This window comes from Channa argus, chromosome 1, assembly GCF_033026475.1.
Source record: "Channa argus isolate prfri chromosome 1, Channa argus male v1.0, whole genome shotgun sequence".
In the NCBI taxonomy this organism is placed as follows: domain Eukaryota; kingdom Metazoa; phylum Chordata; class Actinopteri; order Anabantiformes; family Channidae; genus Channa; species Channa argus.
In genome coordinates this window covers 1,304,337-1,375,265 of record NC_090197.1, presented here as the reverse complement: position 1 = coordinate 1,375,265, position 70,929 = coordinate 1,304,337, and the positions used below count along the sequence as shown (strand labels likewise).

Below are 70,929 nucleotides of genomic sequence, written 5' to 3'. Positions count from 1 at the left end.
TGTAGATCTGATTCAGAAGGGTTGGGTTTCCTGTTTTAGCGATGCCCTCAAACACACACTGGAACTTCTTCTTCAGGTTAGACTTGAGTTTACGTCCACACACTGCAGCAGGAAATCCTGAATGAACAAAGAAGAAATGAAATCAGTGAGTGGATCCTTCAGAAAATCAGAGAATCTAAACATTTAAGTGTCTGTAGAGTTTTTCTTCCTCCGAGAGAGTACATGGTCTTTTCTTCCTTTTATCATCAGTGGAGGACAAACAGCCTCTGATCTGATACAGATGTGTGCAGCATATTTACAGCAGAGTTTGGAAATGGAAACCTCTCTCCTGCTGTTTCCATTTCCTCTTTCCATCATGTTAAATCTGTTCAAATCCTCTTACTGCTCTGCAGACAGTCAGCCAGCTCCTCCTGCTTCATTCTCCTCAGGAAGTTCACTGTGATCTTCACAAATGACTCTCTGCTGCTCCTCCTCTGCTCTTCATCCTCCTCATCCTCCCTGTGACTCTCTGAGCATTCTGGGTAATCTGGTCTCAGGACCCTCTGGATCTCCTTCAGCTGGTTCTTCACAAAAGTGACAATGTTGTCCTCCAGCAGCTGGAACAGAATGAGAAGTGAACATTTCATTGAAACTGGTAGAAGACAACATGTGATTCATCTGTCAGTCTGAAGACCTGCTGGTCTGAACACAGCAGCATGGACTCTGTTAGGACCTGAATGGTTGTTGAACATTCAGTCTGGGTTTTATGTAGTTCATAGTCAAAGTGTGATTGGACATGTACAGACCATAAATATGGAGTCCAGGTCTGGTTGATGCTGCTGGGCAAACTGATCACTGTGAACCTCTGAGCTCTGCTGCTCAACTCTGGGGAGAAAATAGAAACTTTAAAGGACGACTTCACTGATTTTGAACTGGCTTCTTTTGCTTCTAGTTTGGTCAGTACATGCACATAAATGCCATTAAGCTTCCCATTGACTTCCTTATATCACAATATCTCTGTACTAGTAGCCGGAAAATGCCTCCAGATGACATCACTTGAAAGAACCTTCAGTTCAGATTGTGTCATCTTGTTGCTCAAACTATGGATTTTCTAATCATGGTCGACCTGCTTATCCAGATAACATCATCTGAACTCCTGATAATGAAAAACCCCTCTGGGTGATGTCATCTGGAGGATTTCTTCAGCTAGAAGCAGAGAAATACTTTAATATGAGGAAGTCATAGGGAAGTTTAAAAGCATGTACATTTACACCCTAAACTAAAGTCAGAGAGCAAGTTGACAATTGAACCATGAATTCATATATAATAATATAATATAATAACATAAGAATTAATTTACTAAAAATAAACATTTTTAATTGATCAGCCCAAAAATAGGCCAAGAGTTGGACGTAAAGCAGGAGTTTGTTTCATTCAAGTTAAAGGAATGTGGTGCATCTCCATTTCCTCAGTAAACAGTTCAGTTATTGTTGATCATAACTTTCCTTTTGAGTTACATTAATATTATTTGTAGGAAATAGTCCCAAAGATCACAAAGATGTGATTCTATTGGCAACTGATTCCATCCTGATTTTAGTTAATGAAAGTGAATTAGATGCTCTGCACTTATATAGAGCTTCTCTATCTACTGGGACCCAAAGCACTTTACACTGCTGCTTATTCACCCATTCACACTCATAATCACACACTGATGGGGGAGCTGCTATGCAGCTGACCTGAACTCACCAGGAGCAACTAAGTGTCAAGGACACTTCAACATGTGACAGGAGGAGCTGGGAATCAAACCAACAACCCTGGGATTGTTGGAAAACTGCTCTACCTCCTGTGCCACAGTCGCCTTTAGCTCAGCAGAAGATTTCTATTTCATTATCTTATATGTCACAGGTTCTGTTTATGATATTTTGCTTGCATGTCTCTCAGATTTCCTGTGTTCTTGTATTGACTTTGACTTGGACTCAGGTTGGCAAAAGCAGCATGTGCTGTTTCATGTGAAACTTTATTTAACAAAATGTAACAAAATCTATTAAGCTCGGACCAAAAGAAGTCTTCTAATCTTGGAGTCTTGAGTCTGACAATAACTAAAACATTTCTTACCTTCCATCAGCAGGTTGTTCAACTTTAAAGTCAATAGTGCGACCTGCAGACCAGTCACTCTTCATAGAGATACAGCTGAGTTCAGCAGAGTCTGGTCTCTGCAGCTTCATCCTGATCCAAACAAACAAGAGACAAAAGAAAAGTAGCAGTGAAACCAGATCAATTCATCTTATTTTAAGTTCTGCTGGTTTGTTATGCTTTTTATTTGGGTTGCAGGGGGCTGGAGCCTATCCCAGCTGTCATCGGGGGAGAGGGGAGGTAGACCCTGGCCAGGTCTCCAGTCTATCTCAGGGCCACACAGTGAGACATACACAGACAGTCAAACCATTTGCACTCACATTTACAGCTACGGGCAATTTTAGATTCTAAACTGTGATTATTAATAATTCTAAAAATTTAATAAATTAATAACATGAGCTGTCCCTCTGATGTCCTCATTCCTGATCCTGTCCATCCTCGTCACTCCCAAAGAGAACCTCAACATCTTAAGCTCTGCTACCTCCAGCTCTGCCTCCTGTCTTTTCTTCAGTGCCACTGTCTCTAAGCCGAACAACATCTCTGGTCTCACCACCGTCTTGAACATCTTTCCTTTCATTCTCGCTGATACTCTTTTATCACACAACACACCTGACACTTTTCTCCACCTGTTCCAACCTGCCTGCACTCGTCTCTTCACCTCTTTTCCACACTCTCCGTTGCTCTGAACCGTTAACCCTAAGTACTTAAAGTCCTGCACCTTCTTCACCTCTGCCCTTAGCCGAGCTTCCACTACTCTTTCCCACAACTTCATTGTTTGGCTCATCAGCTTTATTCCTCTGTAGTTGCCACAGCTCTGCACATCTCCCTTGTTCTTGAAAATGGGCACCAGTACACTTCTCCTCCAGTCCTCAGCATCCTCTCACTCTCCAAGATCTTGTTAAACAAACTAGTCAGAAACTCTACTGCCACCTCTCCTAGACACTTCCATACCTCCACAGGTTTGTCATCAGGACCAACTGCCTTTCCGCTCTTCATCCTCTTCAACGTCCTCCTCACTTCACTCTTACTAATCTTTGCTACTTCCTGCTCCACACCAGTCACCTCTTCTACTCTTCGTTCCCTTTCATTTTCTTTTTCATCAATTCTTCAAAGTTCTCCTTCCATCTTCCATCACACTCCTGGCACCTGTCAATACATTTCCACAACACAACATTCTTCCTTTTCAACTTCCACCACTTTATCATCTGCTCTGCCTTTATCCTCTTCATCTTCCTCACCACCATAGTCACTTTACACACCACCATCCTGTGTTGTCTGGCTACACTCTCCCCTACCAATACTTTACAGTAACTGATCTCTTTCAGATTACAGCTTCTACACAAGATGTAGTCTACCTGAGTTTTTCTACCACTGCTCTTGTACCTCACCCTATGTTCCTGCCTCTTCTGGAAGAAAGTGTTAACTACAGCCATTTCCATCTTCTTTGCAAAGTCTACCACCATCTGTCCTTCTATGTTCCTGTCCTGAACACCAAACCTGCCCATCACAGTCTCATCACCTCTGTTCCCTTCACCTACATGCCCATTGAACTCTGCACCAATGACAACTCTCTCACCTCTGGAGATGCTCTGCATCACTTCATCTAACTCACTCCAGAATTTATCCTTCTCTTCTAACTCACATCCTACCTGTGGGCCATAACCACTCACAACATTGAACATCACCCCTTCAACTTCCAGCTTCAGACTCATCAACCTGTCTGATACTCTTTTCACCTCCAGAACGTTCCTCACAAACTCCTCTTTCAGAATAACTCCTACTCCATTTCTCTTCCTATCTGACCCATGGTAGAACAACTTGAACCCTGCTCCTAAGCTTCTAGCCTTGCTACCTTTCCACCTGGTCTCCTGGACACACAGTATGTCCACCTTCCTTCTCTGCATCACGTCAATCAACTCCCTAGCCTTCACTGTCATAGTACCAACATTCAAAGTCCCTACTGTCAGTCCTACATTCTTAGCTTTTCTCTTCTCTCTCTGCCTACGAACACACCTTCCTCCTCTCCTCTCGTCTTCGACTTCGAATTTCCACCAGTACCCTGAAGGTCAACACCACCGGTGGCATCACTGTTAACCCGGGCCCCGACCGATCCGGTATGGAAGTCATTGTCACGATTTGCATGTTTAATTTGGCATGTGTTTTACGTCGGATGCCCTTCCTGCCACAACCCTCTGCATTTATCCAGACTTGGGACTGGCACAAGAAGACACTGGCTTGTGCCCCCTTGCGGTTGCATTGTATTTCACAGGTTATGTTCATGATATTTTGCTTGCATGTCTCTCAAATTTCTTGTGTTCTTGTATTGACTTTGACTTGGAATCAGGTTGCCAAAAGCAGCATGTGCTGTTTCATGTGCTGCTTTATTTAACAAAATGTAACAAAAACTATGAAGCTCGGGACCAAGAGAAGTCTTCTAATCTTAGAGTCTTGAGTCTGACAATAACTAAAACATTTCTTACCTTCCATGAGCAGGTTGTTCAACTTTAAAGTCAATTAGACCACCTTTAGACTGTTCACTCTTCATAGAGACCCAGCTGGGTTCAGCAGAGTCTGGTCTCTGCTTCTTCATCCTGATCCAAACAAACAAGAGACAAATGAAAAGTAGTTTGAAGCTGAAAGCAGATGAATTGTGACACTGATTCATAGCAGAGTCCACACCTGCTGGGAGAGCTGAGCTCAGTCTTTACAGCAACAAAACTGACAATGTTCCCTTGAAGCTGCTCAGCTGCTGAATTCACATCCAGTCACAGAGACTTTGGAGCTTCAGCTGGAAACACACAGAAGATCAGAGAGAAATGAACAATGTAAAGTTTTATTGAACATCCTTCACTGCAAATTGGACATTTATATTATTAATGAAGGCTTGTGGACTATTTTCCTGTTATTTGTGCTAATTATCGTGCTCAGGTCAGTGACTGTTGACATCTGTTAGTGCTGCTCATCAGCGATTCAGCTCGACACTCGCTCGGCTAACAGGGGATATTCTTACTATACTTATTCTCTATTTTAGTCTGATTGATTGTTTTAATTGTTTTTACTAGTTTTGTTTCTGAGTATGCACTTTGGGAATGGCAGGTCTAAAGTGTGTTTCTGGGACTGATCATTCTCGGACAGTTCTCGATAACCTGCAAAACTTCTAGCAGCAGGAGCCAGCCGGTTACCAACAGCTGTGATGTCCTGCTCAGTCCAACCAGTGACGTACCAGCCTTTGGTTAGGTTTGGTTAGAGGACAGCAGGCCACGAGGAGTCAGAGAGATTGTTGGAGGGGAAAGAGAGGAGGAATCAGACAACATCTCAGAAGAGGAAATAAACCACTGGTGCCATCTACTTTGCTTAGACACATACACTTCCTGAAGAGGAAAGTGGATGAACTCTGAACCCTATGAATACTGTGATTCTTGATCCATGTTTTTCATGGAAATGTGACCTAATCAGTCTTTTCCATATTTGTAAGGTAGAAGGCCCTGATTCGTTTGGACTGGACAGATGACTCAGGGAAAGTTATTATGCATTATTTTATGTGCTGTTTATGTTCCACCCAGTGACAGTGTGATCATAGCTACCAGCTCTATCAGAGACTGTGTCCAACTGTAAGAGACAACAATTGTCACATACTGCTGCAGAAACTATTACTATTATATGTCCTTCTGTGAGGACAATATTATTCCCAAGAAAAAATAATTAGGAATGAGGACATCAGAGGGACAGCTCATATTAGATGTTTAGGAGATAAAGTCAGAGAGGCCAGATTGAGGTGGTTTGCACATGTTCAGAGGAGAAACTGTGAATATATCAGTAGAAGGATGCTGAGGTTGGAGGTGCCAAATAGGAGGTCTAGAGGAAGAACAAAGAGGAGATTTATGGATGTAGGAGGACATGAAGTTAGTTGGTGTGAGAGAAGAGGATGCAGAGGACAGAGTTAGATGGAGGCACATGATTCGCTGTGGCGACTCGTGAAAGGGAACAGCCGAAAGGAAAAGAAGAAGAAGAAGAAAAGTCATAGCAATGAATGAAAAAGGACAAAGATCTGTATTACATATGGTTCAAGTATGTCAAGTTTAGGAATCTTAACAGGTTCATGGTTAAAAGAAACCAATGATGACTGTTGGAGATGGGATGTCACAGTTTTTCTACAAACAGGATGTAATGCTTTTAAAGACATAAATCTGTTCAGATAGTGAACATAAAGACTTGTATTTTAAGATAAATGTACAAGTGTAGTTCAGATATGTTCAACAAACTATGACAAATTAAGTAAAAAAAAACAATCCTAAAAAAATTTAAAACTAAGAACAAAGATCAGTGTTACTATAGAGGCTTGTAGCAGATTTTTGATGTATTATAAATACAGGATATTAGCAAACGAAAACACAGGCTAGACTGAAAAACTCTGTGTGTCTGACAAAATTTGAGGAAGCTATTGGAATAAAAATCTGTAACACCTTATCAGTACATGTTGCATGTTTTTATCCAAACCTACAGTCATCTGTATGTAATGTGTGACTCAAATGATTATGAAGTTGGTTTGAAATATTTCGGGAACAACACAAAGAAAAGGGGAAATGAGGGGAATGAGAAAAAACTGTCATTTCCCTGTGAACCATCTGCTGGCGCAAAGGTTTTTAAATAACTTTACTTTAAACACAGATCGTAAAGACAACACTTGTGCTTGATCAGAAACATTTGTGCATAATACAAAACCAATCTGGTGGAGATTAAACTGTCAGCACCACTTGTTATCTGATCTCTGCTCAACAAAAACAGCAGCTTTTCACACAGACAAACCTTCAACTTGTGCTTTTTACAGTCCATCAAACTGCAGCTGAGAATCTTTTACACACTGAAATTGTCACTTACCAAAGATTCACATGGAGAAAAGATCTGAGCCACAACACGGACAAAGAGAAAGTAAGAACTAACTACAGGAAACAGGAAGTAACCAGGAATCTTGTCTGGAGCCAATAACTGACTATTTACTACTTTGTTTTTTTTTTTCCTTTTTTTTTTCTTTTGTCCTTTCAGCTTATCCTGTGAGTTCAGGGTCGCCACAGTGGATCATTGTCCGCATGTTGATGTGGCACAGTTTTTATACCGGATGCCCTTCCTAAGGGAACCCTCCCAAATTTCTGCATGCACTGCACTGTCGGGCTGGGGAGGGGAATGGGCTGTTGGGGGTTTAGTGTCTTGCCCAGAGACACTTCAACATGTCGAAGTGTCATCCACAGACCGGACGACTGCCTTACCAACTGAGCTACTGACTATATAGGATATTAAATATTTAGTGGACTATATAGTCTTTTTGTCTGACAAAACACTTCAACTCTAATCGAAAATAAACTTGGTGCAGTTGATTACAGGGTTTCTGTCCTGAGATGGTTTTTTCTGGTTAGGCTGAAAAAGGTTTGCAGTTTCAAGGTTCCAGACAAAGCACACAGCAACTTTTTAAAGCGTAAAGGTATTTAGGATTGTAATGTAGTAAATGTAGGTTTTGTACAATATTTAATAGTAAAATATGAATAAAAGCTGTCATGAAATATTAATTTAGCTTATTAGTAAAGTTCAGGCCCAGTGTCACATACGTGTTCTAACTTCAAACTTTACTGCCCAGATAAAGTAGTTAATAGTTCTTTTTTATCATGACTTGTTCTTTTAAACATCACTGCAGTAAAGAAATTAAGTCCTTTTACCTCGTATGTAGAACATTTACCCTCACACAACAACTTTACTAAAATATCATTTTAAATGACTTCTGCTTTACTCGAGTAACCTATTTTTAAACTTTTACTACTTGCACACTGTGATAGTTTTACCTGTGTATAAATACACGATCTGAGTATTTCATCCATATCTATGAAGCAGTAAACGCTGTTCTCCCGGAACCTTCGAGGAGCTGTTGTTTTCCTCCGACATCTTTATGTGTCGGAGCTCCGCTGCTTAGTTTCCTTCTCCTGCTCCATCAGTCAGTTTCTCTGTTAAACACAACATGACACTTTGAATGAGTTTCATTTCAAGTTTATTCCCCGTTCGAACGTTTATCTTGTCTTTTAATTGGTGTTTTCGGGGATAAAACTAATGTGAAAGCAGATAAACTAAAGTCAAACCAACATGTTCCTGTGCTTCACTCCCGGAGCGGTGGAGGGTTTCGGCGGTGTGGACCCTCGGAGCAGCCCGCTGTCAGAGATGGAGACACTGCGGGTGTAAGTTAACGAGCGACTGACGGCGGCGGTGGAGGACATCCTGGGGGTGTTCGGGAAAACTGTGGCCCGGTACCGGGAGCAGCGACAGCCTGAGGTCCATGGAGGACAAGTGGAACCGGGCAGCAGGTCGGTTTGTGTCCCGTAGCATCCGGTGGTGGAAGCAGTATTTAGGTTTGTTGAGTAGTAAAAATATTGTAAATACCTTAGTAAAAGTACTCCAGTACCTGTTAAAGTCCTACTCTGAAAAGTACTGACTGTCTGTTTGGACCCAGTAGTTTTTGCCGCCTTAATGATCAACATCTAAAATAGTATTAAAAAAATCCAGAGGCTAAAAGTAGCTGCTGGGATTTTTCATAAGAAAATGAAAAAGAAAATGAGCAACTATTTTTAGTAATTGTTTTATCATTTCAGTCAGATTTCTGGCAGAAATGCTGAATGTTCTGTGGTTCCAGCTCTTCAGATGTGAGGATTTGCTGCTTTTCTTTGTCATTTGTTGCAGTAAATGAAATATCTTTACGTTGTTGATGGTTTATACACAGGCACATTGTGAGGAGCATTTTTACTCTTAACTTTCAGTTTGCTTTTTGTCCTCTGTCTGCCTTCAGGACCTCTGCAGTCTTCTTCCTGGATAAAGAACTGCCATGAAGACCCGATCCAGGGGGTCCAGCGGGACCAGACTGATCCAGAATCTGGTGCGTCGGCTGCTCAGATTAAAACAGAAGCTGAGGGTGAGGACTGTGGAGGATCAGAACCAGAGTTTGATCCAGCTGAAGTGGTCAACTCCTCGCTGATCATTCTTACACTGAGGACAGTGGAGACTACTGGCGAGAGGCCGTACTGGTGCTTCACCTGTGACCGGGTCTTCAGCCAGCTGTCCTGCGTCTACAAACACCCCTGTCAGAGGAGACACCTCATCTCCACTCTCGTCAATCCCACCTGACCACCTAAAAACACGACGGGGATTCTGTAGCTTTGCAAATGAAACAGTCAACATGTGGTGGAAGTTTTCACAGGTCCACTCTTGAGGACAGAGGCTGAGTCTAATTTTACTGCTGCAGGTGTCTGGTCTGTGTGTCAGCATGTTTAACAGCTGAGTGGATCTGATTGGACCTCGGTGTGTGAGGTGTCAGGTGGGTTTAAGGTGAGAGGAGCATGAACAAGTTCACAGCTCAGCTTTGTTCTGACAGAAGAAGAAAGATTAGTTCACGTGATTTTTCTGCTGTTGATATGAAACAGATCAGATTATTGATCTTTGTCTTTTTATTCTCAGTGCAACAGATGGAAACAGGACTTTAAATTATTTTTATAACTTGGAAGCATAAACCAGTTATTTTAATTACTATGACTTTACATAAATTCTCAGAATATATATTATATTTTTATCCACTGGACTGTTTGTTAATTTATTTAAATGATTGATGATTGTTGTAATCTTTGTGTTTTCTCCCTCTTCTGTTGGGGGTTGGAAGGTGGGAGATAGAAACAGATTACTGGGCTTAGTGTTTCTGAAACATGGATGATCTACACTCTGTTCTGGACTGGAGCAGTTGGGATTAAGGGTCTTGCTCGAGGACACCACAGTGTTGCTGATGGGGGAGGATGAGGGGTCTTTTTCACTTACCCACCCATCCTGCTGGGGCTGGTGACTGAAGCAGGGACCTTCCAATCACCAGCTCACTTCTCTCACTGAAATAAGAAGATTTCAGACACAGATTCATGAAGCAGTCTCTTGGTTTGGACTCCGTCTAGTGGCTGAATCGTGATGGTAACTCTGATATCTTGGCAGTTTTTGGGCTCAGTGTTGATGAAACTCACTATTAACAGGCTGAATGACAGAGGTCACATACAGTTGTTGTACTGGCTGAGGCCTAATGTTTAGATTGTTACTGTTCACACTAACTAATGAAACAGACCCTGGGACTAAATGAAAATGTAATAATTGTTAAAAGCAAAAACCTCAAGTCTTAAAATCAACTTAGTAACCATGACGTAATTGGCTTTTCTGAATTTCTATTGGTCAGAATTTTCTGCAGCACAGACAAAGTTTTTCTTTCTTTTTTCCATGTTTAAAACTAGTCAGACTGCAGCCATGGAGCTGTTTTTTCTGCTGTTGACACTTCGTCTTGCATCTCCAGGTGAGATCACATTCCAGGTGTTATGTTTTAAAGGCGTTTCTTGGACTTTGAGTGTTGCTTCATGGAAAAGCATTACAGTGCATGGAGTCACAAGCTGTCAGTGCTTGGAAGAAAACTTAAAACCAACCAAATAAAGATGATCTGACAGCACAAGCTAGAAGCCTTTTTTCATGGTCAAATATGTGATCACAAGACATTTTCACAGGTGTAATTATCCACCTGTGTCCAATCTGTCCTGTCATTATGACCCTGATGTTGGAATGTGATTCACAGTTAAGAGGAAAGTTAAGGGAAATCTAAGTAACTATTCACAGCGACCTTTCCTCAGTTTCTTACAGCTGTTACTGTTGGGAATAGATGTTTGACCTTCTACAAACAATATTTGCAACAATCTTGCACTTTCTCCAAGTCATTGAATTATAAAACTGAATCTGATCATCATGACCTTTAATCTGTTAGTCATGTCTTGTCCTACATTGTCCACTTACCTCACTGCTATTTCAGCTCCTTGTTTGCAGTCACACTTTGTTGGGATGTCAGACATTTCATGTGTGTTTTGTGATACCTGTACCTCTATGCTCATTCTTCCTTTCACTGACTTTTACATGTTGCCTATGACCTTCTCCTGCAGCTTTATTTTACACAAATGTATATAGAGTCAGCAGAAGCCTTTTCCTTTTGTACTTTCTGCTTCGTTATACGTCCATGACTGGGAGCTCTGAGGAGGGGGGGAACTGAAGCTTTTGAAGCACTGAAGCAAGTGTGTTAAAAATGGTTCAGCATTTGAAAATGTTTGACACAAGTAAAATGACAAAGTCTGCTGGTCAAATCATTGTTTTTACATGTGAATGTGACGTAGATGTGATGTTCAACTACAGCATGGACACATTCTGATATGAGTGAGGCTTAAAGAAGCTTCATTTGGGGCAGTCACCTGATTTTTGTGTGGTGAAGCGAAGCTTAAAGACAACATGACAAGATGCTTCTGTTTTGAAAGTTGTCTGCTTCGAAAGTTGTCTGCTTCGAGTGGAACATCCCTCTTTTTGAAAAACAGTCTTTGTTACCATGTTCATGTTAGTATGTTATTACCATAAGCAAAGTGACTTGATACTGTTTAAGGTTATTGTTCACACTAAGAGGTTATTTAAGTTCTTTGTTCAGAGAGAAAATAAAGTTGAACTGTTTGAGTCCTCGTCTTTCTCTGAGCAGTGACAGGTTTGTATTTTCCAACCACTTCCCCAAATCAGTGTTTGATGGCACATGTGTTGGGTAAAGTAGTTTTTTTCTGATTAATGTCTGGTTAAAGTTTGTCATCTAACGTGGTCAATTTATAAAAAGTTCATATTCAAGGACAATGTATTTGATTTGTAGAGCACTTTTCATACATAACAGCAGTTCAAGGTTGATTGAATGAGCTTTGCATCATCAGTGCTGTACAACAACAGATAATCCTGCATGTTCAGCCAGTACAAAGCTTCTTTCACCGTCAGAAATAACAACAAATGATTAAAAAAAAGCTTTAGGAAGATAATGAGCATTGTCAGGTCAACGGTTTACAAAAAGAAAATTAAATCCATTTCTCACATATCCAGCTCTGAAAATATTGATTATTATTATCGTCACAAACATATTTCGTTCTCCATTTTTCTTGTTGATCACAATATGAGGCATAGGACCATTTGGTGTCATGCAGCTCTGCTGTTGCCCAGAACCTGTGGACAATGTTAGTGTTGAACTCAATTCAAACACCTCATTATAAAAACATTCAAACTGACTGAGAGTTTAAATCTCCGAGTTTCTGGCAGATTTGCAGTTTTTGATCAGTGACTCTGCTCAGACTCCAGCAGCATTTAGTGTCTTCCTGCTCTGATTCCTGCTTTTTAAAGCCACTGCACATGTTCAGTAGTGTTTCTCTCTCTGAGCCCAGTCACTGTCTGTTAGACTTTTCACTTTGTCAACAGGTTTCCTCACATCACTTTCAGCTTTGTCTCTGAGGAAAAAGTGGTTGGAAAGCTGCTCTCTGAATCCATCCCTGGGACTAATGATCATATTCAGCTTTTTCCTTCATCTGTTCTTCACTTTCTAAAGAGCAGAGAAGAGGCAGCTGCTCCTTCATGCTGAGATCAAGTTCAAGAAAGTTTGACTCTAAATGTTGAAGCTAGTTTTTCTTCCACCATGTTTGTTCTGTGTGAGGATACAGAGAGCAGCACACACATTCAATCCTCTGAACTGTGACCAGAGCTTTGAACCATGTTTCTATCCTGACTCATTGTTACTGCAGCTCATCACAGACTGGAGATGAAGAGAGTTCATAGAAAGATTTTTCCAAAGAGATTTGGATCATTTTGTCACTGTCCTACATTTTAACACATGATCCTATTAGCTCCTAAAAATGACTCTGATGTCACTGTATTAGAAAGAAAATCTGTCTCACGTTTCTGTCGGCTGTGATCCATCCAACCATTTCCATTGAAATTCCCATTGATCTCTGCCCCCTGTGTTTGACCATTGTGTCCACAGACCAATCCAGGACTCTTCATGCTGATTCAGCTCGGTGACAAAGTCCTGACAGAAAGTCAATAATCAGTTCTTCTTTCATCATTCAGTTTTTCTGTTCTAGTAACATCATCATGTGACTCTGTTTGAAGGAACATTTGAATCTGTTACAACTTGGAGGAAAAGAAAAGTTGTAACAAACATTGTTTGAATGGAACTAAAGTTCATATTTTCTATGAGCAGAATGTATTTGTTGTGTTTCAATAACATGTAACTGTTTATTTTACATTTCATTGTTCATGCAGAAGTTTTTTGAATAATTCACATCTTTTTCTTTTCTTCATTTAACTGAGATCAGGGCTCCTGGTTATAGTTCATCAAAATTCTCCCATATTCATGTGACTTTTCATTGTCTATAAAAACTGGCAGCAGGTCAGAAACACAAGGAACAGATTCATCAAAGATCACACACACACACACACACACACACACACACACACACACACACACACACACACACACACACACACACACACACACACACACACACACACACACACACACACGCGACGTAAAACAAACTGTGCCACATCAAAATGCGGACAATGATCCGCTGTGGAGACCCTGAACTCTAATATAAGTACAATATGTTTATATATCAGAAAAACAAACTGTATTGGTTCTGCTCAATATTAAAAAAAATAAAAACATATATATGTATTTATTTATTTTTTTAACAAATTAAAAGGTTTTTTTTGATAGACGATGTTTGGCTTCTGATCTGCATGAGAGGTTTCTTAAAGGGAAGTGAAACAATGTGTGAGTCAGTGACTGTTGGAGCAGAACAACCATCTGACAGAAACTCCTTCAAGGACAAAATCCAGTCTCACACAGTTAAGGTGTCCAACTGTCTGCTGCTGTCCTCTAACTGATTGGTGTCTCCTACTTTAGGTGATGTCCATCCCACCCAGACTGTACTGTCCCCCTCCAGTGAGGAACTAGAGAAGGACAAGGTCTCAGTCATTTGTCTGTCCAGCAGGGGGTTCCCCTCAGACCAGACTCTGTCCTGGAAGGTGGACGGCAGCGCCAGCAGCGGCAGCATCAGCAGCTGGGAGGAGACCAGGAGTCCCGGGGTGCTGGAGAAGAACAACCTCTACACCTGGAGCGGCATCTTAAAGATCCCTGCAGACCAGTGGGGGGAACTCTGTGACCTGTGAGGCCAAATGAAACTCATGGACTCCAGTCATAGAGACACTGAGGAAAGACCAATGTCCCCAGTTCTAAACTGAGCTATCAGGTCTCTGCTACGGGTTTAGCTGTGCTACTGCTCTGTCTTTTTTTTTTGTATGTTTGTTTGTTGTTTAGCAAATTGTTTGACAAGCTTCATTAAGAATGTTTTGTTGCTTTAAAATCATGAATATGTCACCAAAATAAAAACCTGCATTCTGTCTTTTAATTTGTTTTATTGTAAAAATAATCTAAAATGCATATGTGTTAGACTCATTCCAACTTGGTCCAAAAGTAAAAAATTACCTGGAAATTATGGAATTAAAGTTCAGGTTTAAGATACCTGATATTACTATAAAAGATAATCATAACTAATAGACTTTTACAGTTACCATGTGTGTCTTTTTTTACTGGTACAAATTCTATTGGTATTAAAAATATCCAGAACTGTAAAACATTTAAGTAAATCTACATGAATTCCATCCATCTATTATCTGTAACCGCTTATTCTTGTTAGGGTTGTGGGGGCTGGAGTCTATCCTTGCTGTCATTGGGCCAGAGGTGCGGTCCACCCGATCTCAGAGCCAACACAGAGGGACACACACAGACAGACAACCATTCACACCTACAGGCAATTTAGAGTCACCAATGAACCTAACATGCATGAGTTTGGACTGTGGGAGGGAACTGGAGGAACCTTCCATTGTGCTGGCAGCATTAGAGAAGTATTTATCAGAATTATGTCTGTGGACATTATCAGTATATCAGCCTCAACAGTGTGATCTCAAAAAAACATTTTGTTAAACAAACTTGCCTATTAAGTGCAAATAATTTGTTTTAGGTTTAGTACAAAACTGTCATCTATGTATGAAACATATTTATCTCAGATTATATTCAATTTGCTTGAAAATTAACCTTTCCACAAAACATGGAAAGATACATTTGACAGCAAAAGAAACTAGTGGTAACGTTTTATTTAAATTATATCAACTAAACATACTTTCTATGTATTTATAAATACCCCATTTCAGAAAATCTATAATCATAAAGTACATTTTACTGTTTCACTGTAAACTGTATTTCACGTTATTCAAAGTTTCTTTTTCTGTGCAGCCATTTTTCTTTTTCTTGGTGAAATATCTGTGGAACAAAATGAAACTCTATCTTTAGTCTTGAAAGCATCTGTTTTCATGGTTCATCAGTGATGCCAATCTGTTGCTATGGTTTCTAAGGTCAAAGAGGAAGTGACAATCTGAAGACCATCTTCATCTAAACTCCCAGATGTAAAACTCCTCTGGGGAGTTGGTGGGATGGTGGAAATGGGACTGCATCAATGCAGTGTGTTTGGCTGTGGTCTGTGGCAACTGCCAACCAGGAGGGAAGGAGACACTTGGTAGCACCCATCCCCCACTCGGTGATGACTTCAGTTCATCTTGTGAGGAACAGTAGTCAGAAGTTTAAAGGACTGATCATGAATGATCTGCTCTGAAAGGGTCCAGATGTACTTACATCAGAGCTGTGCTCATAAGGTTCAGGAGAAGAGTAAACACAGCCCTTGGAGATATAAGAAAATGTACAACTCTGTGTGGTTAGAGGAACAAGAAGTGCACCTCCACAGGTTCCTCTGCAGAGACAGAGAGAATGAGGAGATAGAAGAGCCAATACCAGAGTCAACACTGGTGATCGTCCTATATTATGACCTCAATCAACTTTTCAAAGAAGAAGAGAAAGATGCAGACAGGCCAAGACCTGTGACAAGAAGAGGTAAGACCAAAGACACCAAACCTACTGACAAGAAGAGAACTGCTGTGCCAAGAAGCAGGACTCTGTGACCCATTAGATGTGGAGAGCTGCTAAAATGTGGCTGGAAATAATGAACCAAACAGCAATTCAGGCCAATAGGAAATGTTATAGAGGAGAAATAAAGTAGCTGCGCTAACAGCCAGAGAACCTGAAGATGCTTTCAGAGACCTCTTAGTAGCAGCTCAGGAGGGTGTGACATTTGCTGAAACAAAAGTCAACAGATTGGTTGTGTACTAGTCTGTGGAAGCAGGATTCAGATCTTCAGAGACAATAAAACTGTATGACCCATTCTGCCTTATGAGGCTTGGATATCCTTATAAGAAGGTTGCTGTGTGAATCATGAGGGAATAGCAGGAACACTCTTGAGAATGAGATAAAAGGCCCAGGTGATCAAAGGTTGAAGGTTAGCCAAGGAAAGTAGTAGACAGTTGTGTGAGTTGTCAATGACCAATCAGGTGAGGGATTCCTGAGGACTTAACGGAGGTTTCCAGCACTGAGAGGTCTCCCAAGGAAGGTGTGGTCAGATCCAGGCTCAAATGTAATTTACAATTTACTTCTATTTGGATGAGCTGGTCCACTGTGGGGACACAGGGGATTTCCAGTTCAAAGAATAATCTTATTAGAGATTAAGAGTCATCCAAGCAGAGGTGAGTAAATTCTTGAACAAGTGGAGCCAGTTGGCAGGACCAATTCTGTTCAAGAGGAACAAGTGGCGGACTAGGGAACGGAATGTTGCTGTGGGAGATTTCGTCTGGTTTGCTGATCAAAATGCTTTGAGGGGTCAATACAAACTTGCCAGGGTGGTGGGTGTCAACCCTGATGAGAAGGGGATTGTGAGGGATACATATGTCCAGACATTCCCAAGCTACCCGGGCTCAGTGATGAAAGCAGCTCTTAAGGATCCCACAAGGACAGACATCGAAACTGCCAAGAACATCACCAAGATTCCTGCCACAATTCTTCATAAAGATGTCAGGTGACTGGTCGCTTGGATTCCTGTAGAAGAGCAATAAGGGGGTAAAAGGGTGTGATCTGCTGGGGTTAAGTAACCAGGAGCTCAAGTGGGAGTTTAAAGTTTGGGAAAAAGTAATGTTGACATAAAACAGGATTAGAGTTTCACTTATTGTTTAAATGGACAAAATAAGAGGAAAGAACTATTAGTTTGTACTATTAGTTTTGTTACTTATACAATTATAAGTTAAGTTATATAATTTTGTGGAGTCAAACACTGGTAAAGATTTTCTGAATATTCAAAATGGATGAGGGTATTAAGAAAATGTGATTTAAATTTTGATCAGAGTTTTAAAAAAAGACATCGTGGATTGGGAGACTGTCCACTCCTCCTGTTCACCTCAGTATATCCTTTGATGCTGAGCCCCAATAGTGCAGACAAATACATTTTTTTAAAGATATTTTTCTTGCTTTATATTCATGTTTATCTTAAGCAACACAGTGACTGATGTTCACAGACTTTAACCATCAACTGGTGTTTGTGTACATTCAGTGAACTGTATCAGTCTCTGCAGTAGCTTCCAGCTGCAGCATCAGTTCAGTTTCTGTTTAGTCTGACTGAGGGAGGTTTTTGTACGATGCTTTTTCACTGTGTGAACAGATACTGACTGTTTATGTTGTGTCGACCCAGACAGTAATAAACTGCTGCATCTTCAGTCTGGACTCCACTGATGGTCAGAGTGAAGTCAGTGTTTGATCCACTGCCTGAAAAACGCTCTGGAATCCCTGATGCTCTGCGATTTGAGTAGTAAATTAGCAGTTTAGGAGCTTCACCTGGTTTATGTTGGTACCATTCCACAGAGTCAGAATTAATAACAGTCTGACTGATCTTGCATCTGATATTAACATTTCCTCCTAGAGCAGATCTCAGTGGTCCAGGCTGAGTCACTGTGACCTGACCTCTGGACTCTGAGGACACAGAGACAAAAACAGAAAGCAGCATCATGGTTTTGTGGGCTTCATTTCAGAGGGACGGATGTTGATAGAATAGAGGAGTTGGATTCTCTGGACTTTACCTGTGAAGCAGCAGCAGAGCAGAGTCCAGATGAGGACGGAGATAAGAGTCATGTTTTTGATGAGGAGGATTTCTGTGTCTTCTGTTGTCATGAAGTGTTCAACTCTCAGGACTATAAACTCTCCCAGAGCACTGGAGCATGGTGCTGCTGATGCAAAGTGGCTCTATGGAAATGATGGGACAGACTCCAACAGAGACTTGGATCAATCTGATCAGGCTAATTATAAACTGATCAATCAGTTTATTAATATTGTTTTGGCTATTTATTATCTATTTATTTTTTTGGACTTTTGCCAAAACATAATTTTATTATTTAAATTAATTACCAAAAATTCAATTGTGCATTTATTTGAAAATTACCAAATGTACTAAAACAATAAAATTATTATATATTATTATTGTTGATTATTGATGTATAATCAAACACATTTTGAGGTCAATTGTCAATTTTTATATCAGCTGAGACATGTTTACAACCAACGACTCATTTTGTTGAGTTTGTTTGTTCCAAAGTCAGAGAGTCGTGTCTCTGTACAGTCAGAGGTTTTTGTACGACGCCTCAGTCACTTTGTATCACTGTGGTGGACTTTTGGTGGAGGAACCAGACTGGATGTTGGAAGTAAGTCAAATGTTTAAAAACTCTTATATTTCAGGAGCTTTTCTCCTTTTTCATCAGTTTTCCAGGTAAAATAGTTGTGTTTCCATGTTACTTTACGATAGTTAAGGAAATATATTGTACTAAGAGACAACGTTGTTTTAGCAACTGGAATTTAAAAACTGTTTGTGATAAATATCAAATAATAAACCAGTAAATGTAACTTTAATGTTAAAGTCACATGTTGAGATGTGGCAGCTTTAGTTCAGTTGGACAAAGTCAGAGAGTCGTGTCTCTGTACAGTCAGAGGTTTTTGTACGACGCCTCAGTCACTTTGTATCACTGTGGTGGACTTTCGGTGGAGGAACCAGACTGGATATTGGAAGTAAGTCAAATGTTTAAAAACTCTTATATTTCAGGAGCTTTTCTCCTTTTTCATCAGTTTTCCAGGTAAAATAGTTGTGTTTCCATGTTACTTTACGATAGTTAAGGACATATATTGTACTAAGAGACAACGTTGTTTTAGCAACTGGAATTTAAAAACTGTTTGTGATAAATATCAAATAATAAACCAGTAAATGTAACTTTAATGTTAAAGTCACATGTTGAGATGTGGCAGCTTTAGTTCAGTTGGACAAAGTCAGAGAGTCGTGTCTCTGTACAGTCAGAGGTTTTTGTACGACGCCTCAGTCACTTTGTATCACTGTGGTGGACTTTCGGTGGAGGAACCAGACTGGATATTGGAAGTAAGTTTCTGATCAAATCTTGTGAAGTCGTGTTTTAACTAGTTGCAGCAGGTGAAATGATCTGGTTTTCTTTGGAACAGATTCAGTATTTGTTTTTATTCCCCACCTTCATCATGGAGGTGAACTCAGAGCAGTTTTACTAAACGTATCTTTCCATGTTCCTGTCAGGGTCAAAGTTCAACTACTTTAATCCACCACATTGAAAACTGCCTTCTGATCTTTAAATGTGACTTGTTTCCACTAAATTCTAACAGAGTAACAATAACTAGTGATGTTTGAAAAAGACTTTCTTGGATTTTTTATTATTTGTTCCTGTAGATTTGAAATCATTCGATGTGTTTGATTGGGATTGAAATCCACATGAAGAATATTTGATTGTTGTCACATGGTGTTTTTCTGTCTCGATGTTTCCACTACATATTTGAAACTAATGTAGAGTTAAAATTAGGATCAAACTGTTTTATGGGACATATTTCAGGTCAAACTGTCTGATGTTTGTCTCTGTCCTGATCTGCATGAGAGGTTTCTTAAAGGGAAGTGAAACAATGTGTGAGTCAGTGACTGTTGGAGCAGAACAGCCATCTGACAGAAACTCCTTCAAGGACAAAATCCAGTCTCACACAGTTAAGGTGTCCAACTGTCTGCTAGTTGAATGACAGCTGTGTGGTCTCTGTCCTCTAACTGACTGGTATCTCCTACTGTAGGTGATGTCCGTCCCAGCCTGACTGTGCTGTTCCCGTCCAGCGAGGAGCAGCAGAAGGACAAGGTCTCACTCATGTGTCTGGCCAACAAGGGCTTCCCCTCAGACTGGACTCTGTCCTGGAAGGTGGACAGCAGTAGTAGCGGCAGCAGCTGGGAGGAGACCAGGAGTCCCGGGGTGCTGGAGAAAGACGGACGCTACAGCTGGAGCAGCACCCTGAGGATCCCTGCAAATGAGTGGAGGAATGCAGGCTCTGTGACCTGTGAGGCCAAACAGGGCTCCCAGTCTCCAGTCATAGAGATACTGAGGAGAGACCAGTGTCCCCAGTCCTGACATGTGTTCCAGGGACTCTGCTACTGATGTCACTCTGCTCCCTCTCTCTGTATCTGTCTTTGTCTCTTAGTTCTGTTGCTTGTTGTAACTTTGATTGATTCAGTCCAATAAAAACCTGCTCATCCAGTCTGTAGTTTTCATGTCTGTTGATGGAAAATAAACTCATGTGTCTGTGCTCATAGTTTCATTGGATCCACTCATAATGAATTAAACCAGAAATTAAATAAAGAAGAAGCTTTGAGTTCATGTGTCTGTGGATCAAGGGTTAAAGCAGGTTGTCCACCACCTGCAGTGTTGTTGGTTTGATCCCCAAATAAAAAAAACTGCTACGTTAAACTCACTGAAAATGTCATTTTGGTGAGAAACATGATTGTTGAAACATTTCAGGAGAATTAGTAGCTGTGTGTTATTAACAAACTTTGCTGTTGGTAGAAACTGTTGAAGTTTCAAAAGCAAAACTGTCATGAATCTGCTTCAATCTGCAACTGAGAAGACTTTTTTACATCCGAAATACAAATCAGGATATTGTTAATAGCATTTTATCAGTATCTGCTGTGTGCAGATACTGATAAAATGTACTTGTATATTTTATGAGTAAATAAAAACACCCTGCATGTGCTACATAGATGTAGCTGCATAGAAGTTATTAGTTTAAACTTTTAACACAAAAAAAAAGTTTTAACAATAGTTTAACAATATAAAATTATATATCTTAAAATCTGAAATAAAAAAATTCAATGGATTGTGTTTAGAGTGTGAAGTTTAAACGAACTGAAAAATAGCTTTTATATAGATTTTATAGATAATATTTCTTTACTATAAATTGTATTTAACAATATTATACTTTATAAACTTTAGTGTCAGACTGATGTTTAACGTGTCTCTATTTGTTGTAGTTGTTCATTGAGATCAGTTCCTCTCCAGCTCAGGGAGGTTTTTGAACGACGCTGTAATCCTGCTGACAGTAATAAACTCCTGCATCTTCAGTCACTGATGGTCAGACAGGTATCAGCCCCAGAATAACTTCCACTGAAACGATCAGACTGACGAGTTGTAGCTAAATAAATCAGGAGTTTAGCAGCTTCTCCAGGTTTCTGAAGGTATCAGTTGAAGCAGTAACCAATACCAGGACCAACTTTACATCTGATGGAGACACATTGTCCTGGAGCAACAGACTGAGATCCAGGAGACTGAGTCAGGGTGATTTGTCCTGATGAACCTGGAAACCATGAAAAAGAGGAGAAGGGTTATTGAGACAAATCCAGGTTGGAGAAAGATGATCAGCATTTGAAGTTTGTCAGTGTTGGTTTGATGTGTTAATTTGTTTGTAATGTGAAGATACAAACACCAAAGCTGATGCTGATGGTTTTAGATACGAGAAACTCCAAGCAGAAGGTTTGGATGTGGGCAGAGCCAGAAAACATGGAGGTCATCATCGGTTAGAGTTGGACAGATTTCTTTGTCTCATGTCCATGTATAAACATCTGTGAGCAGAAGTGGGAGTTGGTTTTATCATGCACTTACACAACATCTCCTTCATCTTCAACACACGGTCCTTTCAGCAGCTGATCTGGAGACATGGACACAAGTGAACTCAAGTAGGAGGTGTAAAGTTAAACTTGGAAAAAGTAATGTTGACCTAAAACAGGATAAATAAATCACAAAACTACAAAAAAAGGGGGAAATATATTGATAATAGTAATTGAGAGAAGGAGCGGTTGCTAAGCAATGTTATAGGAAGTGGAGGCAACTACGTGAACACAGTTTCAGGGTGAGATGCAGAGAAACGTGTGCAGCGTAGGTGATCCAGCTGCAGCAGAGTGCAGACGCTGACTGTGAGATAAGCGTTGTAGGGTGAATTTAATTTAGCCTGTACCATGAGTGTTTGATTAAAAGCTTCATAATGTTGGTGGCAATAATATGTGACTTTTTTTCTTTTCATTTTCTATTTGTGAGGATATCAGCCTGTTTCTATCCTGCTCTGAAGCTGCTTTGAACCAGTTCTGAGTTGTCTCTGCACCTCCTGTAGTTGGCTTATGCCGTTTTCAGGTTTGGCCAGTTGTTGAAGCAGAAACCCCAGAAAACAGACAGCCGCCACAGTCTTTTAAGGAGAGAAGCCTCAGAGTGTCTCTCACTGTGCCACTGAACAGAGCATGAGACCAAATGATGGCATAAAGACAGAAGTCCTCAGTAATATTTCAGCCTGCATACAAAGATCTGCTGAGGAGCACAGAGCTGGACCCAAGGTTCTGGACTCTGTCATCCTGAGGTTTCAGAAGAAGGTGAATTGTGTCCAGCAAAATCAGATAGAGATTTCAATAGCTTTCCTGTTTTTGGGTGTGTGCGTTAGAAATATATCAGCATTAGATTGTGTTTGTGTTTAGAGGCACAGTGGGGCCCTTATCTGCTTATTAAGGTCAACGCCAGCTGTTTAAAGACCACAGCAGAGAAGAGACAGCAGTAACCTGGTTCCTGGAAATCCTCGTATACAGTACATGCAGCAAAGAGTAACCTGATGTCTCCTTCAGTTTGGCCTTAATCTGGAAGCCTTACACATACATTTGAACTGTATAGTGACATAAAATGCAGCTTTCTGACTTGTCTTTTGTGTGTTGCAGCAGAGTTACACTGCAGGTGGACAGACAGAAAAGACACATGGAGCTCATTCAGAACAGTGTGAATTTAAGAAATCCACAGAGGAAAGTGACTTTGTGTTAGTTACATTTTCTGTCTGACCTGAAGTGGACTATGTTTTTAAAATTAGGCGGCATCGCCCCGTTAACCCATTAATGATCTTTACATTTATTCTTTCACTCGGCTGTGTGTTCCTGTCTGCAGCCTGCTGTTACGCACATACACAGTTGGAGAAAGCCAATTAGAAACCTGGTGACACGTATACATGGCAAAGAAATCAGTGTCAGAAATATATCTGGGGAAACTAAGTTTCTCTAATCCCCCACCCCAATTTCAGAAATCAGCTTTCTCGTTTACATGACACTTAAGAAAGCAGCTTTCCAGAGAAAGCCGACTGTAACCTGGTTACTTAAGTCCATCTAAACACATTCATTGTCCCACACACTGAGGAGAGGGGGCTGAGCTGGAAGCAACAGAACCTGATATCAAAAGGACGGTGCCTGAAGATCTTCTAGAGGATTCTGTCTCTACAGAGCCAGAACAGTCGAGTCAGAGGGGTCGAGAGGGAGATTGAAGGAGGAGGCCATGATCCCACTCAGTAGCTGCCCTCTGAAGTGGTGCAGAGAAAACTGATCTCAATATCCTTTGGTTTCTCCACCTCTGTTCCCAGTGAGCGTGTCCAACTGCTGGAGACATAGTTGAATACATGTTTAAACTGTTGAAAAAGAACATGAAAGACCGTTTCATAGACTGAGCTGTGTAGTTGGAACCATCTCTTAGCTCTTTATCGTGACTGAATAAAATCTTGTCCAGTCTCTGTTTGAACTTTAAGTGTTGAGTGAGGATAACTTTGATTAGAGTTTCACTTATTGTTTAAATGGAAAAAATAAGAGGAAAGAACTTTGTACTATTAGTTTTGTTACTTAAACTGTTTTTGTGGAGTCGAACACTGGTTAAGATTTTCTGAATATTCAAAATGGAGGAAGTATTAAGAAAATTTAATTTAACTTTTGATCAGATAAAGAAAAAAAGGACATTGTGGTTTGTCCTCCTGTTGACCTTAAAATATTCTTGGATGCTGAGCCCCAATCTGCTCTTGAACTTCATATTAAACATGTACATAGTGGAGAAACAAATGAATGTTTGCTTTATACTTATGATTCTCTTTGGAGACACAGTGAATGATGTGTAGAGACTTAAACCATTAACTGGTGTTTGTGCACATTCAGTGAACTGTATCAGTCTCTGCAGTAGCTTCCAGCTGCAGCATCAGTTCAGTTTCTGTTCAGTCTGACTGAGGGAGGTTTTTGTACGATGCTTTTTCACTGTGTGAACACCCACTGACTGTTGATGCTGTGGCCACTCTGACAGTAATAAACTGCTGCATCTTCAGTCTGGACTCCACTGATGGTCAGAGTGAAGTCAGAGTCTGATCCACTGCCTGAAAAACGATCTGGAATCCCTGAGTCTTGCAGACTAACAAAGTATATGAGGCGTTTAGGTGTTTCTCCATCTTTCTGTTGGTACCAGGCTAAACAATGATAAGGGTTCTCAATATGCACATCCTGACTGGTTTTACATGAGATGGTTGTGGTTCCTCCCAGAGCAGAGCTCACTGCTCCAGGCTGAGTCACTGTGACCTGACCTCTGGACTCTGAGGACACAGAGACAAAAACAGAAAGCAGAATCATGGTTTTGTGGGCTTCATTTCAGAGGGACGGATGTTGATAGAGGAGAGGAGTTGGATTCTTTGGACTTTACCTGTGAAGCAGCAGCAGAGGAGAGTCCAGATGAGGACGGAGATCAGAGTCATGTTTTTGATGAGGAGGATTTCTGTGTCTTCTGTTGTCATAAAGGACAGCTGTCAGTCATCCAGTGTTCAACTCTCAGGACTATAAACTCTCCCAGATCACTGGAGCATGGTGCTGCTGATGCAAAGTGGCTCTATGGAAATGATGGGACTGACTCCAACAGGGACTTGGATCAATCTGATCAGGCTGTTTATTTATGGATCATTCAGTTTATTAAAGTACTGATTAGTTTCTTATCTTTTTCATTCAAATTAACATAATTTTAATAAAGACTTAAAGACAACATAGATTATTTTCAAATATAAAATCTAAACCTTCAGAAAATATGTGACATTATGTTTATGGTCATTTTCACATCAGCTGACAAAATGTGACAATGACTTTCCAGAAGTGTTAAGTTAGTTTGAGTCATGTCTCTCTATAGTCTGAGGTTTTAATCCAAAGTTCAATGCTGGAAACATGCAGACTGCTGTCAACTGTACTTTTGTCAACTTAAGCTAAGTCCTCCTTATACTGTTTTATTTCATATTATAATTGTAGACATTACTGCATCATTGTAGCTGATTTAGTTGCTAATACCATTGCAGAAACTGTTTATTTCCTCACACAGACATTTAAATGTATTGTTAAGTTCAAACTATTGTTACACTGACATTTTAATTTCAGCAATTTATAAATATTAGGTTTCTGAAAATGTTCTTTCCAACTTAATACTCTGGAACTAGTTTTACTTTTTATCTTTAGTCCTGAAACCATCTGTTTTCATGGTTCATCAGTGATGCCTCTCTGTTGCCATGGTTACTATGTTTGAAGAGGAAGTAAAGCACTGAAAACCATTTTCATCTAAACTCCCAGTGTCTCTACACTTGGTTTCTCTTTCTCTGCAGTGGGTCGACTCGTCCCCACCCTGACTGTGCTGCCCCCCTCCAGTGAGAAGCTGCAGCAGGGGGAGGTCACACTCATGAGTCTGGCAAACATGTGCTTCCCCTCAGACTGGAGTCTGTCCTGGATGGTGGACAGCAGCAGCAGCAGCTTAGACATGTACTGCACTGTAAGAAGAATGTTTTCGCACTTTTGGTTAAAACTTATTTCTCTTCACAGTTTAGTTTTTATAAAGTGCATTAGTGAATTGTTTTGATCTGGAAGTGTTGCTGGCAGTTTGATCTTTTCAGTTTACCCTCTGAAGGAGCAAGGATTGGAATGTGCATCTCATCTATCAGTGTCATAATCTGGGGGATGTGAAGCTCGGCCTCAAATACCCCCTCATCACTTGGTACATGGAAAAGTGTATAATTGGCTCTTCATCGTGATCTTACAACACATTTCTGCAGATTTCTTGACAGTGCTGTCATGCTGCCTAAGTGATTTAACACAACTCGTATTCTGCACGATAGCTATTTGCTTCACAAGTGGAGCTGGAGCCTCACGGTCAACTCCTTGTTAAAGTAACATTTAACTCTCAGGCCATAAACTCAGAGGAGCTCTGTGCCAGCAGGCAATTGCTTGGGGTCCCAGGCCTTTGGGGGCCCCAACTTAAACTATGTACAGCACTGACTGTGTGCAAAGTTTGTAATGACGCTAACAGTCACAGACTGTGCATTTTCAGCATAATGGTTTTATGATGCATACATTTTGGTTTGGACCCCAACAGACTCTTGGATCACCACTGCATAAACTCCTCCACTAAGGTGCATAGTTTCATGAATGTACATTGTGTCATTTGTACAATTTGCTTCCATTTCTGATTTGTAAACTCAGGTGAATGTTGGTACGACTTAAAGCCTGGAGAGAGTTTTACACAACTCTACATTTTTTTCTCACTACTTCCACAGCTGACTTTACAGACTTCCACATCTCTTTCTCATTTAATTTAGATTTGTTAAATACCTGAATTAATCTAATAAGTGTGCATGTTGTTTCTCTGCCTTTATTTGCATTGGTCATTTGAGCAGGTTTTCACAAATACCACCAACTAACTGTACCTGCAAGTGAGGAGCAAACAAGCTTTAACCACAGAGGACAGAGAGACTCCACAACAAAAAACTCATGTGGTGAAAACACAATAAAACTGATTTAAAGCATTTTATGCATTTCTACATTAATAATAATGAAATATACAGAACATCACAGTATTTACCATAAAATGAAATAATTTGTCCAAACTTCAACTGAAAGACTGTCCAGGTGTCCTGTGTTTGCTCTCATTAACAGTGTTTAGTAAAAAGCTTTAGAATAATTTTGTGTGGAAACATGGATCAAGTAGAACAGAAAAGAAGAGTGACAGAGAGAAGGAGGATGTGTGGAGGACAAAGGAGAGGAGAATAAAATGTGATGTTGATGAGAACTTGTGGTCAGATGCAGTGGACAGCAGTAGACTCAGAGACATCATCATTGTGCTGCCGGCGTGTCAGTGGCTCTGAAAGGCCTGGACAGACCCTGATCAACACTGGTCTCTTAACAGCTGGGAGACAGAGGCAGGACACGTATGCAAACACACACAGTCACTCAGCTGGAAGTGTCCTCAGCGGATCAGGGGGCTTCCCATCAGTCCAACATTGTTTTAAATATTTACATGTTTAAATACATAGTATATAAAAACATTTGGTAGTAGACTGATGCACTGATGTGGACATTTGAATCTTGTGTAGTTTTTAAGTCAATATTTGTGAAGTAAAGATACAAATACCAAATGTGAGGGTCTCAGCTACAACAAACTCCATCAGAAGTTTTGGATGTGGGCAGAGACAGAAAACATGGAAGTCATCAACAGTTACAGTTGGACAGATTTCTTTGTCTCATGTCCAAGTGGTAACATCTGTAAGTAGAACAGAGATGGTTTCATCCTGCACTTAAACAACGTCTGCTTCATCTTCAACACACGGTCCATTCAGCAGCTGATCTGGAGACACGGACACATGATTCTCATCAGCACAGTTTGACCTGTCCTCATGGAACTTCTTAATGTTGGGGCCACTGTGCACAACAAGTCAGAGGACGTGGACTCTGAACAGTTGAATGACAACTGGTGACTCCATCTACTGATTGACACCATGAAAGCTTCTGTTCAGCCTCTGGCCTCTACTGTTGTTCCTTGTTTCTCCTCATACAGGTACAGGTACAGGTAAGTGGTGGGCGGGGCCAATAACTCTCAGACCCTGGGTTTTAAACACATCTATGATCTTACTCTAACACTATCATCAGTGGTTTCCTTAACTAAACCAGACACAGGACTTAGGCCAAAGACCCAAGTTCAGTTTCTGACAGTCTGGTATTTTATACACCCACCATCCTCCCCAACAACCTCCTGGCAGCTCCCTCTCCCTTAAATAAAGTACTGCTCCATTCATTTAAGACATACAGTATGTTGCATCACAATGTATTGATTAAGTCATTACATTCACTAGAAAAACGTAATCGCATTAGCACTTTAAATGGTAAATGGTAAATAGTCGCTTATATATTCAATTCAATTCAATTCAACTTTATTTATATAGCGCCAATTCACAACAAAGTCATCTCAGGGCACTTTACAGAATAAAGTCAAGATTATAAAGATGTATAAAGAGAACCCAACAATTCCCCCTTGAACAAGCCATAGGCAACAGTGGAGAGGAAAAACTCCCTTTAACGGAAGAAACCTCCAGCAGAACCAGGCTCAGGGTGGACGGCCATCTGCCTCAACCGGTTGGGGTGAGTGGAAAGGGGAGAGAGAAAAGAACAGAGCAAGAAAAAGCAACAACAAAACATCGGGCAGATTGGTAGGACCAGTAGCTTCACGCTGGAAGACACAGCTTCAAACCCCAGAGTTAATGACACAGAGTTAATGACATACAGTGGTGACAATTGCGGGATGAGAGGAGAGGAGAGATGGTCAAGAGGAGGAAAGGAGCTCAGTGCATTGGGGGGTGGGTCCCCCAGCAGTCTAAGCCTATGGCAGCATAACTATAACTAACTATATGCTTTATTAAAAAGGAAGGTTTTAAGCCTAGACTTAAAAGTAGAGAGGGTGTCTGCTTCCCGAATCTGAACTGGGAGCTGGTTCCACAAGAGAGGAGCTTGATAGCTAAAGGCTCTACCTCCCATTCTACTTTTGGAAATTCTGGGAACCACAAGTAGGCCTGCATTCTGAGAGCGAAGTGGTCTACTGGGATGATATGGTGCTATGAGGTCTTCTATATATGATGGAGCCTGACCATTCAGAGCTTTATATGTAAGAAGCAGGGTTTTAAATTCTATTCTACATTTAATGGGAAGCCAATGAAGAGAAGCTAGTGAAGGTGAAATATGATCTCTCTTGCTAGTTCCAGTCAGCACTCTTGCTGCAGCATTTTGGATTAATTGCAGGCTCTTTAGTTACTGGGGCATCCTGAAAGTAGGGAATTACAGTAGTCCAACCTAGAAGTAACAAATGCATGGACCAGTTTATAATATAGCGATTTTATCCAAAGCACTTTACAATGTTGCTTCCCATTCACCCATTCACACACACACTCACATACCGATGGCGGTGGCTGCCATGCAAAGTGCTCACCTGACCCACCGGAAGCAACTTGGGGTTCAGTGTCTTGCCCAAGGACACTTCGTCTTGTAGCCAGGAGCAGGGATTGTACCACTGACCCCGTGGTCCATGGTCAACTGCCTTACCAACTGAGCTACAGCCGCCCCTTTAGTTGTATATGAAGTTTTTAGGAGACTGTGTTGATGCGAGAGAAAATGTGTGATTGTACAGTTTGTTATGGTGATTTTTGTTATTTAAATGTACAAATGAAATCACTGATCTTTGACTTTTTATAATCCAAACTGATTCTGAATTTAGTTTATATGTTAAGTGTGTGTGTGTGTGTGCGTGTGTGTGTGTGTGTGTGTGTGTGTGTGTGTGTGTGTGTGTGTGTGTGTGTGTGTGTGTGTGTGTGTGTGTTTGTGTGTCCTCAGTGAACTGTATCAGTCTCTGCAGTAGCTTCCAGCTGCAGCATCAGTTCAGTTTCTGTTCAGTCTGACTGAGGGAGGTTTTTGTACGACGAGTTTTCACTGTGTGAACACAAGCTCACTGTTGATGCTGTGGCCACTCTGACAGTAATAAACTGCTGCATCTTCAGTCTGGACTCCACTGATGGTCAGAGTGAAGTCAGAGTCTGATCCACTGCCTGAAAAACGATCTGGAATCCCTGAGTCTCGAGTGGTGGCAGCATAAATAAGTAGCTTAGGACGTTCTCCATCTTTCTGTTGGTACCAGGATAAAAGGATCCCAGCAAGCACATCTTGACTGGTTTTACAACTGATGGAGACAGTCTCCCCAACAGCAGATCTCAGTGCTCCAGGCTGAGTCACTGTGACCTGACCTCTGGACTCTGAGGACACAGAGACAAAAACAGAAAGCAGCATCATGGTTTTGTGGGCTTCATTTCAGAGGGACGGATGTTGATAGAGGAGAGGAGTTGGATTCTCTGGACTTTACCTGTGAAGCAGCAGCAGAGGAGAGTCCAGATGAGGACGGAGATCAGAGTCATGTTTTTGATGAGGAGGATTTCTGTGTCTTCTGTTGTCATGAAGGACAGCTGTCAGTCATCCAGTGTTCAACTCTCAGGACTATAAACTCTCCCAGATCACTGGAGCATGGTGCTGCTGATGCAAAGTGGCTCTATGGAAATGATGGGACTGACTCCAACAGGGACTTGGATCAATCTGATCAGGCTGATTATAAACTGATCAATCAGTTTATTATTATTGTTTTCGCTATTTATTATCTATTTATTGTTTTGGACTTTTGTCAAAACATAATTTTATTATTTAAATTATCAAAAATTCAATTGTGTATTTATTTGAAAATTATCATATGTAGTAAAGCAATTAATTAGAAATTTCCTATATTGTTAATTATTGATGTATAATCAAACACATTTTGAGGTTATTTTAACTTTTCATATCAGCTGAGACATGTTTAAAACCAACAACTGCTTTTGTTGAGTTTGTTTGTTCCAAAGTCAGAGAGTTGTGTCTCTGTACAGTCAGAGGTTTTTGTACGACGCCTCAGTCACTTTGTATCACTGTGGTACACGTTCGGTGGAGGAACCAGACTGGATGTTGGAAGTAAGTCAAATGTTTAAAAACTCTTATATTTCAGGAGCTTTTTTCCTTGTTCTTCAGTTTTCTAGGTCAAATTGTTGTTTTCATGTTACTTTACAATATGTAAAGAAATATTTTATACAAAGAGACAACGCTGTTTTAGCAACTGGAATCTAAAAACTGGTTGTGATAAATATCAAATATTAAACCATTAAATGTGACTTTAATGTTAAAGTTACATGTTGAGATGTTGCAGTTTTAGTTCAGTTGGACAAAGTCAGAGAGTCATGTCTCTGTACAGTCAGAGGTTTTTGTACGACGCCTCAGTCGCTTTGTATCACTGTAGTGGACTTTTGGTGGAGGAACCAGACTGGATGTTGGAAGTAAGTTTCTGATCAAATCTTGTGAAGTCGTGTTTTAACTAGTTGCAGCAGGTGAAATGATCTGGTTTTCTTTGGAACAGCTTCAGTATTTGTTTTTATTCCCCACCTTCATCATGGAGGTGAACTCAGAGCAGTTTTACTAAACGTATCTTTCCATGTTCCTGTCAGGGTCAAAGTTCAACTACTTTAATCCACCACATTGAAAACTGCCTTCTGATTTTTAAATGTGACTTGTTTCCACTAAATTCTAACAGAGTAACGATAAATTGTGATATTTGAAAATTGGGAAAAATCTCTCCTGACTTTATTGGATTTCTTGTTATTTGTTGCTGTAGATTTGAAATCATTTGATGTGTTTGATTGGGACTGAAATCCACATGAAGAACATTTGATTGTTGTCACATGGTGTTTTTCTATCTCGATGTTTCCACTACATATTTGAAACTAATGTAGAGTTAAAATTTGGATCAAACTGTTTTATGGGATATATTTCAGGTCAAACTGTCTGATGTTTGTCTCTGTCTTGATCTGCATGAGAGGTTTCTTAAAGGGTAGTGAAACAATGTGTGAGTCAGTGACTGTTGGAGCAGAACAACCATCTGACAGAAACTCCTTCAAGGACAAAATCCACTCTCACACAGTAAAGGTGTCCAACTGTGTGGTCTCTGTCCTCTAACTGACTGGTGTGTCCTACTGTAGGTGATGTCCGTCCTACCCTGACTGTGCTGCCCCCCTCCAGTGAGGAACTGGGGAAGGACAAAGTCACGCTCATGTGTCTGGCCAACAAGGGCTTCCCCTCAGACTGGACTCTGTCCTGGAAGGTGGACGGCAGTAGCAGCGGCAGCAGCTGGGAGGAGACCAGGAGTCCCGGGGTGCTAGAGACGGACGGACGCTACAGCTGGAGCAGCACCCTGAGGATCCCTGCAAATGAGTGGACGAATGCAGGCTCTGTGACCTGTGAGGCCAAACAGGGCTCCCAGTCTCCAGTCATAGAGACACTGAGGAGAGACCAGTGTCCCCAGTCCTGACATGTGTTCCAGGGACTCTGCTACTGATGTCACTCTGCTCCCTCTCTCTATATCTGTCTTTGTCTCTTATTTTTGTTGCTTGTTGTAACTTTGATTCAGTCCAATAAAAACCTGCTGATCCAGTCTGTAGTTTTCATGTCTGGTGATGGAAAATAGACTCATGTTTCAAGAAACGTTGTTGTTGGAACATCGTAGGAGAATTGGTAACTGCATGTGTGTTATTAACAAACTCTGCTGTTGGTAGAAACTATTTTGGTTTTAATAAACCGTAAATCTGCAAATGCGAAGAATTTATTACATGAGAAATATAAATTAGAATATAATTAAGAGCATTCTATCAGTATCCACTGTGTGTAGGTACTGATAGAATGTATTTATACATATTATATATAATTGATATGGTTTCTTTTAACTAGTTCTATATTTATGAATATGAATTTTTCATAATAATTAGCAAATAATCATGCAGTCTTCTGTTTTACAGTAGCCGTCTCAAAGTATCATTTTTATATTATACTTAACTTTAAAGCAAAAAATGTTTCTTTGTAAAATGACCTTTTATGTTGTTAATATATAAATGAACTTTAAAACTCTATCTTTTCTAAAACCTGTCTGTTATGAATGAGCAGTGATGTCTTTCTGTTTCCATGGTTACTGAGCTCATATATGGAAGTGAAACTTCTAAAGCCAGTTTCATAAAATCTGAAAACCGGCAGAACCAGCAGCCTCCTGTGCTGCAGTTATGAGAGAAGGAGTTTAGTTTACTTCACATGAACAGGAACATGAACAGTATTAATCTGTTTTTCTGCAGTGGGTCAAGTCCACCTTAAGCGTGGTTCCCTGTCATCTGGAGAGAAGCTGGTGAATGAGCATAATAATGAGGGAGGAGGGTCATTGCGTTGAGTTGATGACTTAATATTTAAGAATGATTAATATGAGTCAGAAACATACAGTATTGAATGGCTGTGTGTCTCTGTATGTGTGCATGCATCAGTCCTGTGAGCGTATCCTGCGTTTTCAATAATGACGGCTGGGATTAGCTACAGCAACCTGCAGCCAGAGACGAGAGAAGCAGGCTGGCGATGGATAAATGGATGGAACACAAGTTAAGGTGATTTTGTTTTCTATAGACATTCAGAAAACGATTTCCAACCTTAGTTATGTCATGATCTGGCCCACTTCCTGTTCTGGACTTTTATTTTTTATCCCGTTCCTTCACTTCCTGTCTCCAGTTCATTTCCCCAGCTTTACCACTCATCAATGTTCACAATTGTTTTCACCCGTTCCCCTGCCGTTTTAAACCCAGCTCTCCCTTCTGTTCCTTGTCAGATCATCGTCTTTGTTTCACACTGGTTATCCATGCAATGTCTCCTGGCTCCTCTGTCTCATGGTTTTTTGGACTCCTGTCTCTGTTACCTGTTTCTTTGGTCTGAGGTTTGATTTGATGGTCATTCTGTGTCTCAGTCGTTTCCTGTGTGTTCTCCTTATACTTATGAGTATTATGTTTTTCAATGTGGGTTTGTCTAGTGTGTTACCTTCATGTTTAGCTCTCAGTGTTTCTTTCCCGGTGTTGTTGTCTTAGTTGTCGCTAGCTCCCTCATTTTCTCCTTGGTTAATTAGCCTCATCCTGGTTGGTTTTAAGTTCAGTTCACCTAGAGATACTTAGTTCCTATAGCCCTGGTTTATGTTTCTGTGTTTGTATGGTGTTCACGCCCCAAAATAGTGGCAGTTTGTCGTCCTTGTAGGAGAGAATTTATACTAGTAGTTAGCAGCCAGGCAGCTCAGAGCGTTTCCATCTTCCAGACGTCTTCCAAACTTTTCCCTATACTGTCCTGATACTACAAATACATTCACAATAAGCACACAGCCCAACTCTTTGACACCAAACATGTTTTGTTTGTATAAAATGAATGAAAAATGTGGGTTCAGTGTTTACTGTGAAGTCCATGTTGACACTGCTCAACTGATCAGATGTTGCCTCCACTGTGGTCATGAAGGGATGGACGTGATCACAGCAAAACACAGGTCCTGTATGCGGTGGCATTTAAATGATGCTCAGTAGGTACAAAGTGTCCCAGTGAGCCAAGAAAACATCCCAAACCCCATTTAACCACTGGCAGCCTGGACTGTTGATGCAAGGCAAGATGGATCCATGCTTTCATGTTGGTCATGCCCAATTGTGACCAACCATGTGAATGTAACAGCTGACATGTTGTTTTCACTGATGCTCTTCTGTCCACCTCAGTTAGAACTAGCAGTTGACTTACTTTCATCTTGAAGCAGTCCAGCCATTCTCCTCTGACCTCTGACATCAACTTGACATTGTCAACCAGAGAACTGCTGCTCACTGGATAATTCCTTTTTTTTTTTTTTTTAGACCTTTCTGTGAACCCTAGAGATGGTTGTGAGGGAAAATCTAAATCCAGTTTCTGAAATATGTCATTATACTGTCAGAATACTCTGCACTTTGGGTGACTTAGGAATCCTCACCACATACTGTTGTTTTGATGATTTGATCTGCTTTTGTATGTTTAATGCCAATACCCTAAAGCCTAAACACACATTTCTACACTGTGTAATGAACACGTAATTCTCTCATATGAACCCATAGCTACAGTTAACTTGTTTTGGATTTTCAAACATATGAGACAACAGGAGTATGTGAGGGAGAAAACGTGGAGGTGGAGATGTTAGAGGATGGAGAGCGTAACAGTGATGCTGGCTGACAACAAGCTGTAAGAGTCAATCAATATGCAACACAGAAAGGTGAAGTTAAGCACATTAATTGTAGTAATGTTCATTTAAACAACTTTTGCCATTTGTTTCACAGGCAACTAAAGGAAAAACAGGCAGTAATTCAAAAACGAAGATCACAGAAGCTTCCAGCTGCCAACACAAACCACTTCAGAGTTTTTACAGTGTCTGTGGGAATGCTGTGTCTTCTGATTGTGACTGGGATCATTTTTATTCTATAAACACATTTCTTATTACATATGGGGGAGACCTGCCTGCTTGTTTCTTGCTTTTACTGGATATTTTAGATTCTGTGATGCTTGAGTTCAGTGCAGTTTGAGGACCAAATAGAAAAGGAGACAGCAGTGACATTTAATCATCCTCTTGTCCCAAGATGCTCTGTTACACTTGTGGAAACATTTACAAAATTGGTCTGATTACTACTTTCGGACTGAAAGCTCCACGTACCTATTCCATCAACATTTCATGCTAATGAACTGGACAAAGTGGCCATTTACTGTATGATGACTTGGGAATGAGAACATGAACATGTGCAACGGATTTACAAACCAGCAGTCGAACAACATAGAAAAACGTTTGTGCAGTTTGAGCAGAGTCAGCAACTTTGATTGGAGTGAATGGATGATATCTCTAGGTCGTCAGACTAATATCCAAAATCCCAACACAAGCTTCTGATCTGACTCCAAAGCCCCGTAAAAATATTCACATATCACAAAAATAATCACATATTTGAGCTTGAACTGTGAACAGTGCTCTTTAAAAGACTGTAGATGATGTTACCTTGCACTAAACACTCTGAGCATGTTTTGTCTTCTGACCAGAAGAGGGAGCCACAGATAAGGTCGGGACAGTGCCGATAGAGGCATTGCTGAACTGTTCAGCAGTGGGAGAGTAAGACTTTGTACAGACTGTGTTTTAACACAGCGTAGTGCAGTGAAACACTACAGGTGGCTGCATGCAGGGGATAGACACATTCAAAACTTCTGAAATTGATCATCAGCAGTCTGGGATGAGGTTGAAGTAACGACAAACTTTCAAACCTATTGAATGTATGTGCTGCATTCAAATCACAAGTGTATAAAATAAGGTTTAAAAAACAAAAACTTCATGCCTATTATATCCAGGCTGAACTCCATTCCATTAACATCCAGAGGAGACAGCCTAGAAGCATTATACATGTCCCACAGGTTGGCAGATCCCAGGGAACGGTAAAAGCAGACCAACAGTGCATATTTTGATATTAGGAACTTTATCTGTGAGGAAAAACGTTCCTCTGAATTCACTGAGGAGAGATAGAGAAGAAACTTGTGAGTTATAAATAAGCTTCACAGTGTCAGTTATTTCTTTAACTCCCAGCAACAGTCTAATTTCATTTGCACAATGAAAATTACACATTTTGCACAAACTAATGTCCAGACAGCTGATTACATTTCCTGTGGCAGAAACTGCTTCAGTTGTGTTTCTATATGTATGTACATGTACATGTTCAGACGGAAAATGTGTTTACATATACACATTTTATTTCTTTATATAATAACTAGAACTTTTTAGAGTGACTTGTTTCTCACTGTATTTTGAAGATTTTCCAATTCTAATGCATAGATCATATAGTAGTCTCCATATTTCATTTGTAAAATGATAACAACACAGACATACGTCAGTGTTTGTGGTTTGTCCTGCTGCTATTCCCTTGAGACTGAACACAGCACAAGCATGAAAAGATGTGGATGTAGTTTGTGGACACTGTGCTCATATTCCAAAGCACTTTTACCACTTTGATCAAGTTCCTGTAACTGTGTAACCAAGTATCAGGTGTCATCTGGTTCCAGTGGAGTTGAAATGTCTTTGTTCTCACCAAACAATCAAAGGAGGTGGTCACATTGTAGTGTTTCTTACAACAGTCAGCTGGTGCAAAATTCATACCAAGACATGTCTGATTTAACATGCAAAACATTCTAGATCCAATGAAGATTAGAATCACACTTCAATTGTCCTATGCTTGAATACAACAGAGAACATGGCCTCAAACATTTTAACTGCTTCAGATTTTTAGAGGCAGTTGGTTTCCTTGACCCTTAGAACCAGCTCTTTATAAAATGCACTGCAGCACAACTCCACCACCCACTATGACAGTTTCAACCTAAAACTGAGGAATTATAAACTTGCAAAAGTAGATGGTAGAGCTGCTGTATCGGATGACAGATTGTACAGTTATGATCATAGGATCATCCTGTGGCATCAGAAGTAAGCACACGTTGATGTCAGTCATTTTTCCAGACATGCAAAAACCAACCAGTATTCTAGAATCACAGTGATTGGCTGACAAGCTGAATTAGCTGTTCTTTTAATGATGATGTAATCGTTTGAATTGTTTCAACCAACATTTGGAAACACTATGATCCCTCTCAAATATGAATTAGTCCATTAGTCCATTACTCTTACTGTTGTTCAGTGGTGCCAATTTCTGATAAATTTGCAATTTATGAAAGAAGGTAGTCATGAACAACAAATGCATTAATATCTGAACAGTTTCCTTCTTTGAGTGGTTTGTAATTCAGGCATTATACAGTAGGCTGCTATGAGAGTGGGATTTAGTCTATACAACAGTCCAATATTAGGTGTTGGCTTCAGTTGCAGTTATAAATAACCACAGCACTGCCAGCAAGGCCAAAATACATTTAGGGATATTTGAAAACATTTAGAAAACTGTATTGTTTTTTAAATCAGAAATCCCAGACTTTGAGTTCTTAAAGTTCTTAAACAATTAGCATCACAATAAAATAAATTAAAACTTTAAACAGTGAAATAGTTTTCAGTCGATCATATTAACAACCAAGCTGTGCTGAGAAGAATCACATGTTAAGAACGATGCTGCTCTACCTGCTCTTTTCATATTTAATCCATATGTCCATGTTGAAAAGGCAGTGAAAGTGTTGTTTAGTAGCTGCTGGCATCCTTCTACTCGTTATCTCAATCCAACACAGTCGCCACACCACAGACCAAGCACTCGCAGGCTCTGTGGATCCTAAGCATCTGTGGCATAAACGCACCTATGGTTCCTGATCAGAGACGGCCTGTCGAATCGTTTACCACAAACGCTGCAGTTGAACGGTTTCTCGCCTGTGTGGACGGTCATGTGTTGAGTCACAGAGCCTTTCTGTGTAAATCTTTTTCCGCACATGGAGCAACTATACGGTTTCTCTCCGGTGTGAATTCGCATGTGTTGGTGCAACGTCCCTCGCTGAGTAAAGCTGGCCTTGCAGATGGTGCAGGTGAAAGGTCTCTCTGCTGTGTGGATTCTCACATGTGTCACCATATTTGAATTCTGCCTGAATCTTTTCCCACACATGGGGCAAACAAACGGTTTCTCCCCGGTATGACATGTCATGTGGGTCTTAAGATTTCCTTTGCTGGCGAATGTTTTACCACAATCAGCGCAGCTAAAGGACTTTTTCACACTATTACTTATTGAGTCACTTACATTGACATCAGAATTTCTCAGAACATTTAAATATGAAGCAAGATAAGATCCCCTGGTCTCTGCGCAGTCATTAGTCTCTGCAGACACATGTTCACTATAATGGGAAATGTCATGATCTCTATTAGGTTCTAAATGTCTATATGGAAGCAGGTTTTTGGCTAGTTCTGATCCTCTGTGGCTGTCTCCATTAGATGCTGCTTCTGGAAGCTCTGCCTCGCTCTTCTTTGCAGTTAGACATTGATGAAGCTCTGAGGACTCAGATTTCTCATCATTTTCACTCTTCACAGTAGCAGGAAAGAAAGAAAACTCTGTGATGCCTGTTGTTTCTCTCAGCTTTTGTGATCGTTCTTCTTCCTGACTGCTCCACGGTTCCTTCTGCTCCTCTTTAATGTGTGACATCTCTGGTTGGTCCACATGTTCCAGGTTGGTGTTCCAGTCATGCTGCTGAGAGAAAACCTCTGCTTCACCTACCAACATCTGCTGGGTGTCTGCAAGAAACAACAACTAATTAATACTAACTATATCACCATTTTTTGTTTAGAAAACAAAGGCAATTGTGTTTTTTTGTTTTATTTTTGCTGTTTTCTTCTATGTGCCAACTGTTCATTATTATGATTATGCATACGTTTTACCCCCTTTTTTTGGTGTAGACAAATGAACAGTTTTGCTTGTTCTTTTTGTCACATCTCATGACATTTTTCTTAGGAAAACACACCAATGGGTCAGTGGTTCAGCCGAGACTGGTTTGTGTACAATTAGCTACAACAAAATGCACTTAGTGATGCAAATTCAAACTAATTTGTTACTTGTTGTTATTGTTTTGATTTTAAAAGTGAGAAAATGGACCCTGGTTATAAATATCTGCAGAATGGTGCAACATAGGCTATTACACGTTTATTGTGTGATAATTATTAAGCTCCTCTAATTTATTAATTTAAATATTCAGAATGTGATTTTTAAAGACTTAGTGTGAAACCATTTTGTTTTTCTCCACTCCCTTGTATTACTCCAACACACTGTAATAAAATTTATTCTGTATCTTAATTTAAATCCATCTGAGTCCTAAGCAAACTATAAGGCTATTCAGAAAATGTATTTTTGTTACATCTAAAAAATCTATCTCTCTATAGAATCTCCAAGCTCCAAAGTTAAGCTTGAAATGGATGCTAAACCCATGGAACAAAAAGAGCGGAGCTATGTCGAACGGATGGAAAAAAAATCAATTTGAAACTCTCACAAACAAAATGGCAGATAAAGGAGCTGTCGTTGACTGGATGAAAAACAGATATGGAAAACTTTAAAGCCAAAGCTGAAACCCATCAAAGTGAGTTACTAGTCCTGAAAAAATCTGTTGAGGATCTGCAAGAAAGAGTGAAGGAACGTTCACAACAGCAATAAACAAAGGTGGAATGTAAGGATAAAGGTATGAAAGAGAAGCCAGGGACAACACGACAGCTATCGTAATTGATCTGTTGTCCAAAATTGCACTGGGTCTGGCACGTGAAATGGATTAGATATTGTCCACAGGGTTGGAAAAAAGTAAGAAAACCGCATCAAGCAAATCCTCCTTCAGGTTATTAAAAGAACTGACAGAGGTCAGATATGCGCCCTAACAAAAAAGTTCATGTCTCTGAAATGATCCTGGGTGCACTAAAGCCTGTTCTGTTTCCTTCTATAGATGCAGATTCTCATGTACATAGATGACTAAAGTTAAAAAAAACAATCAGGGTTTCCTCTGTTTCTGTTGTGTATTGTGTACTTTGTGTATTGAGTACGGATGATGTTATTCGTGACATCATAAGCCTTTGATAGTTGCCTTTGATTGTTGCTTTTGATAGTTGCTTTTGTAGTTTACCTTTTAAGATTGTGTACAGGGTCAAGAGAACAATGCATAGCAAAGGTTTGGGGTCCGTCATCAGTTAAGATGAGAAGCAAATACAATAAATGTTCAATATTCGTCATACAACGATCTCCGGATAGCAACATTACTTTAGGAATCAAACATGCGAGAGTAAAAAGTTCATTGTTAATAGCAAAATATTTTTTATACAAATGTGTATTTTTAAAATCTCCAGTTTTTGAAGCCTTAAACAAAACGAACTTAACAAAATTCTCTAAGCCATGTTGACAATAAGTCCCTATTATAGTGTATCTAGTATTATAGTGTATTATAGTATAGTATTTATATTTATTTAGACATTTAATTTCTTTACATTTAATTTTCATTATTGTTTATGTATTTTAAATACAGTTATGATATCTACGCCTCCCAAAGAAGCAGTCATGTCTCAGAGTATTAATTCTTACTTGAAACGCTTGTTTGCACTGACGTTTTAAATAGAGAGAGAGAGAAAACACGTTACCGTAAATATGCAAATATGAGCGCACGGCTGTTTGTGGTCTTTTGAGCGCCGTAAACACAGCGGTACACGAACTTTGACAAACCTGCTCCGTGAAGGTCCACAGCGGAGTCCAGGTGCTCACGTAGTCGCTCTCTGTCCCCCTGTGAACGATAAAGGTGCTGCTCGTACTCAGCTATCGTCCGCTCAAACAGCTCGAATATCTCCTCGGCAGCCGCCGACAGTCGCTGGTTGACAAACGCTCTCAGCATTTGGACTTTGGACATTTTCACCAACTTTGTCTTCAGACTAGCTCCGGACAAACAGACGTCGTGGTCTCAGCTGCATCAGCCAGTCACACAAGCGCTGAATCCACCGCTTCAGTCAGTCAAGGTGCTCCGTAGTTTACCTGAAGTTCCAGATGACGCAAATAGGAAACGAACGAACCTTCAAGCATCGTCTGTCTTGCTGTAGCTAGTGTCTCTGTTCCATTAGTTTCATTTCTCGCCAGAGGTTCTTCTCACTGCCCCTCGATACACAAAAGGACCCGAACCTGTGTTTGAGAAAGGTGATTTAATAGGCGACTTTCCGGTGTAGCGTCGTCCTTGAACTTCAAAATAAAAGCTCACGAGGCTCTAGAAACCTTTTTTTTTTTGGCCTTTCAGTTTATCCCGTGAGTTCAGTGTCGCCACAGCGGATCATTGTCCGCATGTTGATTTGGCACAGTTTTTACGCCGGATGCCCTTCCTGACACAACCTCCCCAATTTCTACTGGGCTTGGACCAGCTCTGCACAGCTGGGGAGGGGAATGGGCTGTTAGGGGTTCAGTGTCTTGCCCAGAGACACTTCGACATATAGCCAGGGCCGGGGATCAAACCACTCACCTTGTGGTCCGTGGACAACTGCCTTTACCAACTGATCTAGCGAACTAATCTGTCAATAATTTCAACTTTTTATATTTAGCACATGTTCTGTGAAAACGCAACAGACATTACGTTATTTATTTATTTGTTTTCCACACGGTTTCCGGACATTACAAGAGCGCTAAGGGTTAAAAAAAAATCCACAATTTGCCACAAGATCCTTGCAAATTCTCCTCGTGGTCACGGTTTGGTACAGGGACTCTAAGCATCTTGGTTTATTTAGTTATTTGTGTTAAAGCGAAGTAAAGTGATTTGTCAAATTGCTTCAATATCTGTCTTGTGCATAAAGTACTTAAAATACAGAAAACATGAGGCAACACAAGGCAGTATTATTATTTCACCCCAGAAACATTGTAAGTGTCATCATTATAAAGATGTTGGTTATTCTGTTTAATCATGAACTGATGGTTTGCTGTATTAACAGGCCGTCATCATTTCCTAAAGGCTAAATTAATAGATCAATAAATTAGCATTAATAGATTTTTGTCATCATTGAAAACAACCCAGAGTTTAAGTCGCATCCTAGATGCCATTAGAAAACACTAGAAAACGGGCAAACGTTCATGTTCAAAAAAAAAAAAAATCCTACGTAACCTTTAATTTGAAGGTTAACCGGAAAGACTTTTGGCTACCGTGCCAACTTGTTTCAATATAAACAATATGGCGTCTATCTGTGGAAGAAGCTGTGTGTCATGAGCAAATGTTGTCCCTCTAAAAACATTAGCAGACGATTGAAAGACACATGAATTGCGTGGATAAGCTTTGTAGCGTGCTGACGTTTTTCTATTTGTTTTACCTCGGAATTATCTCAGACAGCCAACAAACCGTCAGTGAAGGACGTTAGCTTGGCTCGTTGGCATCGACGTTACTTAGCAACACATCTACCAGATACCAAACAGCGGTTTTAACGGGGCTCGTCTGTAGAAAACGCTGGCGTAGATGTTTGTGTGGAGATGTCTAAAGTCCAAAGCATGAGAGCTTTTGTCAACCAGAGACTAACTGCGGCCGCTGAGGAGATTTTCGGGTTGTTTGAAAGAACTATAGCGGAGTACGAAGTGGAGATTGACCGCCAGCGCAGACTGCTGCAGGACTCTGGGAGGACTGAGACCCACACGGATAAAACAGGTGAGATCATATGGTGATCAGTCTGCAGGGGGCGATACCGTACTGCAACGTGTTTCTGCTCATGACCAATAGGTATGTTATAAGAAGATGTTTTTAATTATTATTTAATTATTTACATTAAGACGAGAATGAAGACGTTTGAAGAAAACGATCCTGGGCTTCACAAAAACAGTTACATGGTCACAGACAATATGAGACGATAACCTTGACTGACTTGAAAAAGTGCAAACAAAAAGTTGTAACAATTTTATGATGCATTATGACATTTTCATACTGCACAGTCTGAAATATGTTACTTAACAGCAAAGTTGCAAACTTCATGTATATCTAGAAAAATTATCCTGCAGAACCAAGAACAAATGTTGGCAACAACAGTCCAGCCTTCTAATGAGGAATCATTATATCCTGGCCCTTTACATCCTGCTTAAACATCCCAGTCAGTGTGACAGTTCACATAAAGGATGCGTATCTAGTCTCAATTATTTAGTCTTACTGGTTTATAAGTGTCTCTTTAGTTAAATAAACACATCCCTTAGAAAACAGACTGTTCTTTTTACACGATAAATTAAAATGATTCAATAAAAAAAAAAAAATACTTCTTGAACAGAACCCAGACGGTTTAGCTTCAGCTTTCTAAGTAAGTAAGAACCGGCCCACTACTATCACTCATTGGTTTCTTCAAGTGCTGATGAATCAACCAATAATTGAGAGTCAGTATCAACTTAGAATATCAAATAAACATTTGTGTGAGGTAGATTTAGATAATGTGTTTTTATTTTACAGTGCTTCCCGCATATGTCAAGACGTTTACAGTGATTAAAGAAGTTCCACCGTATCAGCAGCAGCGTAGCAGCAGTGTGGAGCAGGAGGACCCAAAGCCACCACCAATTAAAGAGGAACAGGAGGAACCATGCACCGGTAAGGAGGGAGAGCAGCTTAAAGACCTGGAAAAAGCTGACATAAAGTTCCTGTTTACTTCTGTCCCTGTGAAGAGGGAAGAGCAAGATGAGGAGGAGAAACCTCAGGCTTTGCAGCTTCATCAGAGGCAAGCTGTGGAGGAGAGAGACGCACAGCATTTAAAAACAGAAGCTAATGGCAAAGTCCATGTGGGAGAAGCACCAGCCAGGAAATTTGATCCAGCCGCTAATAAGACGTCCTCTGAGACAGAAGACAGTGAGGATGGCAGCAGGGAACCACAATCAGGGTTTAGTGCTCTGAAAAACAAAGATGTTCCTGTGAGTGTTAACAGATGTAGAGCAGCTAATCAGTCCTTCAGCTGCTCTGGGTGTGGTAAAAGTTTTAGCAGTGAGGCCCACTTGCAGAGCCACATGAAAAGCCACACTGGAGAAAAAACATCTGCGTGTCCATTTTGTGGTAAGAAATTCACAAAGAACTCAAATTTGACCACGCACTTACGAGTTCATACAGGAGAGAAGCCGTTCACCTGCCCTGTTTGTAACACAAGTTTCAGTCTACGATGCACATTGGTGAATCACATGAGGGTCCATACTGGAGAGAAACCGTTCAGCTGCTCTGTTTGTAGTAAAAGGTTTTCTAAAAAGGCCAATTTGACCACACACATGGCCCTGCACAATGCGGAGAAGCCGTTCAAATGCAGCTTCTGTGACAGAAGGTTCACTTGGCACTCACAGATTAAAAACCACAAATGTCTCGTTGACCACAGAACCAGGGTCACATAAGAACATCTCAATCATGAGGAAAGCCACACTCTGGTGGAGCTGCTTCTCCACCACAGGAGCCATTTCAGGAGCCTTTTTCCAAGAGCTCACAAAGTTAACCTGGGTTTTGGCTCTAGGAGCCTGGATTTAGATTTTGTGGTCGAAGTTCGCTTACTGCAAAGGGAATGCAGCTACATGTTCTGCAAACACTGGTTGCTGGTGTGACCAAACTTTGCAGTTGTTGACAGATCAGCTTTATCCTGCCTGTGAAAAAAGTGTGACCATGGCTTTGGTGATATACATGTTCATTTTGATGGAGCAGTGACATCCTGCACCAGCTCTGTGACAAAAAACAATTAAATTTTTGTCCAAACTGCCTTTTAATGAGCTCAGCGTCAAGTGTGCAAGTCACGTGTTACAGCAGGAACAGCTCTCCACCCACAGAACCAGCATGTCATCTCCTGGCAGCTGTTCCACATTTGGGTGGGGATATGAGTGATTTCCTAAGTTAGTATTGTTGATAAATTGCTCCTAATCCAACTCCTAAAGGTAGCAGCAAAATTATGTCATTCAGAAATTTTGGCCTGTTAGGATTGTGAAAAGCCACACTGGAGACGTTAGGATCTTCCCTGTGGTTTCTTCTTAGGGACGCTAGGTGAACATTAGCCCAGGGTGTGGAATTCATTTTAAGGTGTATTGACAGAGCCTAGAACTTAAACATAACTGTACTTTGGGTATACACATGGGTGTATGAAGTAGGTAAAGATGGACAGACACAGCACATTTTTTATTTCATAAACTTGTTCTATGTATTTTGCATTATCTCACTCTACATGTGTTAATCTTCATGCACAGCCAGAATATACAAGTTTGAGTTCAGCTAGTGACTAAAAAGACTCATGACTGTATCAAAAGTTTTCATCAAGTTAGACCTTTTCTTATCCAGGCTTCACATATGAGGAATCAATGTTCAGAGACTTGCATAATAAAATCCATGCATTTTCCAAACACATACATTGTCAGAGATCATATGTTTGATTTTTACATTTACCAGTGAAGTGTTTTCTTTATATAAAGTTGTTTCAAAATGTTTAGGAGAAAAGTCTTCCACTGTTGAGTTTTGTTTTTGAGTCCCGTTGAATAAATCCTATACATGCTTTTTAATAAATGTGTAAATTAGTAATTTTGTTGAGCTCATTGAAAACTACGTAAATTAATTTACGTAAATTGACTTATTATGCGTAAATCAGATTTCGACGCCTGTGTAGGCATGTACGGAACATTTACATTGACGTGTCCACAGGCTGGACAGATACTCTATCTATAACTTGCTGTGCAGAAGAATTGCACATTCCATACATTAAAAGTTCAGTGCCAAACAAAGAACTAAACAAGCAATGAAAAGACACATAAACACAGGTTCAAGTAAAACTCACTAGTGGTCAGCTAGTTCTGAGCCTCCAGCTCCATGCAGGATGACCTCTGTACATTTGTCCTTTAGGGTTTCAGAGAAGTCGAGGACACAGTTGTACACTATTATAATAATAAAATCATATTGAGATTTACCAGAAATTCCTAATTGACCTGTGGGGAACTAATTGATCGTCAGTTTAACAAACACTACATAAAGACTCATATTACTCATAATTTGACATATGATTTGATATGACTTTGTTTTTGATGTTATTAAAGTTTTTAATTACTGTTTCCAGGCCTCATGCAGTGAGGTGCTGTTCAACTGCTCCTCAATGTTTAATGAGCCGATCAAAGGCCAGCAACTCAATGCATTCATGCTAAAGTTCAAAGTGAGCATCAAACAGGGAGGAAAGGTGTTTGAAGTGTATTAAGAGTATTTCAGAAACTGTTGATTCAAGGGGATTTTCACACTCAACCATTTCTGGGATTCACAGAGAACAGTCTAAAAACAGAGAAAATATCCAGTGAGCAGCTGTTCTCTGGGTGCAGAACGTTTGCAGAACGTGCTTTAACAAAACTAACTCAGCTTAGTCATAGGTCACATGACAGGGCTGCTTTAACATTTTACACAAATCAAAAATCTACATTATTATTATTGTTGTTGTTGTTATTATGCTTCTTCCTTCCACTTCAACCCATTTTTAATCTCCAAACAATTCAACTCTAGCCCTCATCATGGTGGCATCATTTATATTTTTATATGTCTACATTTATATATTATAGAAAAAGAAAACTAAGACAGAAAATGTTTCCACCCTGTTTTTTTTTTTATTTCAAGCAAAAGTGAGATCTTAACTAACAAATTAGGCTTGTTCAGACTATAACAAAGATCAGAGCTCCACACAGTGAAAAATATCAAGGAGTTAAAACAAGTAATGGGAGAAGTCAGTAGTAAAGTGTCGAGGTTGGCTGCTGTTTCATTGTGAGAGCAAACATAAAATAAAATGTTTGTATAGTTTCAAGCTCTTCTAATGTAAAGAGCTAAAAACTAAGTGAATGTCTTTGTGACCAATCAGGACATTTGGGACAATGTCCGTGTTTATGACACAGAAACATGAGTTAAGTTGCAGATATGGAGCTTCAGGGTTCTGATCTTCCAACCCTGTCTCCTAAAAATGATGTTCCTATACAATTAAACTGCAAACACAATTAATTTTGTAATGAGTTCATTATGTTCAGATGCAACATATTTTGTAGATGAGTGAAACACTGCTTTATTTTAGGGAAAGGGAGCTGCAAGGAGGTGGTTGAAGAGGGTGGAAGATGTACAAAGTGACAGACCTGAGATGGATTCCAGAGTCCTGTGTCTGGTTTGGTTCAGGCAAGAACAACCACTGATGTTTGGGTTATAGAAAGATTGTGAATGTGTTTAAAAGCAATGAAACACATTTTGTGTGAAATGGCTGTTAAATGTTCTTCTGTTACAGCAGCTCACTCGATATTTCCCTCGATCTTCCTCTGACCCTAAGATGCTGGAAATGTTTAAACACAACCATAAAATGATATTTCACTGCTAGTTCAGATATTCTGTTGGACTAAAATACAGCGTAACATTATGTTCACTGCTTGTCAATACATTTCTCTGGAAAATCTAATTATGTTTACAGTTTAGTTTTATAGGATCATAATTCTTAGGAGACAGGGTTGGAGTGTGTGCGTGTGTGTCCCCTCAGTGAACTGTATCAGTCTCTGCAGTAGCTTCCAGCTGCAGCATTACTTCAGTTTCTGTTCAGACTGACTGAGGGAGGTTTTTGTACGATGCTTTTTCACTGTGTGAGCAGATACTGACTGTTCAACCAGTGAAGACTCTGACAGTAGTGAACTGCTGCATCTTCAGTCTGAACTCCACTGATGGTCATGTTCTAATTAGGAAAACACAAACACTCAGGGTGGACAGTATGGATGACTTGGTGCAAGAGTGAACACATTTTCTTCATCATCAACACAAACCTGACACCAACCTAAATGATTGGCAGTAATGAAAGAACCATCCAAATGTTTCTCTTAAGTCCAAGTATCAATGGTGCAGAGTGTGTGTGATGGTGAACAGAGGGAACTTTGATTTCAGCTGCTGATCTTCAGTCAGCAGAGTTTCTGTCCACAGGAGACACTCTCACACCTACACACTGCACAGAGACAACGAGGAACCAGGACAGAACCAGAACCCAGGATACAGAGGTTCAGTGAATGTGGTGTTGAAGGTGTGGAGGTGGATCAGTTTGTCAGAGGAGACACTGTAGAAGGACATAGAGCCAGCAGGACAGTCCACATACACTGCTACTCTGTTAGAGACAGAGGACGTGGAAGAGACTGACATTAGTCTGTTGCTGTGGCTGACATAGTAACCATTATCACAGCAGATCAGACTCCAGGACTGATTGTTCCATCCAAACACACAGTCATTACTGACTCTTCTCCTTCTGATTCCTCTGTAACTCACTGATATATAAACTCTTTCTCTCCACTCGACCTCCCAGTAACAGCGACCAGTCAGAACATTTCTACACAGCAGCTGAGACCAGTATTCAAATCTGTCTGGATGATCAGGATAGGACTGATCCTCCTCCACATGTGTCACCTTCCTGTTGTTGTCAGACAGTTGTAGGTTTCTGTTTACTGTGTTTGGGTCCAGTTCCAGTTCACAGGCATCTGATGGAGAGAACAAGACACAAACAGCTGCAGTTTATCATCTGTTGATTTATCAGCAACTTTACTGACAATGACTGAAAGTAAATCATTCCAACTTCCATTTCATCTTCAACTGTGAAGAATGTTTGACTCCATTTCAAGTGAAATTCAACAATCCAGTTAGAACAACAATCCACTTGAGCATTTTATGAAATGGATCAATGAAATCCACATCATACACACATTAGACACAAGTCAACTCTGGAACACCTGTGTTTTTTTCCACTTGAAGTCTATTTTTCTCCTCCTGGTGTTTAGTGATGCTTCATCTTTAAACACAGGTGTTTCAATGTGTTTTAAAGCTGTTGCAAACTTTTTCCTGGTGTCTGTATTAGTGTTGTCAATAGTATTGAAAAGTTTCAATATCCACACACTGATGTATGTTGTATATATGTTTTGACCACCCTATTTAAAATGAATGAGGGGACAAAACATTAGAACCACCTCTTCTTATAATGCACTGCAGTACGACTCCACCACCCAGTTTGACCTCAATAAGAAACACAGAGTAGAATTATCCCCTTTCTGACAGTTTCCACTTAAAAACGAAGAAATTCTAACATTGTCAAAGTCGAATTTCTGGCCGAGCTGCCGTGTTGGATTGTACAGGTACCTAATAAAGTGACATCACACCTAAGTGACGAAATGTCCCTGAAATGAATGTGTCCTAAGCAGTAAAGCTGTATTTCCAACTTCAATCATTTCCAGCAACCACAACAACTGTTACTATAAGGAGGAAGCTCCCGTTAACCACTGGCTCCATTACTATCTGTAGCTTCAGGCCTATGCAGGTGCTGGTGAAGAGGCAGCAGGGGAAACATTGGGATGAAGGTAGTGAATAGCTGGATGAATTCCTTCACCTCAGCCTAAACACAAACCTGTTCTGATGAACTTTAGGCACTTTTGAATAGACCACTTTCATTTGAGGGCTCACCTGTATTCTTGTACTGTTCCAGGGCAACAATAAGCACTGAGTCACAGACACTTACTGCTCCAAAGTCATATTACACGTTAGTTCCAACTGTTCATTAACTTACAATATTACCTCCTAAGACAATATCATTACTTTGAAGTTACTTTTGTGTTACTTTCACAAAACATCGGCTCTAAGATTCAGTCAAAGTACAAAACCTCAATTAGTAAAACACTGATATATCACCTACACATCACATATTTATAATGCTCTTCATGACAGGTCAGCGCCAGTGCTCTCACACAGACGACCCAAACATTCATGTGTCCTCCTCACAGAGCCTGAAGTTAAACCTCCTTCCTTTATAGACCAAATGAACTGCAACCAAAAACTCACCTCTTCAGTCTTTGACTGAATCAACTTGGTCTGAATGTGGCTAATGAGGATTCTGTCCACATACTCTGCTACAAGCCACCTTAGCTCTGATTTATTAAACACACTGAGAAGAAAGTGAGGGGTCCTTGAACACAACTTCCATTGGTCAAACCTGTGAAGTACTAGTTACCGAGCAGCACCTGAAGGTAACAAAACTCTTGTATAAAGACACAGTGACAGTCAAAAGACCCAGAAGAAACAAAGTTCACTTTCTGTTGGCTCCACTGTTAATAAAATGTATTTCTTAGTTTTGTTGGATCACTGTGTTCACTTTGTTGCATTTGTGGATTTTTTTAAATTGATTGATTGAATTCTAACATCTTTCCAGCCTCACTGACAAAAAACAAAAGCTAAATCCTGAATGAAACTCTGGAGAAAATCATCTTTGTTCTTCAGTCAAGAAAAGCTTCAAATCTAGTGGAACATGTACAGCTGTGTTCTCAGGAATTAAACTTAAAACACACTCACACTTCCTCAGACCAGGTTTCATCCACCAAAGTCCACCATGATCCAGCCTGGAGGAAGAGACAAAGTCAGAATCAGCTTCATCCACCTTCACTCATCTCCACCATTAAACATGAACCAGAGTTCCTCAGTTAGTCAGAGACACAGAGAAACAGTGTGACAGCTGCTGTTTTCTGTCCATCTGTCCATACCTGAGAGTGTCCAGTCTCCAGTGTGGATCCTCCAGTCCAGCAGACAGCAGCTTCACTCCTGAGTCTCCTGGATGATTGTAGCTCAGGTCCAGCTCTCTCAGATGGGAGGGGTTGGAGCTCAGAGCTGAGGCCAGAGAAGCACAGCCTTCCTGTGTGATCAGACAACCTGACAGACTAAACACACACACACACACACACACACACACACACAGAGAGACATTGACTTTATTCATTTGCTGGAGACATAACCACAAACTAAATCTAGGCTATAAAATTTACCAATTTTTACTTTTTTACCAACTAAACAGCCAACTGTAGAAACTAGAATTAAGGTGGGTCATGGAACTAAGTCAGGTTGTGGACCTGCTCTTTGCCTTTGCAAGGATACTGGAGAGGTCAGAGGAGTTTGCTACACAAGTGAAAACATATTTTCCTGCTTATGATCTGCAGAATCTCATGTGTGTTATAGTAACTAATGTCCATTGTTTGTTCCTCTCATTTCTGGCAATAATACAATGACATTGGAGCCTTGTAGTTAGTCCGAAGTAAACGCTCTCCATTAGTTCATCTGTGTCCACTTCAATTATTGATATTTTATTGTTTGTGGGGATTTTTCTCTTCAGACCAAACATGTTGGAGTCCAACTCAATATAGTTGAGCACCTTTACTTTATAAACAAGTCAAGTTTCTGTGGTTAGAACAAAAACATTATCCAGCTGACAATCTGCTGATTCAGCAAACCTCTTCATCACGATAGCTTGTCAAATGACTGTTTACAAAAATCTGGATCCTGACCTGAGAGTTTCCAGTCTGCAGTGATGTTGCTTCAGTCCAGCACACAGCAGCTTCACTCCTGAATTCTGCAGGTCATTGTTACTCAGGTCCAGTTCTCTCAGATTAGAGGACTGGGAGCTGAGAACTGAGGACAGAGCTTCACAGCTTCTCTCTGAGAGGTTACAGCAACTCAGCCTGAAGTAGATTTTTACTCAGTTAAAACAAAGTTCAGATATAGAAACACTATTCTAATTTAATGGGGAAACTTGTAAAAAATAGTTATAAACTGACCTGAGAGTTTCCAGTCTGCAGTGATGTTGCTTCAGTCCAGCAAACAGCAGCTTCACTCCTGAATCCTGCAGGTCATTGTTACTCAGGACCAGTTCTCTCAGACTAGAGGACTGGGAGCGTAGAACTGAGGACAGAGCTTCACAGCTTCTCTCTGAGAGGTTACAGTTACTCAGTCTGAAAATAATCCAGTAAAACAAATGAAACCAGTTACAAACATTAGTTTTCTGTCATGCCAACAACAATCCACTTAATCTGAAATAGTCTATGTGCACATACAGAGCTTTGTTGGAGGCTTTGACCACTGGCAGCAGCCTCAGAAGAGCCTCCTCTGAAGCAGAGTATTTCTTCAGGTCAAACACGTCCAGATCTTTTTCTGATGACAGTAAGATGAAGACCAGAGCTGACCACTGAGCAGGAGACAGTTTATCTGTGGAGAGACGTCCTGATCTCAAAGACTGTTGGATCTCCTCCACTAGAGAACCATCATTCAGTTCATTCAGACAGTGGAACAGGTTGATGCTTTTCTCTGCAGACAGATTCTCACTGATCTTCTCCTTGATGTACTGGACTGTTTCCTGATTGGTCTGTAATCTACTTCCTGTCTGGGTCAGCAGGCCTCGTAGGAGATTCTGATTGGTCTGCAGGGAAAGACCGAGGAGGAATCGGAGGAACAAGTCCAGGTGTCCATTTGGACTCTGTAAGGCCTCGTCCACAGCACTCTGGTAGAGAAGTTTTAGATCAGGTCTAAACAGTTTAGACGACTCAGATGTTGATTGTTGTTCTGACAGCAGATTGTTTCCAGAGTTGATAAATGTCAGATGGACATGAAGAGCAGCCAGAAACTCCTGAACACTTAGATGGACGAAGCAGAACACCTTGTCCTGGTACAGTCCTCTCTCCTCTTTAAAGATCTGTGTGAACACTCCTGAGTACACTGAGGCTGCTCTGATATCGATGCCACACTCTGTCAGGTCTGATTCATAGAAGATCAGGTTTCCTTTCTGCAGCTGCTCAAAAGCCAGTTTTCCCAGAGACTCAATCATCTTCCTGCTCTCTGGACTCCAGTGTGGATCTGTCTCAGCTCCTCCATCATACTTGATGTTCTTCAGTTTGGACTGAACCACCAGGAAGTGGATGTACATCTCAGTCAGGGTCTTGGGCAGCTCTCCTCCCTCTCTGGTTTCCAACACATCCTCCAGAACTGTAGCAGTGATCCAGCAGAACACTGGGATGTGGCACATGATGTGGAGGCTTCGTGATGTCTTGATGTTGGAGATGATTCTGCTGGCCTGCTCCTCATCTCTGAATCTCTTCCTGAAGTACTCCTCCTTCTGTGGGTCAGTGAACCCTCTGACCTCTGTCACCATGTCAACACACTCAGGAGGGATCTGATTGGCTGCTGCAGGTCGTGTGGTTATCCAGAGGCGAGCAGAGGGAAGCAGGTTCCCCCTGATGAGGTTTGTCAGCAGCACATCCACTGAGGTGGACTCTGTAACATCAGTCAGGATCTCATTGTTGTGGAAGTCCAGAGGAAGTCGACACTCATCCAGACCATCAAAGATGAACACAACCTGGAACTCTTCAAACCTGTTGATTCCTGCTTCTTTGGTTTCAGGAAAGAAGTGATGAACAAGTTCCACCAAGCTGAACTTTTTCTCTTTCAGCACATTCATCTCTCTGAAAGTCAGTGGAAATGTGAACTGTATGTCCTGGTTGGCTTTGTCTTCAGCCCAGTCCAGAGTGAACTTCTGTGTTAAGACTGTTTTCCCAATGCCAGCCACTCCCTTTGTCATCACTCTTCTGATTGGTTCATCTCTTCCAGGTGAGGATTTAAAGATGTCTTCTTGTCTGATGGTTGTTTCTGGTCTGTCTGGTTTCCTGGATGCTGTTTCAATCTGTCTGACCTCATGTTCATCATTGACCTCTCCAGTCCCTCCCTCTGTGATGTAGAGCTCTGTGTAGATCTGATTCAGAAGGGTTGGGTTTCCTGCTTTAGCGATCCCCTCAAACACACACTGGAACTTCTTCTTCAGGTTAGACTTGAGTTTACGTCGACACACTGCAGCATCAATTCCTGAATGAACAAAGAAGAAATGAAATCAGTGAGTGGTGTGAGTGAAATTTCAAAATTTAGGTAACACTGTTTCACTGTTTTCACACTTCTCACAGACCCACTATCAAACCTGCTTACACCAGTGCCTCCTCACCTTTTGCTCCCCAGCAAGACATCCTGTCTCTGGCCACACAAAGAAGTGATTAGGTAGATATCGACTATAAAACTACCTACACCTGAACATTTGCTTCCCAGAAGGGAGCCCACGGGAACCAGCACAAATCATCGATCTCAAGAACTTAAAAGACTATGAAGACAAAAGGAAAAAGTAACATGAACTTGTTAATTAAGACTCCTGACCACATTGTATGAAGGTTGATTTGCATTGACTCATCCCTTTGTTCTTTGTGTGAACCCAGCTGTTGAGTTGTATGTATAAAAGGCTGAACAACCTACACATCTTGGTCAATCAGATTGGCCCACTCTAGAGTGTAGCTCTGTTCTGCTCTGCATGTTTCTCTATTTGCTGATTAAATTCAACGTTATCATTCACTTGTAAGTTGCCTTTTTGCCTCCTAACTTGCCTTACAGTTTTTGCCACGACAGAATTGGTGTCAGAAAAGTGGGATTGGACGCGTGGTCTGGACTCTGATGGATGAACAGTAGCAGTGCACAAGTAACAGCTGATTCCTCCCTATGGTTGAGAAGCTCTTCTCCTGAGGAGCCCACCCGCCGATCCAATCCAGAAGCGATACGGACCGTAATACGGCGGTGAAACAGCAACGGAGAAAGACGCGAGCAGACCAGAACTTGGTAAGAGAGCTCTATAAAACTCACTACTGGTTGGGTAGTTGACAAGACGTTGTCTTAGTTGAACCGTTGTGCTATTGACTACTGTTGTATGCAGCGCAGTAAACTCTGAGTCGCACGAGGAAAGGTAACGCTAGGGAACGGCAACTAGAGGAATGGGTCTAGTACTGGGTACTAGAGAAATGAGCGCCTGGCCTGGGCACAGTCTGCCAACTGATTTGTCACCATTATGTGAAGAAATGTCAAAAAAATACAAGGGTAGTTGTAATCAATTGACTGAATGGTGGGAATTGGGGTTTCCTAAGGAGGGTAGTCTGAGTAGCAGACAGTTAGCTCAGTTAAAAGATAAACTGGAAAAGAGAGAAAAGGAGAGCGCAGAGAATCACAAGTCCTTGTCCAAACGAAGTAAAAGAAAGCATAAGGTGTTCCAACCTGACTGGAAGGCATTTAGTATGTGGAAAGATGAATGTCATGTGAGGGAGAGTAGAATGTTTAGACGACAGAATGCAAATGAACATGAGAGGCCAAAACAGAAAGAACCAGAAAATGTAGTTTATAGACCAAAATATTGTTCTGACACTGAACCTCTGTATCCTGTATTGTCTGAGTTTCACAAGGTGGATCCAGATCTGGACTCTGCTCCTCCACTGCCTCCCCCACCATACCAGAGCCAAGCAGCACAGCAGGGGGGAATCCAAGCCAGCCCTCCCCCATCAGAAAATGCAGCAGCCACACAAAGAGCACAAAGGGGCAACACCTCTGAGGAATCACTCCTGGAGCCCAACCCTGGAAGTGTGAAAGGACACTCCATGCACACCAGATCAAAAGGACATAACTTTCCCCGCAATCTTGAAGAACAAATAGGAGATGGCATGCATGTTCTGACTTTTCCTATGATTGAGGTGGGAGGAGTTCATGGCCCCCAACTTGTTTTCCGCCCCTGGACAGAATTGGACATTAAGGAAGCAAATGAGAAAGTCACTCACCCAAAAAGAAATGCAAACAAGTGGGGAGAGGACTTCCAGAACATGGTGCAGGACTACAAACCAACATTTCAGGAACCGGAACGCCTGTTGAAGCGACAGCTGGGATGTGATTTTCACAAGGTCAGACACTTGTTTACCAACTCCAATCTCAGGCTTCGTCTGAAGCAGCAAGACTGGGAACATGAGGACAATGCTTTATACAGGAACCCTGTAACACTACTGGTGCAGGGTGTGCAAGCAAAGTTTCCGCTTAAGCAAGACATGAGTGTGATCAGTGCCATACAGCAGGAGCCAAACGAGTCTGTGGGAGCATTTCTCGCACGGCTAACTGAGGCATATGACATACACAGTGGTCATGTTCCACCAGAAGATGGACTGGGAAGGAACCCCATGAGTTCCTATGAGGCCCATCTTAAGGATGCTTTTCTAAACAGGACGAAAGTGGTAGAGTGGTAGATCATGCCTTACAATAGGTGCTAGTGGAAAACCTGTTTTAGAAAATTGCTCTGTTCCTCTCAAATGCAGTTTGGGGAAACAGACCATCAAACACTCATTCATAGTGTCACAAAACTGTCCAGTTAATCTATTAGGGAGAGATTTGATGTGTCAATTTGGAATAGTACTTTGTTCAACGCTTGATGGAATCAAAGTCTTAAAACAGGGAGATGAAGAATATCCATCACAGCTCAATCAGATGATTAACATCCATTCACAATATGCATATAAATGGCAACTTGTTGACAACACGCCTGTTGTACAGCAGCTTACAGATTTTGCACACACACACAGCACATAAGCAGAAACATTCCAACATCATAAGACACTACACTGCACAGCACACGTAAATGAAGGACCAGAAAGTGAATATGAAAGTCAGTGGTATGTTGAATATGAAAGTCAGTGGTATGTTGAAAATGGGGAATCGGAAGTGATATGTTTGACAAATGTGTATTGGACAAGGACTGCTGCGGTTGCCTCTGTCTCACTCTCCTCTAAACAGGAAGTACTATTTAAGGGGGACACTCCACATATCCCATTGGCTAAACCTTCTGACTGGAGTTGGCAAGAACTGGGCCCATGGTTGCAGAGCCGGCTGCTCCTCGAGGATTTCCAACAAACAGCATCAGATCCTAGGACGGAATACAGTAGGAAGGGTGATGTACATCGTACACAATTTAAATCAATTGTGCAAGCTTTTAGAACAGTTGAGCTCATTGATGGCCATGACACCGCACAGGCTGCAGCCTATACCATCACAGAAACTAGTTTACCACCAGAGCTCGAGCAAATTCCAAAATCTCTCTGGGCAGCCCATAAATATGATGTAGGTCTTATGAGAGATGCAGAACCTCTGACAGTACATCCAAAATCAGAGTACAGGCCATGTCAGAAGCAATATCCTTTAAAGCAGGAAGCCATCGATGGCATAAGGCCTGTGTTCAATTCTCTGCTAAAAGCAGGTGTAATAATTCGATGTAACAATTCCCAAGTGCGCACTCCCATATTCCCTGTTAAACAAATTAGAGACCAAGGTCAACCAACTGAGTGGCGCTTTGTGCAAGATTTGCAGGCGGTGAACGCAGCCGTTCACCCCCGGGCGCCAGAAGTAAGTAATCCCCAAACCATTTTGTCTCTGGTACCACCAAATTCAACTTACTTCTCAGTAGTAGATCTGGCCAATGCCTTCTTCTCTGTCCCTGTACACAAGGACAGCCAGTACTGGTTTGCTTTTTCATTTGAAGGGAAGGTTTATACTTGGACCCGTTGTCCTCAGGGCTATTCTGAAAGTCCAGGTTACTTTCATCAAGCTCTCAACAGAAACCTCCAAGATCTTAATTTGCCGGCCGGCTCAGCGATCTTACAGTACGTAGATGATCTGCTGATTTGTAGTCCAACTGAAGACGCATGCAAAATTGATACGGTGCACCTTTTAAAACATCTTGCAGATAATGGCCATAAAATAAGTCTCACAAAAATGCAATTTGTGCAGCAAAAGGTGACATATCTGGGCCATGTGATCACCCCAGAGGGCAAAACACTGTCACCAAAACGAATTCTTGCAATTCAAAATATTCCTAAGCCTGTTACAAAAAAACAGATGATGAGTTTCCTTGGCATGACATCATTCTGCAGACAGTGGATCCCAAATTACTCTTTGCGCGACGCTTCCCTGTCTGCTATGGTGCATGGTAAACAACTTTCAGCGCGTGATAAAATTAAATGGACTATTGAAGGAGAAAAAGCGTTTAGTGATCTTAAGGCAGCACTCACTGCAGCTCCCACTTTGGGTCTGCCCAATCCTAACATGCCTTTTACTCAATTTGTTGATCAAAAGGACAGTTACATGACCTCTGTGTTATGCCAATCTCACGGGGGTAAACTGCGGCCTGTTGCTTATTTTTCATCAAAACTGGATCCAGTAGCAGCAGGTCTTCCCCTCTGTCTGAGAGCAGTTGCTGCAGCAGAAAAAGCTGTTTTGGCGTCACGTGATTTGGTTGGCTATTCTGATTTGATACTTATGGTTCCGCACGCCGTTACACACATATTACACACACAGAAAACTGCACATCTGTCAACTCAGCGTTGGTTGAGATACCACACTGTATTGCTGGAAATGCCTAACATCACTGTGAAAAGATGTAATGTGTTGAATCCTGCTACTCTTCTTCCTACAGTGGAGGATGGAGATCCTCATAACTGCACAGAGGTTCTGGAAACCATATGTACTCCCAGACCTGATCTCACAGACACACCAATCTTGAATGCTGACTTAGAGTTATTTGTTGATGGGTCTGCTTCCCGAGATGTCAAAACGGGTAGAAACCTAGTTGGATTTGCTGTTGTCACCAAACATAATGTCATTTCCAGTGGTACACTACCCTCTCACCTGTCTGCTCAGGCAGCAGAGCTGATAGCCCTTACGGAAGCTTGTAAATTGGCTGAAGGAAAAACTGTCAATATTTACACTGACTCACGTTATGCATTTGGTGTCGTCCATGATTTTGGTTGTCTCTGGAGACAAAGGGGTTTTATGACATCAGCCGGAACACCCATTGCACACCACACTCTGGTTGCAGCACTCTTAAATGCAATCCTGTTACCTAAACAAATATCAGTAATAAAATGTGATGCTCATACTAACAAAACAGATCCCATTTCTACAGGAAATTCAGCAGCAGATGCCGCAGCAAAAGCAGCAGCCAGGACGGGACAAATGTTTAACCTAACTCTGCTTTCTCTTTCACAGGAACTCAACCCACAGGCTGACCTGTCAACCATGCAGTCATTGGCAAGCATATCTGAAAAAACTCTATGGAGAAAATCAGGTGCAACACTACAAAATGGGGTTTGGCTTGGCCCAGATGATAAACCTTGCTTACCTAAGGCTTTTTTCCATTTGTATGCAAAATTAGCTCATGGTAAAGATCATGCTTGCAAGGGGGGGATGTGTGCATATGTCAACACTCACTGGTACACCAGGGGTTTTTCAACATATGCAGCTGAATACTGTAGAAAATGTTTAATCTGTGCCGCAAACAATCCCTCTGGTGCCATCAAAATGCCATTGCAAGGTCACCCCCCACCTGATGGGCCTTTTGAACATTGGATGATTGACTTCATTGAATTATCACCATGCCAAAACAAAAGATATTGCTTGACCATGGTTTGCATGTTTAGCAAGTGGGTAGAGGTTTTCCCTTCTTCCAAACAGGATGCATCCACAGTGGTAAAAGCCCTAATAAAAGACATCATTGTTCGCTGGGGTATTCCAAAAAAAGATCAGTAGCGACAATGGTCCTGGGTTTGCCAACAAAGTGTTGAAGAATTTGTCAAATTATTTTGGGTTTGAATTCAAATATCACTGTTCTTATCACCCTCAGAGTGCAGGTGCAATAGAGCGACAAAATGGCATCCTCAAGACAAAACTAACAAAATGCTGTGAAGAAACAGGTTTGACATGGGTTGAAGCATTACCATTGGTACTGTTCTATATGCGTACGAGAGCAAGAACAACACATGGGTTAAGTCCATTTGAAATCATATTTGGAAAACCTCCTAGTATAGGGCTTAATCCCATCAAACAAAGTCTGATGACTGGGCGTCATGAAGACATGATGCTGGATTACTGTGCAAAACTTTCTGCCTCTCTCTCAGTTCTTCGTCCCCAGGTGAAAGCAGCCCTGTCCACCCCCGCAGACACCACCCTGCATGATCTCAAACCAGGTGACTGGGTGCTCATCAAGGACTACCGGAGGAAACACTGGAGGCAGAGACGTTTCACAGGACCACATCAAGTACTGCTGACTTCCAGTACAGCAGTGAAAGTAGAGGGACGCGCCACGTGGGTCCACGCCAGCCACTGCAAGAAGATCCTCACACCTGAACCAGAAAAGGAACTACACCCAGGAGAACACCGACTAGACAAGGAAACAACCGCCGTGGAAGACGACCAGCAAGGTACAGACAGTCAAATTTGTCCCCTGAATTGTTCACCCCGGTGAGGGGGGAGAAGTGCAGATCGGGCTCAGCCCGCACTTCAAGCTCCAACAAACGTCAAGAAGGGTGAATACAGGAAGGTGACAAAGGCGACATCTGGTGCCCAACGATGGAGAAATCTGGCCATGATGACACCAGCCCCTGGGGCTGGTTTGATGTCATGTTTGGAAAATGGAAGGCCTTCATCTTGTCACTTTTCACAGGTGTCGTTATAGGCATCACTGCCCTAACCCTGTGTGGATGTTGCCTTATTCCGTGTGCACGTGGGCTAATAATGCGTGCAATTGATCATTCCATCTCACACCAAATGACTATACAAAGTATGCCTTTACTTAGAGACAGTGCTACCCTTGAGTCCTTCCACATCCCCAACTGGGAACCTCCATATAATGAAACTGATAGCATTGAGTTAAATTGATTTGGCCTAATCTGGGAACATAATGATGAAATGTTTTGAAAATCTTTGTGAATTAACATTTCCGATGAACTGTCCCTACTGTTGCTTAGCCTTATTAAATCCTGATCATGTAATTATCATAAAATGATAAAAGGGGGGATGTGTGAGGGAAATTTCAAAATTTAGGTAACACTGTTTCACTGTTTTCACACTTCTCACAGACCCACTATCAAACCTGCTTACACCAGTGCCTCCTCACCTTTTGCTCCCCAGCAAGACATCCTGTCTCTGGCCACACAAAGAAGTGATTAGGTAGATATCAACTATAAAACTACCTACACCTGAACATTTGCTTCCCAGAAGGGAGCCCACGGGAACCAGCACAAATCATCGATCTCAAGAACTTAAAAGACTATGAAGACAAAAGGAAAAAGTAACATGAACTTGTTAATTAAGACTCCTGACCACATTGTATGAAGGTTGATTTGCATTGACTCATCCCTTTGTTCTTTGTGTGAACCCAGCTGTTGAGTTGTATGTATAAAAGGCTGAACAACCTACACATCTTGGTCAATCAGATTGGCCCACTCTAGAGTGTAGCTCTGTTCTGCTCTGCATGTTTCTCTATTTGCTGATTAAATTCACCGTTATCATTCACTTGTAAGTTGCCTTTTTGCCTCCTAACTTGCCTTACAGTTTTTGCCACGACAAGTGGAACCTTCAGAAAATCAAAGAATCTAAACATTTAAGTGTCTGTAGAGTTTTTCTTCCTCCATCAGTTTTATCATCAGTGGAGGACAAACAGCCTCTGATCTGATACAGATGTGTGCAGCATATTTACAGCAGAGTTTGGAAATGGAAACCTCTCTCCCGCTGTTTCCATTTCCTCTTTCCATCATGTTAAATCTGTTCAAATCCTCTTACTGCTCTGCAGACAGTCAGCCAGCTCCTCCTGCTTCATTCTCCTCAGGAAGTTCACTGTGATCTTCACAAATGACTCTCTGTTGCTCCTCCTCTGCTCTTCATCCTCCTTATCCTCCCTCTGACTCTCTGAGCATTCTGGGTAATCTGGTCTCAGGACCCTCTGGATCTCCTTCAGCTGGTTCTTCACAAAAGTGACAATGTTGTCCTCCAGCAGCTGGAACAGAATGAGAAGTGAACATTTCATTGAAACTGCTGGTCTGAACACAGCAGCATGGACTCTGTTAGGACCTGAATGGTTGTTGAACATTCAGTCTGGGTTTTATGTAGTTCATAGTCAAGTGTGATTGGACATGTACAGACCATAAATATGGAGTCCAGGTCTGGTTGATGCTGCTGGGCAAACTGATCACTGTGAACCTCTGAGCTCTGCTGCTCAACTCTGGGGAGGAAAGAGACACTTTAAGGAAATGTAATGACTCATAAACAAAGTGAGTAAAAAGTAAGTGTTCATGTGGACACCTGGTGGACACCTTCACTTCAGGACAAATGGGAAACACTGAGTAAAAGTGGCAGTACAGTGGCTGAATGTGGACAGGGTGTATACCTGTATATCCTGCACATATTAAAAGATGTTTCTTGTTTTTTAAGCCTGAAGGTGGTAGTTGAAGGACAAAAAGGTCTTGTTTGCTTTACAGGTCAGTTGCATGAACCTCTGAATGTCAGGATTCAGTTTGAAATTCTTACCTTCCATCAGCAGCTTGTTCATCTTTAAAGTCAATAGAATGAATCTTAAACCTGTCAGTCTTCATGGAGACCGAGCTGTGTATCATCCTGATATAAACAAGTGACAAAGTATCATATGTGTCCTTGAGCAAAACACTGAACCCCAACTTAGTTGCTCCAGGTGAGTGTTGGACAGCTGCATAGCAGCTCCCCCATCGGTGTGATTGTAAGTATGAATGGGTGAATAAGTAACAGTGTAAAGTGCTTTGAGTGCTAATGGGTAGGAACGTGCTTTATAAGTGAAGAACATTTACTATTTAAAGCCATAGAGAGCAGATTTAAAATTGAAGTCGTCCGGTAAGAGAAACTACAATTAGTAATTTGTTAGATGCTTTTATCCAAAGCGACTGCTTGGGATCTTTTGTGTAGTGATGGGACCAGCAGACGCTGTTCATTGGCAGAGCACAGTAGACCCCAATAAAAATAAGTAAGACATCAAAGACAACTTGGGGATTCTCAGTATAGTCACATAAAACCACAGTTATCATCTAATTTGTAGTTGTTGTTGTTTTGTATGTTACTGACTCAATACATACTCTGGGAACTTGTGAACTGTGATGATCATGATGATAATATTTAATCATAATTAAATTTCTTAATTAATTAAAATAATGTAAATTAATTAATAATAATTAATTTACACATATGCACGTATGTACCATTAATAGGGCTGCAGCTAACGATAATTTTCTTTGGTCAATGTATAGATTATTTTTTTAATCGATTAATCTATTGATTATTTTCCCATTAAGCTCTCTTTAAATTTTCAATTAATATATAACATAACAATTAATTTACTAAAAATAAACATCTTAATTGATCAATCATTTATATTTCAATAGAATAATTCAAAGTATGCACTGCAGGACATTATTCCTTCCCCCAAAAATAGGCCAAGAGTTGGACGTAAAGCAGGAGTTTGTTCCATTCAAGTTAAAGGAATGTGGTGCATCTCCATTTCCTCAGTAAACAGTTCAGTTACTGTAACAGAATAGAAGAATGAACATGAAATCAGTCCCTATCACTGATCCCTGTCCTCCTCTGTCTGCTGCTGACAGCTACAGGGTCCTGTCTGCTTTGGGACTGTGACTGTCTCAGTGTCCACCAGAACCTGTGGCACATTAGGTTGAACAGTTAGTGCATTAAGTGCAGCACATCCAGCTTTTGATGACTTCCAGCTTTAAGTGGATGGAAACTAACGTGTTTGTAGCAGTTAGTGATTAACCAACAAGCTTGTTGTGGTGAACACATGACAGTGGATGATGAACTGTGGTCACAGCTGAAATCATCACTTTTCTGCACATTTATGATCGTTTAATGTGTGTTTTGATCATTTCCTCTTATAGATTGTTCATTTAAGGAACGTTTTTACGCTGAGACTCAAACGAGCACTGATGTTGTCCAGTCGAGTTAAGGAGTAACTTTGACTTTACCTGAGCTGTGTCCCTCTCTGCTGCAGACAGGGACACTTGGCTGAGCTCCGTCCTCACTCAGACTCAGAGAGAAGAAGCTGCTCCACAAGTTTATTTTCTTATTCACTAATCTCAGTGGTGTCTTGAAGAATTCATACCCGGTGATTTCAGAACACAGTTCACCTTTAACAACTAAATCTGTGAGGTCATTTCTTTATAGTCCCAGGTACCGAATCTGTGTGTAGCATTAATGTGTAGCTCAACATGTGACATGTCGATGCATGTTTCATAAATCTATGTATTTTTGTAATCGATTATGACGCATTTCCCCACTCCTAAATATAAAGAAAGTACTGGATAATGTGTAAGTCTTCGGTTCACTGACTGGGCCTGGGCTTTGGGACGTGGGAGGGGTCTACAGCAGCAACCACTTCTTGTTGAGAAGAGGCAGAACGATATGGGTTTTCATGTCAGAGTCTCCAAAAGTCTCCAGTAAAACCAGAAAAAAGGCGCTAGTCACTTCTTTTTTTAAGAGTCGCTAGAAAGGTCTGAAAACTCAGTAAATGTAGTGACAAAGTCACTAAGTTGGCAACAGTGATCATCACTGGCTCATCAAGCTTGACAGCAGCATTTGATTGACAACTAATTGTCAAATAATCCTTTTGGGTAAGAAGGGGGGCGGGACATTTATGAATTTGATTGATATACATGAGAGTTGGTTTGACAAGTGACCAATCAAATCTGACTAAGTTTTTAAATGTATGTAGCTTTCATTCAGCTTTTGGTGAGCGGTGTGTTGGAGACCCCTGCACTAGCGCTAAGGTAAATGCACAGGGAGGAACAAACAAACAAAGCGTTAAACCGACGCTGACGGACAAGTAAATAATCAAACCTCAGACCAAAAATAGGCTAAACAGTGTCCAAAGACAGAAGTTCAGCAAAACAGGGAAGTCAGGAGTCCAAACAGGAAGACAAAATGTCCAGGAGCATGAGGAGCATAAAAAGACCAACTGGCAGGGAACTGTGGGGAAAGTCGGGTTTAAGTTAAAAACAGGAAACAGGAAGGAAACAGGAAGTGAAGCTGGGGAAACAGGGATAAACTGAAGTCGGCAACAATGATCTTTTCCATTTTACGTTTTCCATTTTCACTTCATTATACTGACATAATTATATTATTTGTGTCAAAAATAGCATTATTATCTATATCTATGACTGTTGGTCTGTATATGTTTGTGCTCTATAAAACTCTTTTTTCAGCTGGACACATTCTTGCATTCCTGCAAAAATCACGAGGCCTGTAGAGCAGAGAAACAAGAGGTGCAAAAGCAGCGATTCACTCATTGAAAAGAAACACAACTGCTAAAATCCGTTGTGTCTGATTAGGGTCTTAGACAAACCACTGACATGGACACTGCTGCTCAGTCAGTTATTCAGCAACTCATTACCAGCTCAGTGGTGTAGCTTTACTTGGTGCTCTCCATTTGGCTGTGCCAGTACGCTGGTTATGCAGTAGTGAGGAAAGGTCTTTGAAACGAGTGCAGGTGGCAGGTGACCACTGATGAGAACTTAGAAAAAGTGATGGAAGCGTCCTTGTTGATCATATCTTTCCTTTTGAGTTACATTAATATTATTTGTAGCAAATAGTCCCAAAGATCACAAAGATGTGATTCTATTGGCAATTGATTCCATCCTGATTTTAGTTAATGAAAGTGAATTAGATGCTCTGCACTTATATAGAGCTTCTCTATCTACTGGGACCCAAAGCACTTTACACTGCTGCTTATTCACCCATTCACACTCATAATCACACACTGATGGGGGAGCTGCTATGCAGCTGACCTGAACTCACCAGGAGCAACTAAGTGTCAAGGACACTTCAACATGTGACAGGAGGAGCTGGGAATCAAACCAACAACCCTGGGATTGTTGGACAACTGCTCTACCTCCTGTGCCACAGTCGCCCTTAGCTCAGCAGAAGATTTCTATTTCATTATCTTATATGTCACAGGTTCTGTTTATGATATTTTGCTTGCATGTCTCTCAGATTTCCTGTGTTCTTGTATTGACTTTGACTTGGACTCAGGTTGGCAAAAGCAGAATGTGCTGTTTCATGTGCTGCTTTATTTAACAAAATGTAACAAAAACTATGAAGCTCAGGACCAAGAGAAGTCTTCTAATCTTAGAGTCTTGAGTCTGACAATAACTAAAACATTTCTTACCTTCCATGAGCAGGTTGTTCATCTTTAAAGTCAATAATGCGACCTGCAGACCAGTCACTCTTCATAGAGACCCAGCTGGGGTCAGCAGAGTCTGGTCTCTGCTTCTTCATCCTGATCCAAACAAATAAAGAGACTAAAGAAAAGTAGCAGTGAAACCAGATGAATTCATCTTATTTTAAGTTTTGCTGGTTTGTAATGTTTTTTATTTGGGTTGCAGGGGGGCTGGAGCCTATCCCAGCTGTCATCGGGGGAGAGGGGACGTAGACCCTGGCCAGGTCTCCATTCTATCTCAGGGCCACAAAGTGAGACATACACAGACAGTCACACCATTTGCACTAACATTTACACCTACGGGCAATTTTAGATTCTAAACTGTCATTATTAATAATTCTAATAATTTCTTCAACCTTCACGCACTGCAAATATGTAGCATGAAAAAGACACTGTATGAAATGTAAATCTTCAGTTCACTGAAGCAAACATGTACATTGTTCTGTCAGGGTTATGTCCAAACTCAGGTTACCACCATCAACTGTGGAGTTGATAGTGACAGAGATCAGCAGCTCCCAAAGCAAGAAGTTCAGTCTTACTCAGACTGTGAAGCTCTGGACTAAGAAATGATTCCTCTTATCAGGCAAATCAGAAAATAAAGCTCATTTTTTATTTCTTACCTTCCATGAGCAGGTTGTGCAACTTTAAAGTCAATAAAGCGACCTGCAGACCAGTCACTCTTCATAGAGGTACAGATGGGTTCAGTAGAGTCTGGTCTCTGCTTCTTCATCCTGATCCAAACAAACAAGAGACAAATGAAAAGTAGTTTGAAGCTGAAAGCAGATGAATTGTAAGCAGACTGTCAGCAGCTGAAATGTTAGAAGCAGATAGAAAGTCAGTAAGAAGACAGTGGATGAGGAACGTTCTCCTGTTCATCAACATGGAATCTGATGAAAGACGCTGTCTCATCTTAGTTGCTTAGTTGACTAATCAGTGGTTGGCTCTTTGTTAACTAAGACAGTTAGTAGTTGATGATTAGTTCTTCTAAGCTGTTATTGAGGAGCTGAGTGGCAGATGTGACAGTGAGTGGGAATAATGATGGTGGACTGATTTGACATGGACAAGAGTCATGGACAGTTAGAGATCCTCATCTCACCTCTGGTCTTTGGTCTGGCTCTCATGTCCCCCACACAGAGTGGTTTTAGAGGGAGGGACTCCCTCCTCTCTGTCCTCACACTGATTCATAGCAGAGTCCACACCTGCTGGGAGAGCTGAGCTCAGTCTTTACAGCAACAACACTGACAATGTTCCCTTGAAGCTGCTCAGCTGCTGAATTCACATCCAGTCACAGAGACTTTGGAGCTTCAGCTGGAAACACAGAGAAGAGCAGAGAGAAATGAAACATGTAAAGTTTTATTGAACATCCTTCACTGCAAATTAGACCTTGTTATTATTCATCAAGGCTTGTGGACTATTTTCCTGTTATTTCTGCTAATTGTGCTAATCTATTTTAGTCTGACTGACTGATTGTTTTAATTGTTTTTAATAGTTTTGTTTCTGAGTATGCACTTTGGGAATGGCAGGTCTAATCAAGTGTGTTTCTGGAACTGATTATTCTCGAACAGTTCCCGATAACCTGGACAACTTCTAGCAGCAGGAGCCAGCTGCTGACCTACAGCTGTGATGTCCTGCTCAGTCCAACCAGTGATGTACCAGCCTTTGGTTAGGTTTGGTTAGAGGAGAGCAGGCAATGAGGAGTCAGAGAAACTGGTGGAGGGGAAAGAGAGGGGGAATTACACATCATCTCAGAAGAGGAAATAAACCACTGATGCCTTCTACTTTGCTTAGACACATACACTTCCTGAAGAGGAAAGTGGATGAACTCTGAACCCTGGCCAGGTTCTGCTATGAATACTGTGATTCTTGTATCATGGTTTTCACAGAAATGTATCTTAATCAGTCTTTTCCAGATTTGTGAGGTAGAAGGCTTCTCCCTGATTCGTTTGGACCGGACAGATGACTCAGGCAAAGTTAGAGGAGGTGGAGTGCTGACAACATACGGTAAGAGAGACACTGTGCAGCCCGGACACTGAATTGCTGAGCCTGAGTTTAAGACCATGTTACCTACAGAGAGAATGTGGATGCATTATTTTATGTGCTGTATTTTATGTGCTGTTTCAAATATGATTCAACGTCGCCCGCTCTGGCCCCAGGAAGACATTTGACTACGGCCGCTGGAGTCTCTAACTTCACGTTTCTGACTATAGAGCTGCCAATTACCAGAGTTGGTTTCTCAGCGGGTTTGTCGCTGAGTGGGGAAAATCGATTAGAAACGTCAACCGATTGGTGGTGAACCTCGGGCGTCTGTTTAGCTTTAGATCTCTTACGAACCGTCACCCAGCTGGACTGGCTTTCCGGTTGCTCGGGAACTGCCGGGGGACAGCTAGCAGGGGCTACGCTAGGTCGGCCCGCACCAGCTACCGGGGCCTGACTAGCTGAGTTGTTTTCCATGGTGCAGAGCCGCGCTTCCAATTCCGTGAGCCTCGTCTCCAAAGCTGCAAAAACCTTACACTTATTACATAAACCATTATCCATAAAGGAGGCAGAGGAAAAACTGAACATGAGACACACCGAGCAAGTGAGAGAAGGAGAAACAGAGGGAGACAGAGAAGCCATTGCTAACGGATAAATGTTAAGCTAACAAAGCTAATATAGGTAAAATGTGGAATTAGTTCATGTTAGCTGGTTATGTTTTACAAGAGCAGGTGCTTGTGTAATAAGAAGCGTATGTCACGACTCAAGTATTAATTGTTGTGTGGAGAAAATCAGTTATTTAAATCCAATAAAAGCTGCAATTAATCAGTAAACAGTCCTTTGGTAGAAACCCAAAAGTGCGAGGACGCCTCACCGTAGCTCACCCAGCTAAACAACCCTCACATAGCTAAGCAGCTAATGTCGACCTTCGTTCACACTAGACTCTAGTGCTAAATATAGAAGAGTAGTGTTACATGTGGCTTCGTTCTTCCCTTTGCTGCACGGCCACTTCAATCAAATCCGGGGGAAAAATGTACAGTTTACCTGCTTCTGCAGACACCAATACGCCGCTGGTTCGAGTCCGCAGACTTCCTGACAACTTTCTGCTACTGGCTCCTCACCTGAACACGGTGGCGAACTGTTAGCTGACAGCAGCTTTTCACACAGACAAACCTTCAACTTGTGCTTTTTACAGTCCATCAAACTGCAGATGAGAATCTTTTACACACTAAAATTGTCACTGACCAAAGACTCACACGGAGAAAAGATCTGCGCCACAACACGGACAAAGTGAAAGTAAGAACTAACTACAGGAAACAGGAAGTAACCAGGAAGCTTGTCCGGAGCAAATAACCGACTATTTACTATTTCCTGCCTACTATATAGGATATTAAATATTTAGTGGACTATATGGTCTTTTTGTCTGACAGAACACACGTTCGTTTAGTCATTTAGCAGATGCTTTCATGCAAAGCGACTTAGAAGTGAGGCAAAAATCTAAATCAATGAGAGAAAAATCAAGAAGTGTTTATATTTGATGAGGTGCAAGAAAGAGCAAAACCAAAGTTTTTTTTAATAAATTTAGGTGCATTGGAAGATGCGAAAGAGCTCTGTTTTCAGTCACTTCGGACACTAATGGAAAATTAACTTGGTGCAGTTGATTACATCACACAACAAAACATCACAGAACAACATTGCAGACAAATCCTCTTACATATAGCTTGTATATAGTTTGTTAATATAGTGAAATGATTGATGATTGTTGTAATCTTTGTGTTTTCTCCCTCTTCTGTTGGGGGTTGGAAGGTGGGAGATAGAAACAGATTACTGGGCTTAGTGTTTCTGAAACATGGATGATCTACACTCTGTTCTGGACTGGAGCAGTTGGGATTAAGGGTCTTGCTCGAGGACACCACAGTGTTGCTGATGGGGGAGGATGAGGGGTCTTTTTCACTTACCCACCCATCCTGCTGGGGCTGGTGACTGAAGCAGGGACCTTCCAACCACCAGCTCACTTCTCTCACTGAAATAAGAAGATTTCAGACACAGATTCATGAAGCAGTCTCTTGGTTTGGACTCCGTCTAGTGGCTGAATCGTGATGGTAACTCTGATATCTGGGCAGTTTTTGGGCTCAGTGTTGATGAAACTCACTATTAACAGGCTGAATGACAGAGGTCACATACAGTTGTTGTACTGGCTGAGGCCTAATGTTTAGATTGTTACTGTTCACACTAACTAATGAAACAGACCCTGGGACTAAAAATCAACTTGTGACGAGCTCCAGCTGATGCTTTGCTGCTTTTTCTTTCTTTTTTCCATGTTTAAAACTAGTCAGACTGCAGCCATGGAACTGTTTTTTCTGCTGTTGACACTTCATCTTGCATCTCCAGGTGAGATCACATTCCAGGTGTTATGTGTTAAAGGTGTTTCTTGGACTTTGAGTGTTGCTTCATGGAAAAGCATTACAGTGCATGGAGTCACAAGCTGTCAGTGCCTGTAAGAAAACTTAAAACCAACCAAATAAAGATGATCTGACAGCACAAGCTAGAAGCCTTTTTTCATGGTCAGAATATGTGATCACAAGACGTTTTCACAGGTGTAATTATCCACCTGTGTCCAATCTGTCCTGTCATTATGACCCTGTTGTTGGAATGTGATTCACAGTTAAGAGGAAAGTTAAGGGAAATCTAAGTAACTATACACAGCGACCTTTCCTCAGTTTCTTACAGCTGTTACTGTTGGGAATAGATGTTTGACCTTCTACAAACAATATTTGCAACAATCTTGCAGTTTCTCCAAGTCATTAAATAAAAAAACTGAATCAAATCATTTCTTTGAGTGTATGAAATCATTATGAGCATCAGTCGTGGTGACACACAGTGTATATACCTGTGGTAAATCTTTATTCAAGTATTTCGACATTTTTATATTTTAAATATTGTATAACAAGTAGCAGCTAATGAAAAAGTAAAGGATGT

The 70,929-nt window shown here is 41.0% G+C and overlaps 4 protein-coding genes, 1 pseudogene and 2 gene segments (V, D, J or C); 3 read left to right on the top strand and 4 right to left on the bottom strand.

Annotated features, from left to right (window-relative positions):
- LOC137099653 (NLR family CARD domain-containing protein 3-like) overlaps window positions 1-858 on the bottom strand; it is an 8,614-nt pseudogene extending 7,756 nt beyond the window's left edge.
- An 11,999-nt stretch (window positions 859-12,857) lies between these two features.
- Window positions 12,858-21,824, bottom strand: LOC137102103 (uncharacterized). Its single transcript, XM_067481268.1, has 5 exons — window positions 21,734-21,824; window positions 21,528-21,610; window positions 20,058-20,210; window positions 18,019-18,181; window positions 12,858-17,911 (listed from the first exon to the last, which is right to left on the bottom strand). Exons 1-5 carry the CDS (start codon window positions 21,822-21,824, stop codon window positions 17,589-17,591), a joined length of 813 nt encoding a protein of 270 aa, XP_067337369.1. The 3' UTR covers window positions 12,858-17,588.
- Window positions 18,414-20,625, top strand: LOC137099545 (Ig kappa-b4 chain C region-like). The segment is given in 2 exon segments: window positions 18,414-18,636; window positions 20,063-20,625. Coding segments are annotated over 2 exon segments (537 nt in total).
- A 9,090-nt stretch (window positions 21,825-30,914) lies between the features above and the next one.
- On the top strand, window positions 30,915-32,433 carry LOC137102096 (Ig kappa-b4 chain C region-like). The segment is given in 3 exon segments: window positions 30,915-30,923; window positions 31,246-31,282; window positions 31,982-32,433. Coding segments are annotated over 3 exon segments (375 nt in total).
- A 2,687-nt stretch (window positions 32,434-35,120) lies between these two features.
- LOC137099451 (oocyte zinc finger protein XlCOF6-like) lies at window positions 35,121-42,288 on the bottom strand. The gene is made up of 2 exons (XM_067476313.1): window positions 40,991-42,288; window positions 35,121-39,033 (listed from the first exon to the last, which is right to left on the bottom strand). Exons 1-2 carry the CDS (start codon window positions 41,169-41,171, stop codon window positions 38,090-38,092), a joined length of 1,125 nt encoding a protein of 374 aa, XP_067332414.1. The 5' UTR covers window positions 41,172-42,288; the 3' UTR covers window positions 35,121-38,089.
- Window positions 42,289-42,435: 147 nt separating this feature from the next.
- On the top strand, window positions 42,436-45,224 carry LOC137099457 (zinc finger protein 771-like). The gene is made up of 2 exons (XM_067476325.1): window positions 42,436-42,932; window positions 43,716-45,224. Exons 1-2 carry the CDS (start codon window positions 42,761-42,763, stop codon window positions 44,630-44,632), a joined length of 1,089 nt encoding a protein of 362 aa, XP_067332426.1. The 5' UTR covers window positions 42,436-42,760; the 3' UTR covers window positions 44,633-45,224.
- A 1,807-nt stretch (window positions 45,225-47,031) lies between these two features.
- LOC137099426 (NLR family CARD domain-containing protein 3-like) lies at window positions 47,032-69,135 on the bottom strand. 2 transcript variants are annotated; one of them, XM_067476264.1, is made up of 12 exons: window positions 68,995-69,135; window positions 67,073-67,284; window positions 66,597-66,707; window positions 65,926-66,036; window positions 61,872-61,950; window positions 61,512-61,725; window positions 52,121-53,918; window positions 51,845-52,018; window positions 51,575-51,748; window positions 50,780-50,953; window positions 50,592-50,638; window positions 47,032-48,736 (listed from the first exon to the last, which is right to left on the bottom strand). In XM_067476264.1, exons 2-12 carry the CDS (start codon window positions 67,159-67,161, stop codon window positions 48,207-48,209), a joined length of 3,501 nt encoding a protein of 1,166 aa, XP_067332365.1. In that variant the 5' UTR covers window positions 67,162-67,284; window positions 68,995-69,135; the 3' UTR covers window positions 47,032-48,206. The 2 variants fall into 2 exon arrangements, with proteins under 2 accessions (XP_067332365.1, XP_067332355.1); XM_067476254.1 differs by lacking the exons at window positions 61,512-61,725; window positions 61,872-61,950; window positions 65,926-66,036; ... (1 more) ...; window positions 67,073-67,284; window positions 68,995-69,135 and adding an exon at window positions 54,052-59,700.
- Window positions 69,136-70,929: the final 1,794 nt, after the last annotated feature.

Excerpts from the sequence above, each read along its gene's own strand:
- LOC137102103 (XM_067481268.1), bottom strand. The coding sequence starts at position 21,824 with ATGACCTCCATGTTTTCTGGCTCTGCCCACATCCAAACCTTCTGCTTG. Across the intron at positions 18,182-20,057 it reads TGGGACGGACATCACCTACA|AGCCACTTTGCATCAGCAGC; the intron begins GTAGGAGATACC and ends TCATTTCCATAG. Across the intron at positions 17,912-18,018 it reads GCTCTGCTGCTGCTTCACAG|AGTCCAGAGGTCAGGTCACA; the intron begins GTAAAGTCCAGA and ends CTGTGTCCTCAG.
- LOC137099451 (XM_067476313.1), bottom strand. The coding sequence starts at position 41,171 with ATGTCCAAAGTCCAAATGCTGAGAGCGTTTGTCAACCAGCGACTGTCG. Across the intron at positions 39,034-40,990 it reads TGTGGACCTTCACGGAGCAG|ACACCCAGCAGATGTTGGTA; the intron begins GTTTGTCAAAGT and ends TGTTTCTTGCAG.
- LOC137099457 (XM_067476325.1), top strand. The coding sequence starts at position 42,761 with ATGTCTAAAGTCCAAAGCATGAGAGCTTTTGTCAACCAGAGACTAACT. Across the intron at positions 42,933-43,715 it reads GACCCACACGGATAAAACAG|TGCTTCCCGCATATGTCAAG; the intron begins GTGAGATCATAT and ends TTTATTTTACAG.
- LOC137099426 (XM_067476264.1), bottom strand. The coding sequence starts at position 67,161 with ATGAATCAGTGTGAGGACAGAGAGGAGGGAGTCCCTCCCTCTAAAACC. Across the intron at positions 66,708-67,072 it reads AGCCAGACCAAAGACCAGAG|GATGAAGAAGCAGAGACCAG; the intron begins GTGAGATGAGGA and ends TGTTTGGATCAG. Across the intron at positions 51,749-51,844 it reads TGCAGACTGGAAACTCTCAG|GCTGAGTTGCTGTAACCTCT; the intron begins GTCAGTTTATAA and ends AATCTACTTCAG.